The following is a 71664-nucleotide window of genomic DNA, read 5'->3' as shown; positions in this document are numbered from 1 at the left end:
GTTGAGGAACAATGGGAAAGTAAATCTGCTTTGAAAGTTGATTAACTTGTAACCCCAATTTTGAGAAAATGGCCCTTGAATGTTTTGGTACTGGAGAGCTCTTCTTTGTCTACACCCATTCAGCATGGTTAACAACCTCTTAAACCTTAGACCCATCAGGATTCACATGTGAGGCCATGTGCTAAACAGAGTGAGTAAGGTGGTGTAGTAAACAACCAAAGACTTCAAGACTAAAGGTGGTGAAAGTAGCAGCAAAAATACACTATCTTGTCTTTGGTCTATATGCTAATCTGACTTTGGTGCAGGCCATGTTGTTCTTCACATTACCGTCTCTGGTAAACACACACTATATCATATAAAATCAAAATGTTTTTGTCACATGCACAGGATACCGAAGGTGTAAACGGTACAGTGAAATAGTTACTTGCATATTTGCATAGGAGCAATATCAGATAAATATTTTATAATTATCAGATGATTCTTACCCAGACACAATTGTCTGAATTGATGCTTCATGTGAAATAAATGCTATAACCACCACCCAGCCACATCTAGCTAAGTGGATGGGTCACTATTGTCTAGACATGTGCACATGTTCATGAAATACAATAGATGACCGTAATTACCCCCAGACACACCTGGCTAACTTGATGAGTCTTGTAATCAGCTGGCAAAGTGGAGTCTTTTGTTTCTACATGTAGCTAGCTAGCTAGCTAAACAATGAACCTAATGGTGCTTCCAAAACAACGGGGAACTTGGGAAAATAGGAGGTCAAACCATGATGTCAGTGAGCTTCAGGTCGAAAAGTTGGGGCTCTAGAAAGAGGCCCGAGTTCTCGAGTTGGAATTCCGAGTTGGATGACCGTTCAAAATGATTTTTCCTAGTTGGAGCTTGTTTTTTTTCAGAGTTCCCAGTTGTCTTGAACGCACTGAAGTCGGAAGTCGGAGATTTCCGAGTTCCCAATTCCGAGATCCCAGCTGTTTTGAACGTGGCAATAATCCCAACCCACTGTCAAGAGGAGTGAAACAAGGTTGTTCTATTTATTATGGCCATTATTGTACGCTGATGATTCATGTTTTCTTTTAAATCCACAACTTGAATCCCTCCACAGCCTCATAGAGGATCTAGATACATTTTCTAACCCTCTGGATTACAACCAAATTATGATAAATGTACTATATTACGTATTGGATCACTAAAAAATACAATTTTTACATTACGATGTAGTTTACCAATAAAATGGTCTGATGGTGATGTGGATGTACTCGGAATACATATCCCAAATGAAATAAATGATCTCATTCCAATACATTTTAATAGAAAGTTAGCAAAAATAGATAAGATCTTGCTACCATGGAAAGGTAAATACCTGTCAATTTGTGAAAAAATCACCCTGATTAACTCTTTAGTACTATCCCAGTTTACCTATTTGCTTGCTTATGGTCTTGCCTACGCCTAGTGAACAGTTTTTTAAATTATATGAAAAAAAAAAATACTGAATACTTTCTGAATGCACTGAATTTGCTTATGGCCTTGCCTACACCTAGCGACTTGTTTTAAAAAAATGATATGAGCAAAACAATATTCAATTTTATTTGGAACGGCAAGCCAGACAAAATTAAACGGGCCTATTTATATAATGAATATGAATTCGGAGGACAGAAATTATTAAATATTAAAGCATTAGACCTATCACTAAAAGCCTCAGTCATACAAAAGTTATACTTAAATCCGAACTGGTTCTCTAGCAAATTAGTAAGATTGTCTCACCCAATGTTCAAGAATGGCCTTTTTCCCTTTATTCAGATTACAACCTCTCACTTTCAGTTATTAGAAAAGGAAATAATCTCCCAAATATCACTATTTCTAAAACAAGCCATAGAAAGTTGGTTGCAATTTCAATTTAATCCTCCAGAAACGACAGAACAAATAATGAAACAAATATTGTGGTTATACTCAAATATACTAATTGATAAAAGAAACGTTTTTTTTTGTTGACAAAATGTTTTAAAAAGGTATAATCTTCATAAATGATATCATCGGTAGGACTGGTGGAATTATGTTGCACATGCAGCTAACAAAAACATATGGAAATGTCTGCTCTACCCAAAATAACAACCAAATAATTGCAGCATTACCACAAAAATGGAAGAGGAAAGTGGTGGGGGGAAAAGTAAGGAACTTGTCTGTCGGCCTTGCATTAAATAACATAATTGGTTAAAGAAAACTGTGATAAATAAAAAGTATACAATTTTAATTTAAGGACCAAAGGATTGACAGCCGTCCCATATAGATTGCAAAATAGTTGGGAAGACATTTTTGACGTACCGATTCCATGGCATGGTGTTTATGAACTGATACGCAAAACGACGCCGGATTCAAAACTTAGAATTTTTAAATTTAAATTACTCTATAAAATTCTTGCTACCAATAGAATGTTATTATTTATATGGGGGATACAATGTTCCCAGCTCTGCAGATTTCGCTGTGAAGAGACAGAATCATTAGATAATTTGTTTTGGTACTGTCCATTTGTAGCTTGTTTTTGGACACAGGTCCAGGAATGGCTAAAGGATTGCAATATTTACCAGAAGCTAACCCTGCAGATAGCATTACTGGGTGATCTGAAAAGTCAGTCAATCGATCAATAATATAATAATACTTTTAGCAAAAATGTTTATTTTCAATTTACAATCTGTAGAAACAATGAGAATAGAAAGGTTCAGAACTTTTGTAAAACATCCAAGTACAGTTGAAAAATATATGGCAAATAGAAATCCAATACGGATGGTGTTAAGAGATAGATGGTTGGTGTTGAAAGGAGTTGAAGGATGGGACTAATAACAACTAATAACAACAACATAACTAGTAATGTAAGCATACTGTGTCCATAATAAGTATATGGGTTATAGGTTGAGAGTTTTTGTGAAAGAGCACAGTTAGAAAGATATGGCATATAGAAGCAAAACGGATGGACATCATGAAAATGATTGGAGAGGTTGAGGGTAGAGGAAGTTCCGGAGTAAAAACAAAAAAATAGAATGATTGTAAAATTGACTGTGTCCATAAAATGTATATAGTATGTATAAGCTGGCAGTAGAGGCCTAAGCATTGTTGTCCACTAGTTTACTCCAATTAGGCAAGGGGTGGAGGGGTTGGAAAGTAATAAAGGGAAATATATATATTTTAAAGGATATATACAGTGAGGGAAAAAAGTATTTGATCCCCTGCTGATTTTGTACGTTTGCCCACTGACAAAAAAATATCAGTCTAGATGGCAATCACAGAGGTCAGACGTTTCTTGTAGTTGGCCACCAGGTTTGCACACATCTCAGGAGGGATTTTGTCCCACTCCTCTTTGCAGATCTTCTCCAAGTCATTAAGGTTTCGAGGCTGACGTTTGGCAACTCGAACCTTCAGCTCCCTCCACAGATTTTCTATGGGATTAAGGTCTGGAGACTGGCTATGCCACTCCAGGACCTTAATGTGCTTATTCTTGAGCCACTCCTTTGTTGCCTTGGCCGTGTGTTTTGGGTCATTGTCATGCTGGAATACCCATCCACGACCCATTTTCAATGCCCTGGCTGAGGGAAGGAGGTTCTCACCCAACATTTGACGGTACATGGCCCGTCCATTGTCCCTTTGATGCGGTGAAGTTGTCCTGTCCCCTGAGCAGAAAAACACCCCCAAAGCATAATGTTTCCACCTCCATGTTTGAAGGTGGGGATGGTGTTCTTGGGGTCATAGGCAGCATTCCTCCTCCTCCAAACACGGCGAGTTGAGTTGATGCCAAAGAGCTCGATTTTGGTCTCATCTGTCCACAACACTTTCACCCAGTTCTCCTCTGAATCATTCAGATGTTCATTGGCAAACTTCAGACGGGCCTGTATATGTGCTTTCTTGAGCAGGGGGACCTTGCGGGCGCTGCAGCATTTCAGTCCTTCACGGCGTAGTGTGTTATCAATTGTTTTCTTGGTGACTATGGTCCCAGCTGCCTTGAGATCATTGACAAGATCCTCCCGTGTAGTTCTGGGCTGATTCCTCACCGTTCTCATGATCATTGCAACTCCACGAGGTGAGATCTTGCATGGAGCCCCAGGCCGAGGGAGATTGACAGTTCTTTTGTGTTTCTTCCATTTGCGAATAATCGCACCAACTGTTGTCACCTTCTCACCAAGCTGCTTGGCGATGTTCTTGTAGCCCATTCCAGCCTTGTGTAGGTCTACAATCTTGTCCTTGACATCCTTGGAGAGCTCTTTGGTCTTGGCCATGGTGGAGAGTTTGGAATCTGATTGATTGATTGCTTCTGTGTACAGGTGTCTTTTATACAGGTAACAAACTGAGATTAGGAGCACTCCCTTTAATAGTGTGCTCCTAATCTCAGCTCATTACCTGTATAAAAGACACCTGGGAGCCAGAAATCTTTCTGATTGAGAAGGGGTCAAATACTTATTTCCCTCATTAAAATGGAAATCAATTTATAACATTTTTGACATGCGTTTTTCTGGATTTTGTTGTTGTTATTCTGTCTCTCACTGTTCAAATAAACCTACCATTAAAATTATAGACTGATCATTTCTTTGTCAGTGGGCAAACGTACAAAATCAGCAGGGGATCAAATACTTTTTTCCCTCACTGTAACTCGCTGGACTGTCTCTATTTATTTTATTTTTTTTCGCTAACCAGAGCCATAAATTATTCTCCTTTGTCCTCAACTCAATTTTCACAGCTCTATCGCCATTTCAGTTCGCTATTCCATTTCTTTAACTGTTCTCTCTGATTAGGCCCTAATTAATAAAACAAATACTTGCTATCGTTGATAAGCACACATTTAATGATATTCCTATCATTTGAACTATCTCTCACCCCTCCCCTTGCTCCTTCCTATCCAACGGGGGAGGCGCGGGGACCTTGTAACATATTTTCATAGACCTTTCTAGAATACGTCTACTTAAGCTATCTAATTCAACCTTTCACATTTCTCAATCCACGTAATAATCTAGGTCTATAGCCCCAATGCGAAAGCTTTACCCACTGTCCCTACCTGTGTTCGAACCAGGGACCCTCTACATACATTGCCAGTCACCCCACACATTCCGCGATCCTTAAATACTTCCAGTTCATAGAGCAAGTGACGTCACCAAATGAAAACCGCACTAGCTCTCACCTCATTCTAAGGTTGCTGGGGCCTCTTTCATTCCCCGCCAATAGATTAGGTAAGGCAATCAGTGGGTACTGGCCCCCTCCTACTCTCTCTCTCTCTCTCTCACTGCTTCTTTAAATTTACCCCTACACGGTTCTCCCTCCTGTTTCCACTCCGAACAGGTTTTGTCTGTTTTTCGTTTTAACGTAATATTCGTCCGTTATTTAAAGTACGTTAGTCTATTTATTTAAATTAAATTATTCCCACCTAATTAGTTAAAGTCGGTGCATATTTATATTTCAACGATAAACCAAATTATTTCAGTCTAATTATTTTACCAGTATTTTGCAGGGTCAAACATCAAACGTTAAATTAAATAATAAACCAAATTGCTTCAACTTAATTATTTAAAACCAGTATTATGCTATGTCAAACATCAAATGTTACAGTTCAGTTATATCAGTTCAAACGTTTCAGTTTAGTCATACTAGTTATTCATTATTTTTACCTTTATATTCCCAATTGTTATTAATGGGTTATACGGTTTAAACAACCACAGACTTCTTTAACTCCTAATTCGTTTTCTATCAAGGTATACAGGTTTATTAATTTTAGTAACCCGCATTCACTCTTTTATTTCGTCTGCAAACACTCTTTTATTACACTGGGATCATTCGCACTCTCATTCATACAACACCCTATACTTTAAGTGTCCCTCTGATCCTAGCCGTACCTAGCCCTCTGATACGTGTCAGTAGTGTAACACTTTTAAACCAATAATTCCCTATATCCCACAGTTCCCACCCCTGGTGGTCCTAGCCTGGGGATTTCAGTATTTTCCCCGATCCTAGCCGTACCTAGCCCTCTGGTACGTGCCGGTGGAACAATACTCGATCTAAAATTTTAAGTGTCCCTCTGATCCTAGCCGTACCTAGCCCTCTGGTACGTGTCAGTAGCGCAACACTTTTAGACCAATGATTCCCTATACCCCCAGTTCCCACCCCTGGTGGTCCTAGCCTGGGGATTTCAGTATTTTCCCCGATCCTAGCCGTACCTAGCCCTCTGGTACGTGTCGGTGGAACAATACTCTATGGTACCAAGGTTTAACATCACATTCACCACAGGTTTGCATTTCACAATATGGTGCTTATCTACTCATAATAATTCGTATAATAATTCATAATTTAGTTCACTTACATCAAACAGGTGTTTCACAATTTTTTTTTGGATAAAGCCAATGTGCAGAACTTTAGTTATATAACAATAGGTGTCTGCTTACCTGTTTTTAGTAGTCCGGACTCTTTGTGAAACACACCATCCAATGACAGAGATGTCCAATGGCCTGGACAATACCCAGCGAAGTCCCTCTACCAGATCACGTCGGTGGTCACCAATTGTTAAGTTGCGTCAATTCAAATCTGGTATAGGAACAAAAAGAGGTCAATACACGTCTTCTAAAATAGACTAGTATTTTAATTAATGCAAAACACTTCAATGGTAAATATGATGTTCGTATATACGGGTCCACTGAAACACCACGCAGGGCAGTCAGAGAACTGAGCCATTGTTATAAGTTCTTCTTTAAATACTCTGACAGAGGTAGTTCCTGCTCCAGGCAGGCCTATCAGAGTAGAGGCTGGACGTGGTTTAATCTTACCCAGCCTATCGTTGGAGCTCAGGCTGGTCCCAGCCCCTTGGCGCTTCACTGTTGCCAGGTGTTAGTTGTTTTGCAACTTGTCCAGAGAGTCAGCACTTTTGCAGTACACATGTCCTTGAGCGGTTTAACAAAGAGGCTGTGTGTGTGAGTCTACAAGCCTTATCTCAGCCTACCCCCTAACGGTTCCCCACATTAATCACAGCTTGTTATATTAAACAATCTATATCAGTACAGTACAAACCTATTATGTTTAATCATTAATATATTCTTTCTAAGCTAGGCATCACATCTAGTTGTAAGAAAATAGATCCCCACAAATGGCTAGTGGAAAATGTGCCAAACTATCTTGGCACAGCAGTGACATTTTTCCTTTACAAACATCACATTCCACAGATTTAGGACCTGAATGTTACCCAGGCTAGTAGAAATCGTGGTCTGCTGGCCAGTGCCCAAAATTATTATGCTCCATGCCTGCATGTCAGTCCCTTACAGACATTTTCTGTTACTATAGTCAAGTCTGTGGGTTATGGTATTTTAATATAGATGTTGCCATTTTAGTATTCAACTTAGCTAGCTAGTAAAAGTAACATTTTTTTGTCTTTCAGCATGGGGACAGATTTTTCTTTTCACTGAATCTCCGTTATTAGGGTGTGGAAATGTTAGGATTATTTTGCTAATTCACTCGCAGTCGCATAGTAGCCTAGGCATACTCCCGACTGGTCACGTTGTACAGCGCCATATTTTCCTATAGGAAACTCTGAGGCCTACATAGGCTACTGTAAAATGCATTTTCGTTTTTCTTGGAATTTATCTAAGCTACATTTCTAACAGTATAAACAGCACAACAAATACAATAATAATTTACAAACAAATTATAATCCATCCCATACAGTCTGTTCTAACAAAAAAAAGCTTTAATGTCTCTAGTACAGCCAAAGTTAAAAACAGTCAAATACATTCCTGAATTAAATCGCTTTAGCCGACATGTTGAGGTTTATTCATTGTGAATTGTTCAAGGCTCCCTTTGTTATTTCGTTTTATAACTAAAATGCTTGACTGTATTTAAAGACATGGATGATTTGTATACTGTGTGATGACATGCACAAAATAATTAACGATTGATTGATATACTCTATATTGAAGTAGGCCTTACGCCAATAAGTAAGTTACGCTAAAACAGCTATAGTAAACAGGACTCTTACGCCTACAGTTCCATGTCATTTCAATAACTAAGCTTCTCAAAGATGCCCTCTGGTGGTCGAATAAGCATTAATGGCAACAATGGCTGACAATAAAATACTATGACGTCATGCACTTCAACATGCCATACCATTTCACAGCAAGCTGTGCTGCTGTATGATGCAACTTTTAAAGGAAGAACCACTGTATCTGGTGGTTGAACATATTTCTTTACAACAGAAAAAAACATTCTGGTGTTCCCCTCACCATCTGCAATGAGATTGGCCTAGTAAAGGAGTGTTCAGTACCTATTTGTATGCAGTCTGATTATATGACAGGGCCTGTGCATACACAGTTAGGTTTGTTTTCTGCATCTTCTTTCCAGTTTACACCTGTCAGCTTTCATAGAACGTAGATCACTGTTAAACCATGGAGCTGAGCATTTGAAGGAGATCTCCCAAGTGGGGCAATGTTGTTAAGAATTGTGCACAGTCCCTGATTATATTTTTCAACTGCCATTTCAAGTGAGGTTGAAGATGTAGGGAGCAATTGCACACCAGATAATGCTTCTGCAAATGAGCTGGGGGTGATAGAGTCTGGAAGCATACCAATCTCTTTTTACACAGGGCTGGCTTTGGGATGGAAGTCATGAGAATGGCTCTGTGGTCAGATAATATAATAATAATATAATATTTAGCAGACGCTTTTATCCAAAGCGACTTACAGTCATGCGTGCATACATTTTTTTGTGTATGGGTGGTCCCGGGGATCGAACCCACTACCTTGGTGTTACAAGCGCCGTGCTCTACCAGCTGAGCTACAGAGGACCACTGATAACACAGATAACTAATGCCTACTCCAGCAGAGTAGATCCAAAATGAGCCTCCGATTATGTGTGGGAAAATCAACATCTTGACACAAATCAAAACAGTTCAGTACAGATAAAAACTCATCAGCAAGTTTTCTATAGGAGTCATCAATGTGTTTGTTTAAATCACCCATGAGTATTATCAAAGTAGATACAGAGCTCAGCTGAGTGAGTAGTTAAATCGAGTACAGGCTTAACTGAATCAACAACAAATACGGAATGCAATATTAAATTGTATTAAAAAGATTAGGGAATGGCCTCGTCTCCGAGGGAAGATCCTCGGAGCCAGATGATACAGCTGCTGGAATCGAAACCCCCCACGTTGGGTGAAAAGAGTTCCAATGACGGGCCTTAAGGTTATTATTATGGGCGCGACTATAGTATGCATTTGTTGAAGCTCAATGTTAACTTCAATTCTCCATACCATCATATTAAAGCAAATATGACAATTAACTTGATTGGAGTTACACAACACACAACCCACCCCGCATCATGAGCCGTCCGGCTGTTACAGAGACCCACATAACGGATTTTTAACAGGGTCGTTAACAATTGCGTTTTAAGATTATTTTCTGCACCTACCAAGCTCAAATTCTAGATGTTGGATTAAACAAGACTATAACATCCATAAAGTGACCAGTGGACTTAAAAAATGTCATATTTAAAAAATGTGTAGGTGCAACGGTTATTGTTACATTTATAATTTATCACATTTCCATCCATTAAGAACCAACGATGTGCTACCTTTTTGTAGCATAGTAGGTGCTGCAGTCGTAGAGGTCGTAAGAGCTACAGTTGCTGTAGTAGGAGTTGTAGTGGTTGTCGAAGTAGCTGCTGCAGTTGTAGTGGAAGTAGATGATATATTTGTTGTCGTATGAGCTACAGTTGTCGTTGTAGGTGTAGCTAGAGTTGTGGTTGTCGTAGGAGCTGACGTTGCAGTTGTCGTAGTAGGTGATTCAGAAGCTACAGTTGTCATTGTAGTAGTAGGTTCTGCAGTTGTGGTTGTTGTAGGAGCTTCAGTTGTAGTTGTCGTGGTAGGTGCTGCTGTTGTAGTGGTCATAGGAGCTGCAGTTTTTGTCGAAGTAGGTGCTGCAGTTGTAGTGGTCGTAGGAGCTACAGTTGTTGTCGAATGAGCTACAGTTGTCGTTGTAGGTGCTTCTGTTGTAGTGGTCGTAGGATCTAAAGTTGTTGTAGTAGGAGCTGCAGTTGTGTTTGTTGTAGGAGCTGAAGTTGTAGTTCTCGTAGTAGTTGCTGCTGTTGTATTTGTCGTAGGAGCTTCAGTTGTAATTGTCATAGTAGGTGCTGCTGTTGTAGTTGTTGTAGTAGGTGCTGCAGTTGTGGTTGTTGTAGGAGTTTCAGTTGTAGTTGTGGTAGTAGGTGCTGCAGTCGAAGTCGTCGTCAGAGCTACAGTTGTTGTCGTAGAAGCTACAGTTGTTATTATAGGTGCTGCTGTTGTAATGGTTGTAGTAGGTGTTGTGGTTGGCGTAGGAGCTTCAGTTGTCGTTGTAGGTGCTTGTGTGGTAGTGGTCGTAGGATCTAAAGTTGTTGCCGTAGGAGCTGCAGCTGTGGTTGTCATAGGAGCTGCATTTGTAGTTGTTGTAGTAGGTGCTTCAGTTGTAGAAGTCGTAGGAGCTACAGTTGTTGTAGCAGGAGCTATAGTGGTTGTCGAAGTAGGTGCTGCAGTTGTAGTGGTCGTAGGAGCTACAGTTGTAGTTGCCATAGTAGGTGCTGCAGTTGTTGTTGTTGTAGAAGCTACAGTTGTCATTGTAGTAGTAGGTGCTGCAGTTGTGGTTGTCGTAGGAGCTTCAGTTGTAGTTGTGATAGTAGGTGCTGCAGTCGTAGTGGTCCAAGGAGCTACAGTTGTTGTAGGACCTGCAGTTATCGTTGTAGGTCCTGCAGGTGTCGTTGTCGTAGGAGCTGCAATTGTAGTTTCGTAGTAAGTACTGCAGTCATAGTGGTCATTGGAGCTACAGTTGTTGTAGTAGGAGCTGCAGTGTTTGTCATAGAAGGTGCTGTAGTGGTTTTCATAAGAGCTATAGTTGTAGGTGGAGCTGTAGTTGTGGTGTTTGCAGTAGATGCTGCTGGTGTAGTGGTCGTAGGACCAGTTGTAGTAAGAGCTGCAGTGGTTGTCGTAGGAGCTTCAGTTGTAGTTGTAGTAGCTACAGTTGTCGTAGGAGCTTCAGTTGTGGTCGAAACTCCATGGATAATCCAGTATAAAAACACTGTGGTTTATGAGATGAATGGTTAATATGTTTATTGCTCACAATATCAATATTTCTAAGATCACCCTTCATCAGCATGGTGCAGTTTTTGACATCTTTATATACAATAAACAATTATCATTTGTAGCCACATTAATTACATACTGAAATAAATCCCTTGATTGTTAATAATATTACCTATAATACCTTATTGAGATTACCACACTTGAGTTGTATTTTTTGTTTGTTTACAAGATGGCAAATTTTTCATTACAGATGTGTGGTAATATAATTCAAGTAATATATGTTACAGCAGTGTGGTAATGTTTACCACTTACAATTTAGTCATTTTCCTTTTTCATATTTTTGAAATGTATTTAATCGAGGTGTGACATTTGACAGTAGACTAGGCGAAATGTAGAATTGCCCCCATGAAATGTCAAATTAAACATATTTTGAAAAAATCATATGCATTGTAACATCATATGCAAAGAATATGTACATCACTGCTCATTATTATAATTACATTATCCAAATGTACATGGTCTATTCTGTCACCATCTTGCCTTTTTGGTTGTTAATATGTTGATTCAGGATTAATACACGAGTTGGCATGAAGTTAGTAATTAGTAAAAAATGAGTTAGACACATGAACACAGAATAAAATTCAGTGTACTACACACCCATGGTGAAAAAAGTAGCTGCCAGTTTCTGTGTCTTAATTTTGACCTCAGTTGATGAACTCAGTGGTTTTCTGAATAGCAAGAAAAGTATACATTTTATTGACAGGTCATATGAACCACTATTAATGTGCAACGGTGGACACTTGTCAACTTAATGTGTAACTTGGTAAGGAAACTTCAGATCAAGAGGTGTATATAATTATGCATTCAATACATCTCAGTGAATAAAAGCTTCTATGGTTTTATCGTGGAGTAGCTTGGGAAGAATAAGGCAACAAAATGTGAAAACTTTGCAAGGGTGTGAATAATTTCACCATAGGCACTATAACTGCTGTAAACATGGATTTATACACCCTAATGAAATATACAGTAAAATCCAGATTAGCGGTGCATTTCTTCCATGAGTAATCAGGCTTTTACTGCATCACTTCAATCCTGTTACTTCATAAAAGAGGAAAAGTAATTTAGAATATTCAAACGGTCTGCCAGCGCCCAGCAATTCACTCTGAATTCTATACATATTCTGTGACATTAATAGGTATAGTTCATCAAAAATTGAGTTACAAAATATATATAACACATAATACGTGAAATAATATAGTAAAATCCACATTAGCGTTTCATTTTTTCAAGGGAAATCAGCCTTTTACTGCTTAAAAAACATAAGAATATAAACTTGGCTATCATAAAGCTCACAAATCCAATTTCTATATTCTTCAAAAGATGAGAAAAAAATAAGAAACCCGAACACTGCTCTTGCTAGCATAACTGCTCTATATTAAGCTTTACGTATCGGCCGCAAGGCCTTCGTCAGAGCTTTTGTGAGTGTTTTTCATTTGCACTCTTATGTAGACATTGCTCCACCCACATCCGTTCAATGCATTGAATGGGGTTGGAGTAAAAGGAAAACAAGCATATGTTACCAAATATAACAATGTGCATTTCATATGTATTCTAATAATTCTAATAAAGTGTGTACATAAAACGTATTAAACAAGACTGTGAAACCACAATGAGGACATCGACCTATCAAGTACGTTTTCATAAATCATTGTGTACAGTACAAGAAAAAACGTCAAGAGTAATCTGAAGTGGCGGCATTAACTCATGTTCACATTTACAACATAACATGAATGGCCATTTCATCATTAAGACCTTTTGGGTATAATGTCTGGTGGGTGAAAATCCAAAAACATTGTATTTTTCTCAGAGTATTATTTATACCACCTCCCCGGTCTGATATCTTGACTTTCTCTATGCCACAAAATCCAAAGGTAGAAATGTCATGTTTTTGGTCATTAAAATGTACTGCGACTGGATAATCCCTGTCATTTCTCCTGAGTGAACTTTTATGTTCAATAATTCTCTGTTTGAGAATGTTATAAAATCTCAATTTAATCCATTATAAATCCAGGCTGTAACACAACAAAATCTGGAATAAGTCAAGGGGTATGAATACTTTCTGAAGGCACTGTAAATCATGTAACTGTTACTTCATAAAAGAGAAAGTAATTTCAAGTTTTCAAATGGTCTGCCAGCAATTCACTCTGAATCCTATACATATTCTGTAACAGAATAGTAGTTGTAGTTCATCAAAAGTGTATGGGTGTTCACATATAACACATACATAATAACCATAATCTTCATAGTTTCAATGTTTTTGCTTTACATGATCAATTTAGGATTTTGATCCTTTCTTAGAAGACCATTTTACCTTGTTATATTTGCATGTATTTCTATTTTTTTAATCAAAGCTTTTCCATTTATATATTCTATTATATAGAAAGGTTATTACTTACCTAGAGCAAGCACTTCAATGCCAGCCTCCTATTTCTGTAATTTCTCCAAATATCAATTGTGGAAGGTCTTGGTTAATGACATTTACATTTACGTCATTTAGCAGACGCTCTTATCCAGAGCAACTTACAAATTGGTGCATTCACCTCATAGCCAGTGGGATAACCACTTTACAATGTTTTTGTATTTTTTTTGGGGGGGGGGGGGGGGGGTAGAAGGATTACTTTATCCTATCGCAGGTATTCCTTAAAGAGGTGGGGTTTCAAGTGTCTTCGGAAGGTGGTGAGTGACTCCGCTGTCCTGGCATCGTGAGGGAGCTTGTTCCACCATTGGGGTGCCAGAGCAGCGAACACTTTTGACTGGGCTGAGCGGGAACTGTGCTTCCGCAGAGGTAGGGGGGCCAGCAGGCCAGAGGTGGATGAACGCAATGCCCTCGTTTGGGTGTAGGGACTGATCAGAGCCTGAAGGTACGGAGGTGCCGTTCCCCTCACAGCTCCGTAGATAAGCACCATGGTCTTGTAGCAGATGCGAGCTTCAACTGGAAGCCAGTGGAGTGTGCGGAGGAGCGGGGTGATGTGAGAGAACTTGGGAAGGTTGAACACCAGACGGGCTGCGGCATTCTGGATGAGCTGTAGGGATTTAATGGCACAGGCAGGGAGCCCAGCCAACATCGAGTTGCAGTAATCCAGACGGGAGATGACAAGTGCTTGGATTAGGACCTGTGCCGCTTCCTGTGTAAGGCAGGGTCGTAAGTTCCGAATGTTGTAGAGCATGGACCTACAGGATCGGGTCACCGCCTTGATGTTAGCGGAGAACGACAGGGTGTTGTCCAGGGTCATGCCAAGGCTCTTTGCACTCTGGGAGGAGGACACAACGGAGTTGTCAACCGTGATGGCGAGATCATGGAACGGGCAGTCCTTCCCCGGGAGGAAGAGCAGCTCCGTCTTGCCAAGGTCCAGCTTGAGGTGGTGATCCGTCATCCACACTGATATGTCTGCCAGACATGCAGAGATGCGATTCGCCACCTGGTTATCAGAAAGGGGAAAGGAGAAGATTAGTTGTGTGTCATCTGCGTAGCAATGATAGGAGAGGCCATGTGAGGATATGACAGAGCCAAGTGACTTGGTGTATAGCGAGAGTAGGAGAGGGCCTAGAACTGAGCCCTGGGGGACACCAGTGGTGAGAGCACGTGGTGCGAAGACAGCTTCTCGCCACGCCACTTGGTAGCAGCGACCGGTCAGGTAGGACGCAATCCAAGAGTGAGCCGCACCGGAGATACCCAGCTCGGAGAGGGTGGAGAGGAGGATCTGATGGTTCACAGTATCAAAGGTAGCAGACAGGTCTAGAAGGACAAGAGCAGAGGAGAGAGAGTTAGCTTTAGCAGTGCGGAGAGCCTCTGTGACACAGAGAAGAGCAGTCTCAGTTGAATGACCAGTCTTGAAACCTGACTGGTTTGGATCAAGAAGGTCATTCTGAGAGAGATAGCAAGAGAGTTGGCTAAAGACGGCACGCTCAAGAGTTTTGGAGAGAAAAGAAAGAAGGGATACTGGTCTGTAGTTGTTGACATCAGAGGGATCGAGTGTTGGTTTTTTGAGAAGGGGTGCAACTCTCGCTCTCTTGAAGACGGAAGGGACATAGCCAGCGGTCAAGGATGAGTTGATGAGCGAGGTGAGGTAAGGGAGAAGGTCACCGGAGATGGTCTGGAGAAGAGAGGAGGGGATAGGGTCAAGCGGGCAGGTTGTTGGGCGGCCGGCCGTCACAAGTCATAAGATTTTATCTGGAGAGAGAGGGGAGAAAGAAGTCAAAGCATAGGGTAGGGAAGTGTGAGCAGGACCAGCAGTGTCATTTGACTTAACAAACGAGGATCGGATGTCGTCAACCTTCTTTTCAAAATGGTTGTCATCCACAGAGAGGGAGGAGGGGGGGAGGGGAGGAGGATTCAGCAGGGAGGAGAAGGTGGCAAAGAGCTTCCTAGGGTTAGAGGGTTAGAGGAATTTAGAGTGGTAGAAAGTGGCTTTTTGCAGCAGAAACAGATGAAGAAAATGTAGAGAGGAGGGAGTGAAAAGATGCCAGGTCCGCAGGGAGTCTAGTTTTCCTCCATTTCCGCTCGGCTGCCCGGAGCCCTGTTATGTGAGCTCGCAATGAGTCATCAAGCCACGGAGCTGGAGGGGAGGACCGAGCCGGCCGGGAGGATAGGGGACATAGAGAGTCAAAGGATGCAGAAAGGGAAGAGAGGAGGGTTGAGGAGGCAGAATCAGGAGATTGGAGGGAGAAGGATTGAGCAGAGGGAAGAGATGATAGGATGGAAGAGGAGAGAGTAGCGGGAGAGAGAGAGCGAAGGTTGCGACGGCGCATTACCATCTGAGTAGGGCCAGAGTGAGTAGTGTTGGAGGAGAGCGAGAGAGAAAAGGATACAAAGTAGTGGTCGGAGACATGGAGGGGAGTTGCAGTGAGATTAGTAGAAGAACAGCATCTAGTAAAGATGAGGTCAAGCGTATTGCCTGCCTTGTGAGTAGGGGGGGACGGTGAGAGGGTGAGGTCAAAAGAGGAGAGGAGTGGAAAGAAGGAGGCAGAGAGAAATGAGTCAAATGTAGACGTAGGGAGGTTGAAGTCCCCCAGAACTGTGAGGGGTGAGCCATCCTCAGGAAAGGAACTTATCAAGGCGTCAAGCTCATTGATGAACTCTCCAAGGGAACCTGGAGGGCGATAAATGACAAGGATGTTAAGCTTAAATAGGTTAGTGACTGTGACAGCATGGAATTCAAATGAGGAGATAGACAGATGGGTCAGGGGAAAAATAGAGAATGTCCACTTGGGAGAGATGAGGATTCCTGTGCCACCACCCCGCTGACCAGATGCTCTCGGGTATGCGAGAACACATGGTCAGACGAGGAGAGAGCAGTAGGAGTAGCAGTGTTTTCAGTGGTAATTCATGTTTCCGTCAGCGCCAAGAAGTCGAGGGACTGGAGGGTAGCATAGGCTGAGATGAACTATGCCTTGTTGGCAGCAGAACGGCAGTTTCAGAGGCAGCCTGAGACCTGGAACTCCACGTGGGTCGTGTGTGCAGGGACCACCAGGTTAGAGAGGCAGCAGCCATGCGGTGTGAGGCGTTTGTATAGCCTGTGCAGAGAGGAGAGAACAGGGATAGACAGAGGCATAGTTGACAGGCTACAGAAAATGGCTACAATAATGCAAAGGAGATCGGAATGAAATGAACTAAACATCTGGGAAAGCGAGAGAGCGGGGCCTCCCTCACTTACGTTTCACTGAAACACCCAAATATAACTCTCCCAACTTCCACCTCAGAAACTATAAGTGTTGTAAACTACAGCGGTTCAATGTTTTCTAGGAATAGACTAACTTAGTTTATTCAGCTAACTTGGTAATGCACATTCCCTCAGAATATGCCGATTTGGCTCTCGCCTTCAGTAAAAAGAAGGCAACTCAATTACCACCCCATCGACGAGGGGATTGTGCGATAGATCTCCGGGAGGGCGCTGCACTTCCCAGAAGTCACGTGTATCCTCTGTCACAGGAGGAGACGGTGGCTATGGAGACATATATCACCGAATCTCTGGGACAGGGATACATTCGGCCCTCCACTTCCCCTGCCTCCTCGAGTTTCTTTTTTGTGAAGAAGAAGGATGGAGGTTTACGCCCGTGCATTGACTATCGAGGTCTAAATCAGATAACCGTAAAATACAGCTATCCTCTACCTCTCATAGCTAGTATGACGGAGTCATTGCACAGGGCGTGCTTCTTCACAAAATTGGACCTCAGGAGCGCGTACAATCTGGTTCGTATCCGGGAAGGGGACGAGTGGAAGACGGCATTTAGTACCACCTCTGGTCACTATGAGTACCTCGTCATGCCGTACGGGTTGATGAATGCTCCCTCAGTCTTTCAATCCTTTGTCGATGAGATTTTCAGGGATCTGCATGGACAGGGTGTAGTGGTGTATATAGATGATATTCTCATCTATTCCGTTACACACGACGAGCATGTGTCCCTGGTACGCAAGGTGCTTGGTAGACTGTTGGAGCATGACCTGTACGTTAAGACTGAGAAATGTTTGTTCTTCAAACAGTCCGTCTCTTTCTTAGGATACCGCCTGTCAGAGTCAGGGGTCGAGATGGAGTGTGACCGCATTCAGCCGTGCGTAATTGGCCGACTCCTACCACGGTAAAGGAGGTTCAGCGATTCTTGGAGTTTGCCAACTACTACCGGAGATTTATCCGGGGCTTTTGTCAGGTAGCAGCTCCCATAACCTCTTTGCTGAAGGGCGGACCGGTGCGCCTGCAGTGGTCAGCTGAGGCGGACAGGGCTTTTGGTCAGCTGAAGGCGCTGTTCACCTCGGCTCCCGTGCTGGCTCATCCATTACATGTACTTTGAAAGAGTGTCTTATTCCTCATCTGGGATGACACTCATATTAAATCTGTTTTAAAAAAAACTCAACCAAGTTAACCCATATGGTATGCTTTATTTTTTAGACAAGTGCTAGCAACAATGTTGACTGGAGATATATTTTGAACAGTTCACATTCATGGTTAAGTAATTAGAGCCTATTGACCATAGGCTATAATCTCTCAGACACCCAGTGTATCCACAAGATATCCAAACCTTTGTCACAGTTGTTAATGAATCAGATGCAGCTGAGAAGAAGCAAAACACTAAGTTGGTGAATTTAGTGGAATACTGCCCATTTGTAACAAGTATGGTAACAAGTATTTGTTGCTACACTTATGTAATTACAGATCACAATTACTACCAGATACATTGTAACTATGAGTCGCTTCAATGCCTGTTAGTGTAATTACACATGTAGATACACTGTAATAAGGACCCCTTAAAAGGAAGTGTTACCGTGAAATTGGCCCAATACTTTTGGTCCTACAAAATGATGGGACTATATACAAAAAGGGCTGTAATTTGTAAACAGTTCACCCAATATGGATGAAAATACCCTCAAATTATAGCTGACACTTTAACCTCATAGTCATTATATCATTTCAAATCCAAGGTGCTGGAGTACCGAGCCAAAACAACAAGACCTTTGTCACTATCTCAATACTTTTAGAGCTCACTGTATGTTGAACAATAACTAAGCAGACCCTGATTGTTTGGCGCCCTCTTGCTGTAGAGACAAAATACGACTACAATAGTGAAATATGATGTATCTTCAGACTGATGGAGGCGGTCTTTGTCCATTCATAATTTCTTCAGATAAACCTTTCAGGAGACTGAGTTAAAGAGGCAATCCAGTCTCCTTTTCACCTCATTTAACACCTGATTTACTTAACAAAAGGCACATCTGAATTGAGTACCACAGTATGAGTCATAATACCCATAAAACCTAGCGGTAAAGCCTGGAAATGGTTCCAATCGTTTTTCCACCATTCATTTTTCCGTAAGGATTTTAGAACTATGCTCTTCCTGTTTCTTCAAGAACGTTGTTGTGGGAAGCTAGCTAGCAAGATGGCAGAGACAACAGCCTTTACATGGTGGAAGTATTCACATTATTTTTAATTGGTAGAAGAAAAGGAGAGAAACAAGAATAAAATGCAAACTGTGCCTCTGGGATAAGTGCCTGTCAGCTGCGAAGAACTCAACTTCAAATATCAAGAAGCACCTTCAGGCCAAGCACAGCTCCACCAGACTGGTGGAGAAAGACCCATGCCAGCCGATTGCCGTTAATGATGAGTATGATGGTGCTTCTGCTCCAAAACAGCAAAAGGTAGATTTCTGTTCGGCTAAACCTGTCACCCCAAGAACTAAATGAACATGAATGCGTCTTTGATGATTGTAAGTAATTCCTTTGATTGCATGCCATTTATTTCAATGCATTGTGTTTTGGATTTCTTTGACAGTTTGCGTTCATGGTCAGCAGTTTAGTGCACAGGTTAAATAAATGTTCATGTCGAGCTTGTTGTGACTTAATAGCCTGTATTTAGTGACTTTAATATGTATATTTCGTTTAATAAAGCTGCTTAAATGTTGTTTTTGATTCATGGACAATGTTCCTTTGATGCAACACTTTGCATTCATCAGACATTTCGATAGTTGAATTTAGAATTTCTTTAGAACACTTGGACATAGGCTATTATTTATACATCTTTCTTTATTATCATAATGTGTATACATTTCTCCTCCATCATGCATTCTATGTGGAACAGTTACATTTCAATAGGCTGCTGAACTATAAAGACCAAATAATAATGCAATAAAAAAAAGACGACATTGTTTCTTGCAAAATACACACTTAAATTTACTAAAAGAACTGAAAAAACTATTAGGAAATCTGACAGAGATCTCGGTCTTGAGCTCTCCCATGATGTCGATGACATCAGTGCTGCCTACAGTGTGGCACATTGCCAACTCTTTAGGTGCTTAGCGTAACGTTCCACGTTGAATATCCCGCGAGTACTAAGTAGGCAAGCCATTCTAAGGTAGTGTGCGCCCTCTACTGGGCATAGCAATGACTAACACGCCAAAAGCATTTTTAGAGGGTTTTCTGTTTTTGGTTACGCAAAAGTAATGTAACGACTAATGGTGTAATGTAACAAGTTACTTTTAATGGCAGTAAAGTTGTAACCAAACTAGTTACTTTTAAAAATAACTTTCCCCAACACTGGTGTTTCTTGTAGGCTTACCCTGGCGTGACGTTTTGTTAATCGCGCAAATCTCTCTCGGACAAGGTAACTTTTATCAATATATTCGCCTGTAATTACCCCCAAAAATGAAATGCTAATTATCCGCTAATGTGGCTATCAAACAGAACTACACATCCTGTCGCAAGCTTTGACGTAATCACTCAAGGCCCAGGGTGGGGAAAAACTTCCACATTTCTCCATGCAAACTCTCATCGACAAGTTGCAAGTAACATAGCGAATAGATGTTATAGCCATTTTAGTTTCTCGTGTAAATAATTGATTTTGTATATTTCTCGTGTGACTTCTTGTTTAGCATTTTTCAATTATCTAGTTAGCTACCTTAGATTTTTAAAATTACTATAAGTTTTGTAATTACCCTGGCCTTTGTAGCGATCGGAAACAAGGATGGTTTTGTAACCCCTACCCTGTTCAACACATGTGTATTTTATCATTTTCCGACCTCTGTAAGCGAGAGGCGTCGCTGGAGCTGTGTGGTAAGGTAAGCCCTGTTTGCTAGCTGCTAACAAGTTATAATGGTTAGGTCAAAGATCTGTGGTTAGCTAGAAAATTATCTACATAACCACTGACTGTATTTACGTGTACAACATATGTTACCTTCTTTACAAGTAAAAAGAAATCCAGCATTGGCTAGCATAATGACTGTTGTTGCCTTTTGTGAGCTAGCCAGCTAGTTAACGTTAGCTCACAGTTTGTGTAGTCATACTTTTTCACGTGGTGACATGCTAACTAACGTAAGACCAAGGTGCTTGTTAGGCACCTTGGTTGGCTAGTTGGCTACATTAGCTAATGTTGCACCGTATCTCACCGTGGTGTAGTCAGACATTCCTGACAGGTAGTGTCACCACCCGTGGGGTATGGGGAAAAGTCTGACTACACGAACGATAAGGTAACATAACTATCTAGCTAAACGTTAACTAAATATCCATGCCCTGGTTAGGTAACATTAGCTAGCATGTCACCACGTGGAAAAGTATGTACACGAACGGTGAGCTAACGTTAACTAGCTGGCTAACTAGCTCACAAAGGACTTGTGGGCTCAATGTTTTTTCATAGAAAACACAAATGGTTTTGTTCCACAAGTGCATCTGTTGTACATGACTAATAAAATTACCTGTTAAGTCAGTTATTCATGTCAGCAGCGATGGAAAGTAAGCTAGCCCAAGGCTAGTACTTTTAAGGCTGGGCTAGTAGACAATGTGCCAAACTTGTCTGGCACAGTAGTGACATTTTTCCTTTACAAACATCACATGCCACAGATTTAGGAATGTTACCCGGGCTAGTAGAAATCGTGGTCTGCTAGCCAGTGCCCAAAATTATTATGTTACATCCCTGCATGTCAGTCCCTTTCAGACTTTTACCATTACTATAGTCAAGTCTGTGGGTTTTGGGATTTTAATATAGATGTTACCATTTTAGTAATCAACTTAGCTAGCTAGTAAAAGTCTTTTTTTTTTGTCTTTCAGATGGGTGGATCAGAAACCCAGTGACAACACCCGGGTTTGCAGCTGCCATTTTCCGGTGAGAAAGAGAAATGTCCCTGTATTTACCAGAAAAGGTAGCTCATCCACCATGGCAGAAGAGGAAGATCCAGACTGTTGATTGGGAATCAAGAACAAACAATGAGGCATGAGGATTGGGTGTTGAGGGACCACTTGTCACATTGTCCAAGGTGGGTTTGTGGTATGATAAACAATGCATTTTCTGTCTAGATAAAGATGTTTATACAGCATTGAAAAATACCCACCACTGACCAACAGGAGTGCATGGACATTCTGTGCCAGTGTGATCTGAGCGCAAGCGTCCAGTTGTGGAGACTACAGCTCATCGAGCCTGTGGACGGACAGGTCAGGAACTCATCAAATATGATACAATATTGTGTAAAACATTGACTTTGTAGATGCATCGAAATGATGACTTTGTCTCCCCTTTTCCACATGTTTTAGACAGTGCATGATCAACAATTCAGCAAGGAGATCTGCTGGAAGTGATGTACTCTCTCTCTCTCACTTTGGGGGTAAGACATAATTTAAACATCACAGATATAAATTCTAACTGTGTCAATGATAAAATGCAATGTGAATTGTTTTGTACTACTGAATGAAACTGAGGAGATGAACTCAGACCAGCCTTTGTGATTGAACTTGCATTAACTACATTACTTTAGTTGGCTGCTTTGAGCAAAACCTGAATGTAATATAACCTATTCTAGGAGCCTATTGTTTTTGTACGACCTTTAATTATTGTTCACTTGTATTTCAAAAATGTCAGGTACAGGCAGGGATGGACTGGGGCCTTCAGCAAATTAGACGCAAGTGGCAATAAATAATTTGAACGTCACAGATATAAATCCCCAATGTGCCCATGATAAATTTAACTACAATACTTTAGTTGGCTGCTTTGAGAAAAACGTGTATGTAATATAACCTATTCTGGGAGCTTAGTGTGTGTGTATGAACTATGTGGAATATTTTTGGCCCATTGTCTTCCCTGAAAACAGGTACTGACAGGAAGAGTAATATGAGTCTGCCAGAGGTCGTCACGCTGGATGGAGAAGATGATGGAGGCTTTGGTGGTCAAAACAACGTAGAAGCAGGTGTCCCTTCCAGTGATGTGGAGTTGACCTTGGACCTGGTTCCAGTAAGAATGGTCTTCACGGAGGCTGGACATTTGACCTCCACCACTGCTGTGGTGCACACCAGACCATCCTGTGAGGCACCCATGATCCCAGACCCCGTGACCTAAAGCCATGACTCCTGCACATCCATCCCTGTAGCTATTCTGAATGCCTTGATGCCCTCCTCTTTGTTATCTGTGCCCCCACTTCGTAAAATATTTAATAAACTTTAATTTTCACATGAGGACATGTGCAGTTTTTCCATGAACTTTTAATTGCTAACTTGGGATTTTATCACTTGACATATCATATAGTGGGAAGGATCCTATATATCAAAACTGTGTGAATGCATGTAACACTCCGAATAAATAAATACTGTACCTTTGAAGATGTCTCTGGTCGTGAACCTACAATACAAGCTGGATGTCTAAACAAAGTCCATTTTGAATGCAAATAGATTTTTCGATTCATTCTCATCAATGACAACATTCTAGAACTGAGTTATCACTCATTGAAGTCTTGTATCTGGGGTAATCTGGTTAATGATTATATAATTGATTAAGTGTCTATTTCCTTGTAGAATGTTGACAGCTGTATAGAACACATTGTATTGTTAAGATGCTCAAACTTAACTTAATAGCTATACTCACTGACACAGGATAAATGTTATCCCTCATGCTGGCCCTGACCAAACTGGTAAGTTGCCCCTCACTATAGCTGCACTTCTCCACATGGCCAGTCTTATAGTGATCTTCTCCCCTTTTAAATGCTCTTATGCTCATCCTTAAAAAATGCCATAAGTTCTGTAATAGACACCAAAGTCAACATACTGTACAAACAATTATCTAGGCTAAGTAAAACCAAACAATTTTTTGATCTCCTGCTCTGCTAACTAGCTAAAGTGTAATCGGTGGCTAGCTAAGACAGAGAAAGGGGACATAAGTTCATGGATTGGGCACAGAAGGTCTCTGGGCACAAAGGTCTCTGATCGAGCTGGTGAACGGTAGCTGACAGTGTCGGCAAGACATGACGTGCAAGAGCTTCCTGCAGGAATTTGTAGTCTTGCTGAGGTCTTCTCTGTTGCTAATTAGCTTTTCATTTTTTTTGTAAGTTGAGGCGAATATATTGAGAAAACTCAACTTGTCCGAGAGAGAATTACATGGCTATCAAAACGTCACGCCAGGGTAAGCCTACACAAAACACAGACCTTATATGAAGTAGTTCTAAAATTCCAGACGCAATAATTAATGGGGGAAAAAACTATTGGAACCATTACCGGGTTTTACCGCTAGGTTTTATGGGTATTATGACGCATCCACTGTGCCGGACTATTGTAGCTAGTTTCTCACAGATGTGCACTGCAGAGTTGTTGAAATACCAAACACATGGCAGAGTTGTTAGTTCGGCACTGTTGATCAGCACACATATGGATTAAAATGTCAAGAAGACAGAAGAAGGAGCATACTGTAATGTATTATGAATGTTGGAATCTGGTGAGGTTGCAAAAGCCCTTTCCATACATTATAAGATAGCGGCGTGACAATTTGCCCAAAGTTTGGTGTTAGTTTTGAACTTATGTGCGTTAGCTAGCAAGCTAGCTAGCTAGGTTTTGTGGAAAAATGTAGGACTGGCATGTGAACTTAAACTAGCTACCGTTAGCTGGATTCTATGTCAAAGTCAGCTCTGGCTCAAGCTAGCTAGATAGCTAAGTAGCTAACGGCTGAAGTTATTTGTATAACAACCCTTCCATAAACAAATATAGCTAGCTACCTTTCTTTGCCTGTTCGTTAGGTAGCTAGCTACAGAGGCTAGCTGCTGGACTTTGGGCAAACAAGCTAACATTAGCTAACAGCAGCTGTGTTGTTACCGAGTAAAAGAGTTGCTGACCTGGTTAGATAGAACTCTTAGAATCAGCTGAGAAGATGTTAGTATCGTTGGTTCTGAATGGACAGAAATGTGCACGTGAGAGCGATACATTTAAATTCAACAAAAACTGTTGCACTTACAAATTTTGGAAATCCAACATTTTTTAAGTCCAATGGTCACTTTATGGATGTTATAGTCTCTTTTTAATCTGACGTCTAGAATTTGAGCTAGGTAGGCGCAGACAACCATCTGTAAACGCAATTGCTAACGACCCTGTTAAAAATACGGTTTGTGGTTCGCTGTAACAGCCGGGCGGCTCATGATGAGGGGTGGGGAGTGTGTTGTGTACCTCCAATGACGTTAATTTTCATCGACATTGGTGTTATATTGGCTTAGATATGATGGTATGAAGATTTGAAGTTAACATTTAGCTTCAACCAATGCATACTATAGTTGCGCCAATAATAATAACCTTAAGGCCCGTCATTGGAACTGCTTTCATCCAGCGGGGCGGGGGGTTAGATTCCTGCAGCCCTGCATAGGGCTACCTGCCATCACATCATCTGGCTCTGAGGATCTTCCCTCGGAGAAGAGGCCATTCCCAAAACTATTAAATACAATTTAATATTGTATTCCGTATTTGTTGTTCATTCAGTTAAGCCTGTACTCGATTGAAGTACTTACTCAGCTAAGCTCTGTATCTACTTTGATACTACTCATGGGTGATTTAAACATACACATTGATGACTCCTACAGCAAACTTGCTGATGAGTTTTTCTCTGTACTGGACTGTTTTGATCTGTGTCAAGATGTTGATTTTCCCACACATAATCGGAGGCACATTTTGGATCTAGTCTACTCTGCTGGGGTAGGCATTAGTTATCTGACCACAGAGCCATTCTCATGACTTCCATCCCAAAGCCAGCCCTGTGTAAAAAGAGATGGATATGCTTCCAGACTATCAACCCCAGCTCATTTGCAGAAGCATTATCTGGTGTGCAATTGCTCCCTACATATTCAACCTCACTTGAAATGGCAGTTGAACAATATCATTAAAATATCTAAGTGCTTGCTTGTCAGCAAATAAAAAAATAAAAAATGAAAAATATATTTCATGTTGCTAAAATGCTGTCAGTTCCACTTTTTCCATAACCTTAACCAGACTGTTAACCTTAACCCTAACCTTAAATTAAGACCAAAAAGCTAATTGAATTTTTCGATACGGCACATTTTGACTTTGTGGCTGTGGTAACTAGTTACAACCGCAAAGTAGCCTATGCGGAAAATGAGCTGGATACTCTAGCACAATCATTCCAAAACTGCAGCTCATTGTTGGAACACATATTTCCCTACTTCAGTCAACCAGTACATTTAGAAGTTGTGATGAAACTGTCATCATTTGGCAAGAAATGTAGCTTGTTGACATGCAATTGAGTGAGTGGGACACTGAGGGGAAAGGGAATTTAGGGAGCAGAACTGTGTGATGCTTGGCTTGGTTTATTTTTTGTTGTGTCCCGCAAATGCACATGTAGAAATGGAACACTACAGTCAAAGCAAATTAACATTGTCTTCAAGACAAAATTTCGACCAACAAGTTTGACAGTATTTCAAGAAAATGTGATCTCTGTGACTTGATTACTCATGCCCATCTCTGTCCCACAGCACTTATGAAATCCAGCCTCACTCTTCTCACTCCAACAATAACCAAAATCATAAATTACAGTCTTAATTCAGGTACTGTGCCTAATTCCCTGAAAACTGCCTCCGTTACACCAACATTGAAAAAACCTGGACTTGACCCCAACACCCTTGACAATTACAGACCAATTTCCAACCTGCTCTTTCTATCAAAGGTCCTTGAATGTGTAGTCTCAATAGAGCTACAGAACTACCGTTCAACCAACAGTCTCCATGATCCCTTCCAGTCTGGCTTCCGTGCACAGCACATCACAGAGACAGCCCAGGTAAGAGTATGACATGACTTATTGATGGCAGCTGATGATGGGGACACTAGCATCCTTTTGCTTCTGGACATGACATCAGCCTTTGACACAGTGAATCATGATATTCTCATCAACAGACTACACAACTTGTGTGGATACTCTAGCACAGCTCTCCAGTGGTTTCGCTCCTATCTGATGACAGACAACAATTTGTGACATTTGCCAATTATAAATCCAACCCTGCCACAGTCACTCAAGGGGTCCCACATGGCTCTGTTCTGGGGCCACTCCTGTTCTCTATATACATGCTGCCACATGGTATACTTACAGTGGTGGAAAAAGTACTAAATTGTTATAATTGAGTAAAAGTAAAGATACCTTAATAGAAAATGACTCAAGTAAAAGTGAAAGTCATCCAGTAAAATACTACTTGAGTAAAAGTAAAAGTATTGCTTTTAAATATACCTAAGTATCAAAAGTAAATGGAATTGCTAAAATGTACTTAAGTATCAAAAGGAAAAGGAAAAGAATGGAGTAAAAAGTACATTATTTTCTTTAGGAATGTAGTGAAGTAAAAGTAAAAGTTGCCAAAAATATGAATAGTAAAGTACGGATACCCCAAAAAACGATTTAAGTATTACTTTAATGTACTTTACACCACTGTATACTTATCCGAAGATTTGGACTGAACTGTCATTCTTATGCTGATGACACACAAATATATGTAAGGACAAATGGGGACACTGAGACTGTAAAAACTAAACTGACAGACTGTCTAAATGCAATCAAGAGATGGATGCAGTTGAACTTCCTGAACTTTAATTGCAGCAAAACAGAGCTTGTGCTTAATGGCTCTAAGACTGCATGGAGCAAGCTGAGCACATTCTCAATTTCTCTGGATGATGACACCACGCAGCTTACCCCACCACCAGGAACTTTTTTTTTACTGTAATCTCTCATTTGAAGCACACATCTGCAACACCAAGAAAGTGTCATATTTACATCTACATAACATCGATTTGATCATGTAGTTCTTGTCCACTGTCGATGCTGAGAAGCTTGTGCATGTCCTGGTAACATCAACTTGACTACTGCAATGCACTGCTGACAGGAATCCCAGTAAGGCTCCTGTCTCAACTCCAGATGATCCAGAATGCAACTGCCAGAATAATCTCACACACCACACAAAATAACACTTCATCCCTGTTTTATTAAACCTCTAATGGCTGTCTGTTTAATATAGGAACAAGTTCAAGATTATTCTGCTCACCTTTAAGGCCCTCAAAGGTGATGCACCTAAATACATACAGTGGGGAGAACAAGTATTTGATACACTGCCGATTTTGCAGGTTTTCCTACTTACAAAGCATGTAGAGGTCTGTAATTTTTATCATAGGTACACTTAAACTGTGAGAGACGGAATCTAAAACAAAAATCCAGAAAATCACATTGTATGATTTTTAAGTAATTAATTTGCATTTTATTGCATGACATAAGTATTTGATACATCAGAAAAGCATAACTTAATATTTGGTACAGAAACCTTTGTTTGCAATTACAGAGATCATACATTTCCTGTAGGTCTTGACTAGGTTTGCACACACTGCAGCAGGGATTTTGGCCCACTCCTCCATACAGACCTTCTCCAGATCCTTCAGGTTTTGGGGCTGTCGCTGGGCAATACGGACTTTCAGCTCCCTCCAAAGATTTTCTATTGGGTTCAAGTCTGGAGACTGGCTAGGCCACTCCAGGACCTTGAGATGCTTCTTACGGAGCCACTCCTTAGTTGCCCTGGCTGTGTGTTTCGGGTCGTTGTCATGCTGGAAGACCCAGCCACGACCCATCTTCAATGCTCTTACTGAGGGAAGGAGGTTGTTGGCCAAGATCTCGCGATACATGGCCCCATCCATCCTCCCCTCAATACGTTGCAGTCGTCCTGTCCCCTTTGCAGAAAAGCATCCCCAAAGAATGTTGTTTCCACCTCCATGCTTCACGGTTGGGATGGTGTTCTTGGGGTTGTACTCATCCTTCTTCTTCCTCCAAACATGGCGAGTGGAGTTTAGACCAAAAAGCTCTATTTTTGTCTCATCAGACCACATGACCTTCTCCCATTCCTCCTCTGGATCATCCAGATGGTCATTGGCAAACTTCAGACGGGCCTGGACATGCGCTGGCTTGAGCAGGGGGACCTTGCGTGCGCTGCATGATTTTAATCCATGACGGCATAGTGTGTTACTAATGGTTTTCTTCGAGACTGTGGTCCCAGCTCTCTTCAGGTCATTGACCAGGTCCTGCCGCGTAGTTCTGGGCTGATCCCTCACCTTCCTCATGATCATTGATGCCCCACGAGGTGAGATCTTGCATGGAGCCCCAGACCGAGGGTGATTGACCGTCATCTTGAACTTCTTCCATTTTCTAATAATTGCGCCAACAGTTGTTGCCTTCTCACCAAGCTGCTTGCCTATTGTCCTGTAGCCCATCCCAGCTTTGTGCAGGTCTACAATTTTATCCCTGATGTCCTTACACAGCTCTCTGGTCTAGCCCATTGTGGAGAGGTTGGAGTTTGTTTGATTGAGTGTGTGGACAGGTGTCTTTTATACAGGTAACGAGTTCAAACAGGTGCAGTTAATACAGGCAATGAGTGGAGAACAGGAGGATTTCTTAAAGAAAAACTAACAGGTCTGTGAGAGCCGGAATTCGTACTGGTTGGTAGGTAATCAAATACTTATGTCATGCAATAAAATGCAAATTAATTACTTAAAAATCATACAATGTGATTTTCTGGATTTTTGTTTTAGATTCCGTCTCTCACAGTTGAAGTGTACCTATGATAAAAATTACAGACCTCTACATGCTTTGTAAGTAGGAAAACCTGCAAAATCGGCAGTGCATCAAATACTTGTTCTCCCCACTGTATGCCAACTTCTAGAGAACTATTCCCCAGCACGCACTCTATGATCATCAGGCTCAAACAGCCTGGTCATACCAGCCACAACCCTGCACAGCATGAGTGACAGGAGCTCCTCACATGTGGCCCCTCAGCTCTGGAACACTCTATCTGTACATGTCAAGGAGGCAGCTTATATTTCCTCATTTAAAAAACAACTAAAGTCATAACCATTCAAGCTACCTTTTAATGTTTGATTGCTTAATTTGCTTAAAGTCTATATTTTGCATTAGTAGGTAATGTTTTTATGTATTGTGATCGGTTTCTACTTTTTTATGTATTGACGCTGTTTTTAGTTTAGCTTTTGTTTTCTACCTTATGTGCATTGAACTTGGGAAATGCGTTCTAAAAATGAAATGTTGTTATTTTTATCATTATAATAACCCAGGTGTAACAATGGGTTGCAAAAATGGAGCAGTAGCTTTTCAAGGTTGTGCCCTTTAGCTGGGCACTATGCCCAAAAGTGATCAATACAATCAGTTGATCTAAAAACAAATGATTTTGTGCAACTTGTTTCTAACCAGCAACATGTATCACTTCTGAACTTGTACATGCTCCCTGAGGGGGATGGCTGACTCAACTTGTCTAATTGTTCAAATCAGAGCCTTCTTGGCTAATAAGGAACGTTGCCATGGATGTAATGTGTGTGCAATTCAGTTATGCTTGCTAGGCGAAGAGAACATGTTTATTTTTTTAGGGTGTCATTTTTTAGGGTGTGAGCTTTAGTTTGTAAGGCTCATATTGCCCAACCTATTCACGGAGTTATATGACATTTCACATTCAAAACAACCTGAGAAGACATAGTCTCGGATATCTCAGACCTTGGAGCATCGTAAGCTATAGCCTGGTTACCCATCCACATCGTTCTGGCCAACTGACGTTTCTTCTCCTCTATGAGTCTGGAAATGCCTCCGTCCCTGATGATTTCTAGAATGCAAACACATTCTGACCATTCTGATTGCTCCCAGAAATCAATGGGTTGGGCCAGAGCCGGCCTACATGATGACGTTATCTGTAATGATGAGGTTTTGAGTGATTGTTTATGACACTCTTTTACAACACCTGTGGTATATATGGTGGCAATGGCGGAATAATAATTAAGCAGACGCTCTTATCCAGAGCAATTTACAGGAGCAATTAGGGTTAAGTGCCTTGCTCAAGGGCACATCGACAGATTTTTCACCTAGTCGGCTCGGAGATTAGAACCAGCGACCTTTCGGTTACTGGCACAACGCTCTTAACCACTAAGCTACCTGCCGCCGTTGAATAACATTAAAAGGCCATACTGATGGCCTTGCAGTGGATAGAGGAAGTCAAACAAGACAGAGTAGTTATTTGCTCTGATTCATGTGCAGTGTTAATGAGTCTCCAGTCCTTTAGCTCACGTAGCAGACAAGACCTGCTTTATGAGGTGCTACAAACCCATGGCAGGATTAAGCAGATGGGTATTCAGATAAGATTTACTTGGGTCCCAGCCCATGTGGGGGTGGAGGGGAACGAGGCAGTAGATGAACAGGCTAAACAAGCACTTAGTAGTGGGGCTGTTGATGTTGAAGTTTTAATGAGCAAGGCAGAGGCAAAATGATATATACAGTGATGATGCAGAGGTGGCAGGAGAAGTGGAATAGAGATAATAAGGGAAGGCATTTATTTTACATATTTAGCTATCTATCAACTGAGCTACATCCCTGCCTGCCATTCCCTCCCCTACCCTGGGCCAATTGTGCACCGCCCATGAATCTCCCGGTCGCGGCCGGCTGCGACAGAGCCTGGATTCGAACCAGGATCTAGTGGCACAGTTAGCACTGCGATGCAGTGCCTTAGACCACTGCGCCACTCAGGAGTTGTATTTCAAGTACAGAGGAAAGTCGGGGAGGGGAGGATGGCAGGAAGGGACAGAAGAGAAGAGAGGAGGCTTTTTTTACAAGATTAAGGGTCGGACACAGCCAGTTGAATAAGACATTACATGTGATAGGAAAGCATCCAACAGGAAAGTGTGATTATTGTTATGAAACAGAGACCGTGGAGCATGTATAGCTGCAGCGTGGGCAGTATCAGAGGGAAAGAGAGAGGATGAGATCTAGTATGAGGGAGAAGGGGATACAGGAAATTAGTTTAAAGAGTATATTGAGTAGAACGTCATTAGATATAATCTCAAATATTTTGTTATCTTTTTTAAGAGCAACGGGGCTGGCAGGTAGGATTTAGTTTCTCCCTGTCTCAGGCCCACACTCCAGTACAGTAGGTGGCGGTAATGCACCTTAACGTTGGATGCCAACCGCCGATAAACCCCACTGAAGATTAAGAATAACATTAGAACTTGTTTACTATGATTGATGGTGTTTGGTGTGCTTGCTCGCTGTGACCCAGTAAGTAATACTTGGTACCATGAGTGAAAATCGTTTTTTTTTTCTGTGAATGTGGGAGTTTATGGAAGTGTAATGGATGTTATCAAGCCACCAAAGGCTTTGAGCCTGGATTGGAATGTGGACGCGAATTGGAAAACATTTCTGCAGCGGTTTTTGCTGTATATGTCTGCTAGTGGAGTTACAAAGGAGCCGGATGAACATGAAGTTGCTCTCTTTCTTACTATAGCGGGACCACAGGCAATCGATATATTCAATACCTTCACGTTTCCAAATGAGGAGGATGAAGACGGGTTGGCGGAGGTACTGGGTCAGTTTGATATATATTGTTTACCTAAGAAGAACAAGACATATGAACGTTGTGTGTTTCGTTGTCGTATAAAACTGCAAGGTGAAAAGTTTGGCGTCTTTCTTACAGATTTGAAATTAAAAGCACAGACGTGTAATTTTGTAAACCTCCTCTATGCTTCGAGATCAGATTGTGTTTGGTATAAATGACTCCAGAGTTAGAGAAAAATGTCTGCGGGAAAATGAGTTACATTTGGACACTGCAGTAAAAATATGTCAGGCGAATGACCTGGCACAATTGCATATTAAAACTTTTAGCTCCACACCAGCAAACACTGCTATGGAGGTGGAAAATACAGCAGTGAATTTTGTAGACAAAGACACAAGGTGGCGCTATGAGCAAAGGAGACACAAGCAATATGACTTTGACCCAAGGAGTCACAACCAATATGAGTGTAATAGGAGTGGCACCATGCACCAGGCCAGGAAATGCCCTGCTTTTGGAAAATGTTGCTACAAGTGCAAGGGTAAAAATGTGTTTTGCAAAGGACAAGTATGGGAGACAGAATGTTCACGCCATTGAAATGGAGGAGAATGAACAAAGTGATTTGTTTGTGGGTACTGTGGATTGCATGGAGGACGGGCAAGAACCATCACAGATTGCATGATTCTATTTTGGGACTGGTTAAGCGAGTGTACACCATTAATGACTTTGACTGGCTGCACAGTGTTCAACGGGTGACAAGTAATCAAAATGGTGAGGAGATTGCTCAAAGATATTCTGATGTGTTCACAAGATTCGTGGCATTGCCTCTCATTCACTCTATTACTCTCACAGAGAATGCCAAGCCAGTGATTCATGCACCACGCAGAGTTCTGGTGCCACTATGGAAGGATCTAAAGAAGGAGTTGGGAATAATGGGGAAACTCAATGTGCTCGTGAAAACAGAGGAGCCAACAAACTGGGTCAATTCCATGGTGTGTGTGCGGAAAAGGAATGGAGATCTGAGAGTCTGTATGGACCTTAATAAATGTATCAAAAGGGAGCATTTTCAGATTCCTAAGAGGGAGGAGATAGGATGCTTCAAATGGATTCTGGCAGGTGAGGTTGGATGCAGCCAGCACCGAACTGTGTACAGTCAATACTCCTTTTGGAAGATATTCCTTTAAGAGGGTACCTTTTACATTTTTGTAGACGCTCTTATCCAGAGCAACTTACAGTTAGTGAGTGCATACATTAATTTTTTATACTGGCCCCCCACGGGAATCGAACCCACAACCCTGGCGTTGCAAACACCATGCTCTACCAACTGAGCTACATCCCTGCTGGCCATTCCCTCCCCTACCCTGGACGACGCTGGGCAAATTGTGTGCCGCCCCATGGGTCTCCCGGTCGTGGCCGGCTACGACAGAGCCTGGATTCGAAACAGGATCTCTAGTGGCACAGCTAGCACTGCGATGCAGTGCCTTAGACCACTGCGCCACTCGGGAGACACTTTTGGCATAAATTCTGCCCCTGAGCTCTTTCACAAGGCCATGGAAAGTGTTTTTGAGGGGTTAGAGGGAATTTGGATGATCTTGGGGTCCACTATGCTAGAACACAATGAGCGGCTGGAAAAGACTGCAGAGGGTTCAGAAGCATGGTTTGAAGCTAAATCAGGCTGTGTTAAGGAAATCACATTTCTGGGGGATAAGCTGTCCTCAGAGAGTGTGCAGCCTGATCATGCCAAGGTCAAATCAGTGAGGGAGATGGCAAATCCCACAGATAGGAAAGGCATTCAGAGTGTTTTGGGTATGGTCAATTATTTGGGGATGTTTGTACCAAACCTGTGAACTTAAGGACACTCCTTCAGGACAAGACAGAGTTCTCATGGAACAGAGAACATGAAAGAGAGTGGAACGATGAAAATAACATTTGGGCTGAAGAGCCAGTGCTAACCTTTTTCGAACCTGACAGGCCTACTAAGGTATCCACGGACGCCTCCAAAGATGGCATTGGAGCAGTGCTGCTTCAGGAGCATCAAGGTATGTGGAAGCTTGTGGCTTATGTGGCCCATTTTTTGACTGATGCTGAGAAGCGTTATGCTCAAATAGAAAAGGAGTGCCTAGGGTTGGTCGTTAGTTGTGAGAAGTTTCACTGTTACATTTATGGCTTAACAAAGGTGATTCTAGAAACGGACCAGAAACCCCTTATTTCAATCTCTCAAAAAAATCTGAATGACATGCCTCCTCGTCTTCAAAGGATGATGATGAGGTTGCAACGCTATGATTTTGTTTTAACCTATGTGCCTGGGTCAACTTTAGTGGTAGCAGATGCCCTCTCAAGGCTCAAGGGCTCCACTAGTGGTGAGCCAAATCAGCCTCAGTCAGGAGTCAATGGAGGAGGAGGTTGCCTTGTATGTGGGTATGGTCATGGAGTCACTTCCTGTTTCTGAGCAGCAACTAAGGATAATAGCTGAAGAGACCATAACAGATCCCATTCTTTGCAAGGTGATCCAGAATCTGGAATTGGCTGGCAAAAAGGCTCTTGTGAGCAGTACTTCCCACTAAGCGCAGAGCTGTTAGTGGTCAATGGTGTGCTGTTGAAGAATAACAGAATAGTGACAACTACTTCAATGCGTCAGGAGATGCTACAGAGAGTGCATGAAGGACATCTGGGAGCTGAGAAATGTAAGAGAAGGGCCAGGGAGTCCCTTTATTGGCCAAATATCAATTCTGACATTGAGCAAATGGTGGGAAATTGTGACACGTCTCAAATTTCATTATAGACAGCACAAGGAGCCCATGGTTATGGGAGAGGTACCCACCACAGCCTGGGAGAAGGTTGGAGTCGACTTGTTTCACTGCAATGGTAAGGACTATTTGTTGACTATTGACTACTTGTCAAATTTCCCTAAAATTGCACTCTTGTCCAGCACAACATCAAAGACTGTCATTTTGCGTTTGAAATCATTTTTTGCTAGGCATGGGATTCCCCTAGTGGTGGTTTCTGATAATGCACCTACAATTGCTTGCATTGAGTTTTAAGATGTTTGCAGAGCATTATGAGTTCAGACATATATCCTCTAGTCCACTATATCCTAAAAGTAACAGAAAGGCTGAAAAAGGTGTGCAAATCGTGAAGAGACTCTTATTGTGAGCAGCGCCCTTGGAATGTTTCCGGTCACCTGCAGAAATCTTAATGGGACGCAAGTTGCGTTCCAGGTTGCCTATTTTCTGCCTGAATGACTGCCCATTAGCTGTGCAGGACAGGGCCCTGCAGTTGAAGGCAAGACAAAACTCTTACTATGACAAAACTGCTAGAGTGTTGTCACCGTTGGCAGCTCAGGATGTGGTTCGAATTCGGGGTCCGGATTCATGGGATTGAAAGGCTACTTTATTGGAGGAGGTTGCGCCTCGGTCATATACAGTCAGGACAGAAGATGGGGCTGTGTATCGACGCAATAGACAAAGCCTTTTGAGAACACGAGATGTTTGAGGACGCTCAGGACACAGGTAAACTGCCACTGAACACACAGGACAAAGAAAGGAGAACAAGTGGGAATGCTTCTGTGACAGTAGCTTCGGACACAGTGCCTCAGACCCTGCGCAGGTCTGAGAGGGCCAGCAGGCCTCCAGAAAGACTGACTATTCAGTGGTGATGTTTAATGGACCAAAGATTGAGAGGCTGACTCATTGAGTTGTTAGGGTTTGTTTTGATATTTTCACTATTGACTATTTTGAAACAGGGATGAGTTGGTATTTGTGAATGTATGTTTGTTTAAAAAAAAAGCTGGTGAAAAAAGGAAGATGTATTGATGTGATTGTTTACGACACTCTTTTACGACACCTGTGGTTTATATGGTGGCAATGGCAGAATAACATTAAAACTTGTTAACTATGATTGATGGTGTTGGTCGTGTTTGCACGCTGTAACCCACAAAGTAATATTCTGTAACTTTGATACTCTGGTTGGTTAGATTTGTTAAAGACCATCCAATCGCTGATGAGTTTGTTTTGTACAATGGAGCTAATTTTCAAGTCACACAAACGACTTCTAGGATAGCAGTTTGAGACTGAATGTATGTAGCAATCGATAAAGCAGCAGAAATACATTCAGCGTGAGTCGTCAGGCAACGTAAGCTATGGAACGGCAGAAGGTCTGGGGAGGATGTCGGCTGCTCTCTTGACATTTCGAAATGGGGAAACATTTTTTTAGGGGAGGATCCTCTTCAGACAGACAACTCTCAACAAATCAAGAGTTTGGGTAGGCAGGGTTTAAAATGCAGGCAGGAATTCTGCTCATGTTTAGCTAGGGCAAGAAGCGGATCCGGCAGTGACGTTACTGGTGACGTGCTTCCCATTTCCGACTCGTCCTCTTTGTCTCAACTGATGCAGGAACATCTATCCAACTTCTGTCATGTAATGTATATCATAATAAATTGTGTATTCATATTTGTTGGAGCAAACCCTTCCAATATAATGAAAGAGCTATAAAATGCCTAGCTTCTAAAATGATTTGTTACTATAAATTAATCATATTTGATCATAAAAACACTTGTAACACTTGTGTGATGTTAATGTCTAATTTCACATATTTTTGTCAGTGAATGAGGTCATCACCTGAACAGCCATGCACGTCAATCCAGAATTACTTCAGGGATATTAGACATCTTCAAAATATTCAATGACTCTCATGAATCTATAGTTTAATACACCGAGATAACAACCCTTAAGCATTCATGATGTAAAACAGTGTAATTGTTCCTCTCACAGAGAAAGATATTCCCCTCTGAAGAGAAACGCATCACTTGTGTTGAAAATGTCACCATCCTGTGTGAAAGAATGCATTGTAGAGTCCAATCCAAATCGTTTTGGATTAATAGTTGTATACAGATTGGATATCTGTTAAGATTTTATTTTGTCTGAGAGAAAGAAACAATTTAGGTCATGACATTTAAAGCCAACATAATCTCACAAATTCACTGCTTTATTTAACGTTTGCCCAAAACACCCATATGTGTATGTGTATATATATATATATGCAAAACTATATCCTAAACTATATATATATATATATACACACAGTGGGGAGAACAAGTATTTGATACACTGCCGATTTTGCAGGTTTTCCTACTTATAAAGCATGTAGAGGTCTGTAATTTTTATCATAGGTACACTTCAACTGTGAGAGACGGAATCTAAAACAAAAATCCAGAAAATCACATTGTATGTTTTTTAAGTAAATAATTTGCATTTTATTTCATGACATAAGTATTTGATCACCTACCAGCCAGTAAGAATTCCGGCTCTCACAGATCTGTTAGTTTTTCTTTAAGAAGCCCTCCTGTTCTCCACTCATTACCTGTATTAACTGCACCTGTTTGAACTCGTTACCTGTATAAAAGACACCTGTCCACACACTCAATCAAACAGACTCCAACCTCTCCACAATGGCCAAGACCAGAGAGCTGTGTAAGGACATCAGGGATAAAATTGTAGACCTGCACAAGGCTGGGACGGGCTACAGGACAATAGGCAAGCAGCTTGGTGAGAAGGCAACAACTGTTGGCGCAATTATTAGAAAATGGAAGAAGATGACGGTCAATCACCCTCGGTCTGGGGCTCCATGCAAGATCTCACCTCGTGGGGCATCAATGATCATGAGGAAGGTGAGGGATCAGCCCAGAACTACACGGCAGGACCTGGTCAATGACCTGAAGAGAGCTGGGACCACAGTCTCAAAGAAAACCATTAGTAACACACAACGCCGTCATGGATTAAAATCCTGCAGCGCACGCAAGGTCCCCCTGCTCAAGCCAGCGTATGTCCAGGCCCGTCTGAAGTTTGCCAATGACCATCTGGATGATCCAGAGGAGGAATGGGAGAAGGTCATGTGGTCTGATGAGACAAAAATAGAGCTTTTTGGTCTAAACTCCACTCGCCGTGTTTGGAGGAAGAAGAAGGATGAGTACAACCCCAAGAACACCATCCCAACCGTGAAGCATGGAGGTGGAAACATCATTCTTTGGGGATGCTTTTCTGCAAAGGGGACAGGACGACTGCACCGTATTGAGGGGAGGATGGATGGGGCCATGTATCGCGAGATCTTGGCCAACAACCTCCTTCCCTCAGTAAGAGCATTGAAGATGGGTCGTAGCTGGGTCTTCCAGCATGACAACGACCCGAAACACACAGCCAGGGCAACTAAGGAGTGGCTCCGTAAGAAGCATCTCAACGTGCTGGAGTGGCCTAGCCAGTCTCCAGACCTGAACCCAATAGAAAATATTTGGAGGGAGCTGAAAGTCCGTATTGCCCAGCGACAGCCCCGAAACCTGAAGGATCTGGAGAAGGTCTGTATGGAGGAGTGGGCCAAAATCCCTGCTGCAGTGTGTGCAAACCTGGTCAAGACCTACAGGAAACGTATGATCTCTGTAATTGCAAACAAAGGTTTCTGTACCAAATATTAAGTTCTGCTTTTCTGATGTATCAAATACGAATGTCATGCAATAAAATGCAAATTAATTACTTAAAAATCATACAATGTGATTTTCTGGATTTATATTATGATATAGTTTTGCATCAATTGTTATAAAAATTCTGCAATACTCACTATTGTCTTCATTACACTCAATCAAATGAACCCTGTTTTACTCCATTGTTTGTAAATAATTGATAGCTTAAACCAGTTAAAACTATCATTTTCGTCTTTGGACTGTCAGTGCTTGCACTAGACGAAATGTCTATGAGAGGGGTTACATTTCCCTCGTCTTTCAGCTGTTTACCAAGTGGCAGAGCCACAGTTTTTTTTTACTTTAAAGAGATTCTTACCTCGGTCCTTTTTGTATATTTTTTAGCAAGTAGTACCTGATCACTGAATACAATGAGACTGCCTATAAAGAGGAGGTCAGTGATTTGGCTGTGTGGTGCCAGGACAACAACCTCTCCCTCAACTTCAGCAAGACAAAGGTGCTGATCGTGGACTACAGGAAACGGAGGGTAGAGCATGCCCCCATCCACATCGACAGGGCTGTAGTGGAGCAGGTCGAGAGCTTCAAGTTACTCAGTGTCCATATCACTAAAGAATTAACATGGTCCACACACACCAATACAGTCGTGAAGATGGCACAGCAATGCCTCTTCCGCCTCAAAAGGCTGAAAAGATTTGGCATATGCCCTCAGATCCTCAAAAAGTTCTACAGCTGCACCATTGAGAGCATTTTGACTGGCTGCATCACCGCTTGGTATGGCACCTGCTTGGCATCCGACAACAAGGCACTACAAAGGGTAGTGGGTACGGCCCAGTACATCACTGGGGCCGAGCTCCCTTCCATCCAGGACCTCTATAAAAGGCGGTGTCAGAACAGCGGAAGGCCCTAAAAATGGTCAAAGATTCCAGCCACCCAAGTCATAGACTATTTTCTTTTCTACCTGATGGCAAGCGGTACCGATGCACAAAGTCTGGAACCAACCGGACCCTGAACAGCTTCTACCCCCAAGCTATAAGGCTGCTAAATAGTTAACCATAGAGTAAAATAAAATATGAAAAATAAAACACTAATTTATCTTGATTACATAAGTATTCAACCCACTGAGTCAATACATTAGAATCACCTTTGGCAGCAGTGGTTACAGCTGTGAGTCTTGGGTAAATCTAAGAGCTTTCCACACCTGGATTGTGCAACATTTGCCCATGGTTCTTTTCAAAATTCTTCAAGCTCTGTCAAATGTGTTGTTGATAATTGCTAGACAACCATAATCAGGTCTTGCCATGGATTTTCAAGCAGATTTAAGTCAAAACTGTAACTCGGCCACTCAGGAACATTCACAGTCTTCTTGGTTTAGTTTATAAGGATCCCCATTAGCTACTGCACATTCAGAAGCTACTCTTCCTGGGGTCCACATAAAACATAGAAATACATGACAAAGTACAGAACAGTAATAGACAAGAACAACATAAGATATTACATTAAATAAAACATTTACATTACAAGTCAAAAGTTTGGACACACCTACTCATTCAAGGGTTTTTCTTTATTTTTACTATTTTCTACATTGTAGAATAATAGTGGAGACATCAACACTATGAAATAACACATGGAATCATTTAGTAACCAAAAAAGTGTTAAAACAAATCAAAATATTTCTTATGTTTTAGATTAATCAAATAGCCACCCTTTTTGGTTTAAATATGGAGAGTGGTACTCAGTAATGTGTTGTATTGGATTTGCATCAAACATAACACCCTGTATTCAGGACAAGAAGTTTTCGAATATTTGTATTATATACAGGCATCCTTCTTTTCACTCTGTCAGTTCTGTCACGACTTCGGCCGAGGCTGCCTCCCCTCCTTGTTTGGGCAGGCTTCGGCGTTCGTCGTCACCGGAGTACTAACCACTGCCGCCCCAATCATCATCACAATTGTCTTGTCTCGTTATCACACACACCTGGTTCTAATCCCCTAATTAGTCTGTGTGTTCCCTCTGCCCCCTTGTCCTTGTGGGTGATTGTTTATTGTGAAGGTTAGTGAAGCTCTGTGGAGCTCGTATATTTTGTTAGACGGGAGTATTTTCCTGTGTGCCTTGTATTTTCCAGTGCACCTGTTTTGTGCCCTGGAGTGTGTTTGACGCATTTCTGTGTAACCCTGTATTTTTGCGGATTAAAGCCTGTTATTCTGTGATTTACCCTCCTGCGCCTGACTCCTTCAACACCACCTCATCACAGAATCATCCACCCATTTTCATGGAGTCAGCAGGAGAAGAGCGCATGCCTGAAGTCGTGGCACGGGTCCAGGAGCATTCCACGATGCTGGCCAGCTTGGGGGAAGCGATGGATCGGGTTCTTCAGGTCGTTCAACGCCGGGAGAGGAGAGAACCCGATCTGTCGAGACCAGCTGGCCAACCGGATCCAGCCACCTACACCCCAGCACCCGGAGGGATCCAGATATCCCGACCACTGGCGTTTGATGGGACAGCGGCGCTGTGCCAGGAATTCCTCCTCCAATTGGAGCTTTACTTCGCCAGCATCAGGCCGGAACCATCGGAGCAGGAGAAGGTGTCCTCGTTTCCTGCCTCTGTTGGAAAGCCCTGGAGTGGGCCAATGCGGTGTGGAACGAAGGAGGAGCCGCATTGGAGGACTACAGGGAGTTTGCTCACCTCTTTCGGGCGGTTTTCGATCATGAGGACCGCGCAGGACTTCGCCTTGGAGTTTCGGACCCTGGCAGCGGGGTCCGGGTGGAACGAGCGGGCCTTGATCGACCAATTCCGGTGCTATCTGTGGGAGGACATCCGATGGGAGCTAGCCTGCCGGGACACCATGTTGTCCTTTAATAAACCGGTGGACATGGCCATTCGGTTGGACAACCTGCTGGCAGCCAGAGGACGTCCTGGTAGGGGTCTGCCCGTTTCCACCCCAGACGACTCTGATCCCGAGCAGATAGAGCTGGGTGGAGCTGCCAGCCGAGAGAGTGGAGGAGGACAGCGACAGTGCCACTCTGGTGGCATGAAGGGACAGTACACCACACGTCATAGTCAACGTTCTTTTGTGCCTGGAGGCGGCAGGCAGGGCACTCACGCATCACCCCAGGGATCGAACACCCACACTTGTTCAGAGTCCTCTGTTGCGCACTGTACCCTACCTATCCACTTTCCCGATCACATGGTAGTTCCCCAGTGTAAGGCGCTAGTTGATTCAGGCGCAGCTGGGAACATTATGGACAGGACATTCACATGCCGTCAAGGCATTTCATTGGTTCCCCTATCCATTCCACTCCCCATCAGAGCACTCGATAGTCGACCAATAGGGTCCGGGTTTGTTACGGAAGTCACGATACCAGTCACCATGATCACCCAGGAGACTCATTGTGAGCAGGTTATTTTTTCGATTATTGAATCTCCTGCTTTCCCTGTGGTATTAGGTATCCTGTGGCTAGCACTCCACAACCCCACCTTCTCATGGCCGCAGAGGGCTCTCACGAGAGTGTCAGGGTAGGTGTCTAGATGTTTCCGTTGGTGCAACCACGGTGGAAAGTCCAGATAGTACCTCCACCGTGCGCATTCCCCCTGAAAACCTCGATCTGGCGCAAGCGTTCTCTAAAACGCAGGGGACTAAATTACCACCTCATCGGGCGGGGGATTGCGCGATAAACCTCCGGGTAGACGCTGTACCTCCCAGGAGTCATATATACCCCCTGTCACAGGCTGAAACAGTGGCTATAGAAACATATGTCACCGAGTCCCTGCGCCAGGGGTATATACGTCCCTCCACTTCACCCGCCTCCTCGAGTTTCTTCTTTGTGAAGAAGAAGGACGGAGGGCTGCGCCCGTGCATTGATTATCGACCACTGAACAGGGAGACGATAAGATTTAGTTATCCTCTCCCCCTCATTCCTTCAGTGATTGAATCAATGCAGTGGTCGGTGTTCTTGCCATGGGCAGAATATGCCCAGAACTCTCTCTGCCACTCCTCTACTAACCTAACACCATTCCAATGTGTTTTAGGTTACCAACCGGTTCTGGCACCGTGGCACCAGAGCCAGACCGAGGCTCCTGCGGTGGATGACTGGTTTCGGCGCGCGGAGGAGACGTGGGACGCTGCCCACGTTCATCTCCAGCGTGTCGAGCGTTGTCAGAAGGCCAACGCTGACCGTCACCACAGTGAGGCCCCGGTCTTCGTATCGGGGGATTGGGTCTGGCTCTCGACCCGGAATCTGCCCCTCCGCCTGCCCTGCCGGAAGCTGAGCCCGCGGTTTGTGAGGCCGTTCAAAGTCCTGAGGAGAATCAACGAGGTTACGTATAGGTTGTTACTTCCCCCTGATTACCGTATTAACCCCTTGTTTCATGTGTCTCTCCTCAGGCCGGTGGTGGTTGGTCCACTCCAGGAGTCTGAGGTGCGGGAGGTTCCACTACCTCCTCTGGACATCGAGGGGCCCCCGGCGTACTCTGTCCGTGCCATCCTGGATTCGAGGCGTCGGGTGGGGGGCCTTCAGTACCTCGTGGAGTGGGAGGGGTACGGTCCGGAGGAACGGTGCTGGTCCCGGTGAGGGATATCCTCGATCCCTCCCTGTTGCGGGATTTCCAACGTCGCCATCCGGCTCGCCCTGCTCCGCGTCCTCCTGGCAGTCCCCAAAGCCGGGGTCGGCGTGCTGCTGGAGCTGCGCGTCAGGGGGGGGGGGGGGGGTACTGTCACGACTTTGACCGAGACTGCCTCCCCTCCTTGTTCGGGCAGGCTTCGGCGTTCGTCGTCACCGGAGTACTAACCACTGCCGCCCCAATCATCACCACAATTGTCTTGTCTCGTTATCACACACACCTGGTTCTAATCCCCTAATTAGTCCGTGTATAAGTGTTCCCTCTGCCCCCTTGTCCTTGTGGGTGATTGTTTATTGTGACGGTTAGTGAAGCTCGGTGGAGCTCGTGTATTTTGTTCGACTGCAGTATTTTCCTATGTGCCTTGTATTTTCCAGTGCACCTGTTTTGTGCCCTGGAGTGTGTAACCCTGTGTTTTTGTGGATTAAAGCCTGTTATTCTGTGATTTAGCCTCCTGCGCCTGACTCCTTCAACACCACCTCATCACCAGTTCAGTTAGTATTGTGGAGTAAGTACAATGTTGTTGGTACATCCTATGTTTTCTCCTATCACAGCCATTAACTTTGTAACTGTTTTAAAGTCACCATTGGCCTCATGGTGAAATTCCTAAGCAGTTTTCTTCCTCTCTGGCAACTGAGTTAGGAAGGATGCCCGTATCTTTGTAATGACTGGGTGCAGCATTGATACACCATATAAAGTGTAATTGATAACTTAACCATGCTCAAAGGGCTATTCAATGTCTGCTTATTTATTTATTTTTTAATGCCCTTCTTTGCGAGGCATTGGAAAACCTCCCTGGTCTTTGTGGTTGAATCTGTGTTTGAAATTCACTGCTCGACTGAGGGACCTTACAGATAATTGTATGTGTGGGGTACAGAGATGAGGTAGTCATGCCAAAATACTATTGTTGCACACAGAGTCCATGCAACTTATTATGTGAATTGTTATGTGAACTTATTTAAGCTTGCCATAACAAAGGGGTTGAATACATATCTACTTTTTTAAATAATTTGTAAAAAATTCTAAAAACATAATACCACTGACATTATCGGGTATTATGTGTAGGCCAGTGTCACAAAATCTAAATAGAATCCATTTCAAATTCAGGTTGTAACACTGTGAAGGAACTGTATACAAAACACAGGAAAATCACATTTTTGACTGCACTGGGTCTTTAATAAGGTTTACATAGATCTTTAAGGTGCCAGGTCGGACAATTTTGACTACTTTTGATGTGTAGATGTGCTGTCTGTAATCACCATGCAGTCAAACCCATTCATAAAGTATTTTTATTACATTTGTCAAACTGTAAGATGAAGTAACAAGTACTGTATTGCAGATTTTAAAATAAATTAGTTCATAGTTAATCAAGAGAGGAAATAACAAAACAACAAAAAATATTATTGTAATGAAGCTTATTATACATTAAATAAATAAGTGATAACCGTTTTAGTCAGTGGACAGCACAGCTTGAAACCACACATGACATAGTTAATAAATATATAAACATACTTTGTTCAGCTCAGCTGTAACGTTGATTAACAACCAGATGCATTATATAAAAGGTAGTACATTGCACAAAAAACATGTTGCCTATTATCAATTTTCTTTTTATGATAAAAATATATGGAAGTCCACACTTGATCTTCTCAGATGCAATGGTGTGTAGTCACAAGTGATTTTCCATGCATTAAAGTCCCGTGATTAGCAGATATAGATGATTGGCTGTTCTTGTGATGACAGTTGCCCACAGATGTTAGTGTTGTCACCTCAGAAGAGGCCGTTTCTGGTGGTGTACTGTACATTGTAAGATCTACGTCTGTGCCAGCGTCTCCTTACAGCTGCACAGCAGCCACACAGCATGCACTACAAAACAAAGATGGGGAAGTATGATTCACATGTTAAATCAATATCATTGCAGAGATTGAACAGCTTATTTGATAATATACTTTGTAGAGTATTTTCAGAGTACACAAGTGAACACAAGCCTATACGTACACAAAGCAGGATCCACAGTGGTACCAGAATGATAGCGATGCCACAAGGGATGATAATGGCCAGAGCCCAGCCAGGAAAACCTCCACCACTTGTGGTATTGAAAGGAGTGGTCAGCAAAACGGTAAGCAGTGGTGTGGTGCTGGTAGTTGTTGGGGCAACAGTGGTTGTCAGGAGACCTAGAATATAAATGAAAATACATTTAAGAGTGATTATAAACTTGTAATATGTCATATACAGTACCACAGATGTGAATGTGTTTTTTTGAGATTGAGTATTACACATATTTTATATGGTGTTTGATAACTCATTGTAATAAAAAACAGAAATAGCAACAAAAGCAGCATACCTGAGACTTTTAAGACTTCCTCTAGAATAGCACTAGGGAGGTTGATTTCTCCCTCTTTGTATAAATACATCACGTCTGCCCTGATTTGAGTGCCAACAGTACTGTGGATGTAAAAATTGGTTTTGTGTGAGAGTTGCATATTCCCTCCATCCTGTTTAGCTGTACAAACAGCAGCTGTATGACATCTGCAGACATTCTAAAGAGTGAGTTGAGAAAGCTGGGTTGGTTCACGGACATGACGTTGTACTTACGTGAAGTCGGGCTTGGGAAAGTCAAACTGTTTGCTGTCTGGTTTACAAAGAATAGCACGGAGCTAAAAGGGGAGAAAACACCAAGTTGTCAATTACTATCATGACCTGAAGATGACCATCGATGTATCTTATGTATAAAAGTATCTTACTAGGCTGTTAATTGAATCCTGTATCTGGCTGTAGGTCTCACTGGTGAATGTGATTCTATTACTTCGCGACTCCATGGTTACATTGGTTATTTTGAAACCAAGATCGATGGCAAATGAAGTATCTGTAAGTTCTGTGAGGACACAAATAATTGTAACTATAGCAACAGACAAAATGAATTGCTACAATTTAGGAGTTTCAAAATTAGAAAACATTCAAGAAGTTTTACATAGCGGAAGCAGTTGAATGTTTTTATCTATAAAACATTTTATAGAGTGGAAATAAATGTATTCATGATATAAGCCTAATTTGTTGAACTCACTGATATAAGTTCCATTCTGGAAGGTGGTTTGAGTGTTTGTCTGATTGTTGAATTGATGATACAGTTGTTTGTTGAAGGCACCAAGGACATCATCCTCAGTGGGGACTGGTGTGTTGAGCTGGAACATCAGTCTAACAAAAACCACCACTGTTCCAAATCTGAAAGAAAATAATAATAAATAGAAAAGTAAATTTCCTAAAGAAAATGTGTGTTCTTGCTAGCTTGTCTTAAGGTATTTATGGTTGTGAAATAAGTTATAGTAGTGGTAGTCACTGCAGTAGTAATGGAAGTGACTGGTTATAGTTGGGAAAAGTAGGTAGATGTAAAAATTGATAGATTGGATAGGATAGCCAGAACATGTCAACGTTGGTTTGTGTCTCTAGCTTGAATGGTTCAAGAGTTACTATTATTGTTGGTAGGTTATTATATGTTAGTTTATACTTGTTTGAATTCGTATAGTTTATAACGTTTTGAAAATGTTAAAGTTGTTTTAAAAGTTTGTAGCTAAAATGGTTAAGGAGCAGCAGCATTTTAAATGTTTACCACTGTATTCCCATGATTGGCATTCAATCCATAAAGTGTTACGGTAATTTATGCAAATTTTATCATTACAGTTTATAAAAGTTTTAGAAAATGTGAAGCTTTTGACAAGCAATCTAAGATGGGTCAGTCTGTACATTTCAACGTTGGTTTGGTCTTTGTAGCATAAATAGTTCAAGAGAAGTGGCGTAACCAAATATTTCTCATTAAAGCCTATGGAGCTTTTATGCAACTTTAAAATGGTTATAGTTCAACAAGTATAAATAGTATAAAAAAGCTGAATAAAAACAATCTAAGTTGGGTCAGTCTGAAAATATCAATGTTGGTTTGGTGTTGAAATTCATTGGGAGCTGATTTCAATATTGTTGTACGTCTAAAGGTATTAATGCAAAAAAATATTTTCTCAAGTAATCTCAGTTGGTTCCGTGTTCATAGCTTGAAGCGTTTAGGTGCTAAAAAAGGCTAAATGAATCAAATAATTAGAAGAAGTATGTAATACATCTAGTGGTCTTGCCTTCAGCAAGCACACTAATAAAAATAGATTGGATTTATATAGCGCCTTTCTACCAACTGAGGTACTCAAATACATTTTCTAAAGAAAGGCTGACATTTTGAATGCTTTATGAAAATATCAGTATTTAACGACACAAACACGGATATACATGGTTCTTCGCTTCAAAGGTTCCTTGATTGACAAAGTGTTAATATACTCCTGAGTGGCGCAGTGGTCTAAGGCACTGCATCGCAGTGCTAACTGTGCCACTAGAGATCCTGGTTCGTATCCAGGCTCTGTCGCAGCCGCCCGCGACCGGGAGACTCATGGGCGGCGCACAATTGGCCCAGCGTCGTCCAGGGTAGGGGAGGGAATGGCCGGCAGGGATGTAGCTCAGTTGATAGAGCATGGCGTTTGCAACGCCAGGGTTGTGGGTTCGATTCCCACGGGGGGCCAGTATAAAAATATATATATATATATATATATATATATATGTATTCACTAACTGTAAGTCGCTCTGGATAAGAGCGTCTGCTAAATGACTAAAATGTTAATTGAATTGCATAAAATAATTATACTAAATTATCTTGCTTACCTAGTTGTTGATGTCACTGAAGCCATAGAAGTTGAGGTAAAAGTTGCAGTTATCGTTGTCAAGGTAGGAAGTACAATTGTGGTTGTACTTGTAGATGCTGCAGTTGTAGTCATTGTAGGAGCAGCAGTTGTGGTTGTTGTTGTAGGACCTGCAGTTTTAATTGCCGTAGTAGAAGCCACAGTGGTGGTGGTGGTTGTTGGGGCAACAGTGGTTGGCAGGAGACCTAGAATATAAATGAAAATACATTTTAGGGGGGATTATAGACTTGTAATATGTCAAATACAGTACCATAGATGTGAAAGTGTTTTTTCGAGATTGAATATTACGCATATTTGACATGGTGTTTGATAACTCACCGTAATAACAAACAGAAATAGCAACAAAAGCAGCATACCTGAGACTTTTAAGACTTCCTCTAGAAAAGCACTAGGGAGGTTGATGTCTTCCTTTTTGTATACATACATCACGTCTGCCCTGATTTGAGTGCCAACAGTACTGTGGATGTAAAAATTGGTTTTGTGTGAGAGTTGAACATATTCCCTCCATCCTGTTTAGCTGTACAAACAGCAGCTGTATGACATCTGCAGACATTCTAAAGAGTGAGTTGAGAAAGCTGGGTTGGTTCACGGACATGACGTTGTACTTACGTGAAGTCGGGCTTGGGAAAGTCAAACTGTTTGCTGTCTGGTTTACAAAGAATAGCACGGAGCTAAAAGGGGAGAAAACACCAAGTTGTCAATTACTATCATGACCTGAAGATGACCATCGATGTATCTTATGTATAAAAGTATCTTACTAGGCTGTTAATTGAATCCTCTATCTGGCTGTAGGTCTCATTGGTGAAAGTGAGGCTATTGCTTTGCGACTCCATGGTTACATTGGTTATTTTGAAACCAAGATCGACGGCAAATGAAGTATCTGTAAGTTCTGTGAGCACACAAAACAATGGTCACTATAGCAACAGACAACATGAACTGCTACAATTTAGGAGTTTCAACATTAGAAAACATTCAAGAAGTATTTACATAGCGGAAGCAGTTGAACGTTTACCTATAAAAAAAAATTATAGAGTGGAAATAAATGTCTTCATGATATAAGCCTAATTTATTAAACTCACTGATATAAGTTCCATTCTGGAAGGTGGTTTGAGTGTTCGTCTGATTGTTGAATTGAAGATACAGTTGCTTGTCGACGACACCAAGGACATCATCCTTAGTGGGGACTGGTGTGTTGAGCTGGAACATCAGTCTAACAAAAAACATCACTGTGCCAAATCTAAGAGAAAATAATAATAAATAAAAAGTCAATTTCCTAAAGAAAATGTGTGTTCTTGCTAGCTTGTCTTAAAGTATTTATGGTTGTGAAATAAGTTATAGTTGTGGTAGTCACTGCAGTAGTAATGGAAGTGACTGGTTATAGTTGGGAAAAGTAGGTAGATGGAAAAATTGATAGATTGGATAGGATAGCCAGAACATGTCAATGTTGGTTTGTGTCTCTAGCTTGAATGGTTCAAGAGTTACTATTATTGTTGGTAGGTTATTATATGCTAGTTTATACTTGTTTGAATTCGTATAGTTTATAACGTTTTGAAAATGTTAAAGTTGTTTTAAAAGTTTGTAGCTAAAATGGTTAAGAAGCAGCAGCATTTTAAATGTTTACCACTGTATTCCCATGATTGGCATTCAATCCATAAAGTGTTACGGCAATTTATGCAAATTTTATCATTACAGTTTATAAAAGTTTTAGAAAATGTGAAGCTTTTGACAAGCAATCTAAGATGGGTCAGTCTGTACATTTCAACGTTGGTTTGGTCTTTGTAGCATAAATAGTTCAAGAGAAGTGGCGTAACCAAATATTTCTCATTAAAGCCTATGGAGCTTTTATGCAACTTTAAAATGGTTATAGTTCAACAAGTATAAATAGTATAAAAAAGCTGAATAAAAACAATCTAAGTTGGGTCAGTCTGAAAATATCAATGTTGGTTTGGTGTTGAAATGCATTGGGAGCTGATTTCAATATTGTTGTACGACTACAGGTATTAATGGAAAAAAATATTTTCTCAAGTAATCTAAGTTGGTTCCATGTTCATAGCTTGAAGCGTTTAGGTGCTAAAACGGGCTAAATGAATCAAATAATTAGAAGAAGTATGTAATAAATCTAGTGGTCTTGCCTTCAGCAAGCACACTAATAAAAATAGATTGGATTTATATAGCGCCTTTCTACCAACTGAGGTACTCAAATACATTTTCTAAAGAAAGGCTGACATTTTGAATGCTTTTTGAAAATATCAGTATTTAACGACACAAACACGGATATACATGGTTCTTCGCTTCAAAGGTTCATTGATTGACAAAGTGTTAATTGAATTGCATAAAATAATTCTACTAAATTATCTTGCTTACCTAGTTGTTGCTGTCACTGAAGCCATAGAAGTTGAGGTAAAAGTTGCAGTTGTCGTTGTCAAGGTAGGAAGTACAATTGTGGTTGTACTTGTAGATGCTGCAGTTGTAGTCATTGTAGGAGCAGCAATTGTGGTTGTTGTTGTAGGACCTGCAGTTTTAATTGCCGTAGTAGAAGCCACAGTGGTGGTGGTGGTTGTTGGGGCAACAGTGGTTGGCAGGAGACCTAGAATATAAATGAAAATACATTTTAGGGGGGATTATAGACTTGTAATACGTCATATACAGTACCATAGATGTGAAAGTGTTTTTTCGAGATTGAGTATTACGCATATTTGACATGGTGTTTGATAACTCACCGTAATATCAAACAGAAATAGCAACAAAAGCAGCATACCTGAGACTTTTAAGACTTCCTCTAGAAAAGCACTAGGGAGGTTGATGTCTTCCTTTTTGTATACATACATCACGTCTGCCCTGATTTGAGTGCCAACAGTACTGTGGACGTAAAAATTGGTTTTGTGTGAGAGTTGAACATGTTCCCTCCATCCTGTTTAGCTGTACAAACAGCAGCTGTATGACATCTGCAGACATTCTAAAGAGTGCAGTTGAGAAAGCTGGGTTGGTTCACAGACATGACGTTGTACTTACGTGAAGTTGGGTTTGGGAAAGTCAAACTGTTTGCCGTCTGGTTTACAAAGAATATCATGGAGCTAAAAGGGGACAAAACACCAAGTTGTCAATTACTGTCATGACCTGAACATGACCATGGTTGTATCTTATGTATAGAGGTATCTTACTAGGCTGTTAATTGAATCCTCTATCTGGCTGTAGGTCTCATTGGTGAAAGTGAGGCTATTGCTTTGCGACTCCATGGTTACATTGGTTATTTTGAAACCAAGATCGACGGCAAATGAAGTATCTGTAAGTTCTGTGAGCACACAAAACAATGGTCACTATAGCAACAGACAACATGAACTGCTACAATTTAGGAGTTTCAACATTAGAAAACATTCAAGAAGTATTTACATAGCGGAAGCAGTTGAACGTTTACCTATAAAAAAAAATTATAGAGTGGAAATAAATGTCTTCATGATATAAGCCTAATTTATTAAACTCACTGATATAAGTTCCATTCTGGAAGGTGGTTTGAGTGTTCGTCTGATTGTTGAATTGAAGATACAGTTGCTTGTCGACGACACCAAGGACATCATCCTTAGTGGGGACTGGTGTGTTGAGCTGGAACATCAGTCTAACAAAAAACATCACTGTGCCAAATCTAAGAGAAAATAATAATAAATAAAAAGTCAATTTCCTAAAGAAAATGTGTGTTCTTGCTAGCTTGTCTTAAAGTATTTATGGTTGTGAAATAAGTTATAGTAGTGGTAGTCACTGCAGTAGTAATGGAAGTGACTGGTTATAGTTGGGAAAAGTAGGTAGATGGAAAAATTGATTGATTGGATAGGATAGCCTGAACATGTCAATGTTGGTTTGTGTCTCTAGCTTGAATGGTTCAATAGTTACTATTATTGTTGGTAGGTTATTATATGTTAGTTTATACTTGTTTGAATTAGTATAGTTTATAACGTTTTGAAAATGTTAAAGTTGTTTTAAAAGTTTGTAGCTAAAATGGTTAAGAAGCAGCAGCATTTTTAAATGTTTACCACTGTATTCCCATGATTGGCATTCAATCCATAAAGTGTTACGGTAATTTATGCAAATTGTATCATTACAGTTTATAAAAGTTTTAGAAAATGTGAAGCTTTTGACAAGCAATCTAAGATGGGTCAGTCTGTACATTTCAACGTTGGTTTGGTCTTTGTAGCATAAATAGTTCAAGAGAAGTGGCGTAACCAAATATTTCTCATTAAAGCCTATGGAGCTTTTATGCAACTTTAAAATGGTTATAGTTCAACAAGTATAAATAGTATAAAAAAGCTGAATAAAAACAATCTAAGTTGGGTCAGTCTGAAAATATCAATGTTGGTTTGGTGTTGAAATGCATTGGGAGCTGATTTCAATATTGTTGTACGACTACAGGTATTAATGCAAAAAAATATTTTCTCAAGTAATCTAAGTTGGTTCCGTGTTCATAGCTTGAAGCGTTTAGGTGCTAAAACGGGCTAAATGAATCAAATAATTAGAAGAAGTATGTAATAAATCTAGTGGTCTTGCCTTCAGCAAGCACACTAATAAAAATAGATTGGATTTATATAGCGCCTTTCTACCAACTGAGGTACTCAAATACATTTTCTAAAGAAAGGCTGACATTTTGAATGCTTTTTGAAAATATCAGTTTTTAACGACACAAACACGGATATACATGGTTCTTCGCTTCAAAGGTTCATTGATTGACAAAGTGTTAATTGAATTGCATAAAATAATTCTACTAAATTATCTTGCTTACCTAGTTGTTGCTGTCACTGAAGCCATAGAAGTTGAGGTAAAAGTTGCAGTTGTCGTTGTCAAGGTAGGAAGTACAATTGTGGTTGTACTTGTAGATGCTGCAGTTGTAGTCATTGTAGGAGCAGCAATTGTGGTTGTTGTTGTAGGACCTGCAGTTTTAATTGCCGTAGTAGAAGCCACAGTGGTGGTGGTGGTTGTTGGGGCAACAGTGGTTGGCAGGAGACCTAGAATATAAATGAAAATACATTTTAGGGGGGATTATAGACTTGTAATACGTCATATACAGTACCATAGATGTGAAAGTGTTTTTTCGAGATTGAGTATTACGCATATTTGACATGGTGTTTGATAACTCACCGTAATAACAAACAGAAATAGCAACAAAAGCAGCATACCTGAGACTTTTAAGACTTCCTCTAGAAAAGCACTAGGGAGGTTGATGTCTTCCTTTTTGTATACATACATCACGTCTGCCCTGATTTGAGTGCCAACAGTACTGTGGACGTAAAAAATAGTTTTGTGTGAGAGTTGAACATGTTCCCTCCATCCTGTTTAGCTGTACAAACAGCAGCTGTATGACATTTGCAGACATTCTAAAGAGTGCAGTTGAGAAAGCTGGGTTGGTTCACGGACATGACGTTGTACTTACGTGAAGTTGGGTTTGGGAAAGTCAAACTGTTTGCCGTCTGGTTTACAAAGAATATCATGGAGCTAAAAGGGGACAAAACACCAAGTTGTCAATTACTGTCATGACCTGAACATGACCATGGTTGTATCTTATGTATAGAGGTATCTTACTAGGCTGTTAATTGAATCCTCTATCTGGCTGTAGGTCTCATTGGTGAAAGTGAGGCTATTGCTTTGCGACTCCATGGTTACATTGGTTATTTTGAAACCAAGATCGACGGCAAATGAAGTATCTGTAAGTTCTGTGAGCACACAAAACAATGGTCACTATAGCAACAGACAACATGAACTGCTACAATTTAGGAGTTTCAACATTAGAAAACATTCAAGAAGTATTTACATAGCGGAAGCAGTTGAACGTTTACCTATAAAAAAAAATTATAGAGTGGAAATAAATGTCTTCATGATATAAGCCTAATTTATTAAACTCACTGATATAAGTTCCATTCTGGAAGGTGGTTTGAGTGTTCGTCTGATTGTTGAATTGAAGATACAGTTGCTTGTCGACGACACCAAGGACATCATCCTTAGTGGGGACTGGTGTGTTGAGCTGGAACATCAGTCTAACAAAAAACATCACTGTGCCAAATCTAAGAGAAAATAATAATAAATAAAAAGTCAATTTCCTAAAGAAAATGTGTGTTCTTGCTAGCTTGTCTTAAAGTATTTATGGTTGTGAAATAAGTTATAGTAGTGGTAGTCACTGCAGTAGTAATGGAAGTGACTGGTTATAGTTGGGAAAAGTAGGTAGATGGAAAAATTGATTGATTGGATAGGATAGCCTGAACATGTCAATGTTGGTTTGTGTCTCTAGCTTGAATGGTTCAATAGTTACTATTATTGTTGGTAGGTTATTATATGTTAGTTTATACTTGTTTGAATTAGTATAGTTTATAACGTTTTGAAAATGTTAAAGTTGTTTTAAAAGTTTGTAGCTAAAATGGTTAAGAAGCAGCAGCATTTTAAATGTTTACCACTGTATTCCCATGATTGGCATTCAATCCATAAAGTGTTACGGTAATTTATGCAAATTTTATCATTACAGTTTATAAAAGTTTTAGAAAATGTGAAGCTTTTGACAAGCAATCTAAGATGGGTCAGTCTGTACATTTCAACGTTGGTTTGGTCTTTGTAGCATAAATAGTTCAAGAGAAGTGGCGTAACCAAATATTTCTCATTAAAGCCTATGGAGCTTTTATGCAACTTTAAAATGGTTATAGTTCAACAAGTATAAATAGTATAAAAAAGCTGAATAAAAACAATCTAAGTTGGGTCAGTCTGAAAATATCAATGTTGGTTTGGTGTTGAAATGCATTGGGAGCTGATTTCAATATTGTTGTACGACTACAGGTATTAATGCCAAAAAATATTTTCTCAAGTAATCTAAGTTGGTTCCGTGTTCATAGCTTGAAGCGTTTAGGTGCTAAAATGGGCTAAATGAATCAAATAATTAGAAGAAGTATGTAATAAATCTAGTGGTCTTGCCTTCAGCAAGCACACTAATAAAAATAGATTGGATTTATATAGCGCCTTTCTACCAACTGAGGTACTCAAATACATTTTCTAAAGAAAGGCTGACATTTTGAATGCTTTTTGAAAATATCAGTATTTAACGACACAAACACTGATATACATGGTTATTCGCTTCAAAGGTTCATTGATTGACAAAGTGTTAATTGAATTGCATAAAATAATTCTACTAAATTATCTTGCTTACCTAGTTGTTGCTGTCACTGAAGCCATAGAAGTTGAGGTAAAAGTTGCAGTTGTCGTTGTCAAGGTAGGAAGTACAATTGTGGTTGTACTTGTAGATGCTGCAGTTGTAGTCATTGTAGGAGCAGCAATTGTGGTTGTTGTTGTAGGACCTGCAGTTTTAATTGCCGTAGTAGAAGCCACAGTGGTGGTGGTGGTTGTTGGGGCAACAGTGGTTGGCAGGAGATCTAGAATATAAATGAAAATACATTTTAGGGGGGATTATAGACTTGTAATACGTCATATACAGTACCATAGATGTGAAAGTGTTTTTTCGAGATTGAATATTACGCATATTTGACATGGTGTTTGATAACTCACCGTAATAACAAACAGAAATAGCAACAAAAGCAGCATACCTGAGACTTTTAAGACTTCCTCTAGAAAAGCACTAGGGAGGTTGATGTCTTCCTTTTTGTATACATACATCACGTCTGCCCTGATTTGAGTGCCAACAGTACTGTGGACGTAAAAAATAGTTTTGTGTGAGAGTTGAACATGTTCCCTCCATCCTGTTTAGCTGTACAAACAGCAGCTGTATGACATTTGCAGACATTCTAAAGAGTGCAGTTGAGAAAGCTGGGTTGGTTCACGGACATGACGTTGTACTTACGTGAAGTTGGGTTTGGGAAAGTCAAACTGTTTGCCGTCTGGTTTACAAAGAATATCATGGAGCTAAAAGGGAACAAAACACCAAGTTGTCAATTACTGTCATGACCTGAACATGACCATGGTTGTATCTTATGTATAGAGGTATCTTACTAGGCTGTTAATTGAATCCTCTATCTGGCTGTAGGTCTCATTGGTGAAAGTGAGGCTATTGCTTTGCGACTCCATGGTTACATTGGTTATTTTGAAACCAAGATCGACGGCAAATGAAGTATCTGTAAGTTCTGTGAGCACACAAAACAATGGTCACTATAGCAACAGACAACATGAACTGCTACAATTTAGGAGTTTCAACATTAGAAAACATTCAAGAAGTATTTACATAGCGGAAGCAGTTGAACGTTTACCTATAAAAAAAAATTATAGAGTGGAAATAAATGTCTTCATGATATAAGCCTAATTTATTAAACTCACTGATATAAGTTCCATTCTGGAAGGTGGTTTGAGTGTTCGTCTGATTGTTGAATTGAAGATACAGTTGCTTGTCGACGACACCAAGGACATCATCCTTAGTGGGGACTGGTGTGTTGAGCTGGAACATCAGTCTAACAAAAAACATCACTGTGCCAAATCTAAGAGAAAATAATAATAAATAAAAAGTCAATTTCCTAAAGAAAATGTGTGTTCTTGCTAGCTTGTCTTAAAGTATTTATGGTTGTGAAATAAGTTATAGTAGTGGTAGTCACTGCAGTAGTAATGGAAGTGACTGGTTATAGTTGGGAAAAGTAGGTAGATGGAAAAATTGATTGATTGGATAGGATAGCCTGAACATGTCAATGTTTGTTTGTGTCTCTAGCTTGAATGGTTCAATAGTTACTATTATTGTTGGTAGGTTATTATATGTTAGTTTATACTTGTTTGAATTAGTATAGTTTATAACGTTTTGAAAATGTTAAAGTTGTTTTAAAAGTTTGTAGCTAAAATGGTTAAGAAGCAGCAGCATTTTAAATGTTTACCACTGTATTCCCATGATTGGCATTCAATCCATAAAGTGTTACGGTAATTTATGCAAATTTTATCATTACAGTTTATAAAAGTTTTAGAAAATGTGAAGCTTTTGACAAGCAATCTAAGATGGGTCAGTCTGTACATTTCAACGTTGGTTTGGTCTTTGTAGCATAAATAGTTCAAGAGAAGTGGCGTAACCAAATATTTCTCATTAAAGCCTATGGAGCTTTTATGCAACTTTAAAATGGTTATAGTTCAACAAGTATAAATAGTATAAAAAAGCTGAATAAAAACAATCTAAGTTGGGTCAGTCTGAAAATATCAATGTTGGTTTGGTGTTGAAATGCATTGGGAGCTGATTTCAATATTGTTGTACGACTACAGGTATTAATGCCAAAAAATATTTTCTCAAGTAATCTAAGTTGGTTCCGTGTTCATAGCTTGAAGCGTTTAGGTGCTAAAATGGGCTAAATGAATCAAATAATTAGAAGAAGTATGTAATAAATCTAGTGGTCTTGCCTTCAGCAAGCACACTAATAAAAATAGATTGGATTTATATAGCGCCTTTCTACCAACTGAGGTACTCAAATACATTTTCTAAAGAAAGGCTGACATTTTGAATGCTTTTTGAAAATATCAGTATTTAACGACACAAACACTGATATACATGGTTATTCGCTTCAAAGGTTCATTGATTGACAAAGTGTTAATTGAATTGCATAAAATAATTCTACTAAATTATCTTGCTTACCTAGTTGTTGCTGTCACTGAAGCCATAGAAGTTGAGGTAAAAGTTGCAGTTGTCGTTGTCAAGGTAGGAAGTACAATTGTGGTTGTACTTGTAGATGCTGCAGTTGTAGTCATTGTAGGAGCAGCAATTGTGGTTGTTGTTGTAGGACCTGCAGTTTTAATTGCCGTAGTAGAAGCCACAGTGGTGGTGGTGGTTGTTGGGGCAACAGTGGTTGGCAGGAGATCTAGAATATAAATGAAAATACATTTTAGGGGGGATTATAGACTTGTAATACGTCATATACAGTACCATAGATGTGAAAGTGTTTTTTCGAGATTGAATATTACGCATATTTGACATGGTGTTTGATAACTCACCGTAATAACAAACAGAAATAGCAACAAAAGCAGCATACCTGAGACTTTTAAGACTTCCTCTAGAAAAGCACTAGGGAGGTTGATGTCTTCCTTTTTGTATACATACATCACGTCTGCCCTGATTTGAGTGCCAACAGTACTGTGGACGTAAAAAATAGTTTTGTGTGAGAGTTGAACATGTTCCCTCCATCCTGTTTAGCTGTACAAACAGCAGCTGTATGACATTTGCAGACATTCTAAAGAGTGCAGTTGAGAAAGCTGGGTTGGTTCACGGACATGACGTTGTACTTACGTGAAGTTGGGTTTGGGAAAGTCAAACTGTTTGCCGTCTGGTTTACAAAGAATATCATGGAGCTAAAAGGGAACAAAACACCAAGTTGTCAATTACTGTCATGACCTGAACATGACCATGGTTGTATCTTATGTATAGAGGTATCTTACTAGGCTGTTAATTGAATCCTCTATCTGGCTGTAGGTCTCATTGGTGAAAGTGAGGCTATTGCTTTGCGACTCCATGGTTACATTGGTTATTTTGAAACCAAGATCGACGGCAAATGAAGTATCTGTAAGTTCTGTGAGCACACAAAACAATGGTCACTATAGCAACAGACAACATGAACTGCTACAATTTAGGAGTTTCAACATTAGAAAACATTCAAGAAGTATTTACATAGCGGAAGCAGTTGAACGTTTACCTATAAAAAAAAATTATAGAGTGGAAATAAATGTCTTCATGATATAAGCCTAATTTATTAAACTCACTGATATAAGTTCCATTCTGGAAGGTGGTTTGAGTGTTCGTCTGATTGTTGAATTGAAGATACAGTTGCTTGTCGACGACACCAAGGACATCATCCTTAGTGGGGACTGGTGTGTTGAGCTGGAACATCAGTCTAACAAAAAACATCACTGTGCCAAATCTAAGAGAAAATAATAATAAATAAAAAGTCAATTTCCTAAAGAAAATGTGTGTTCTTGCTAGCTTGTCTTAAAGTATTTATGGTTGTGAAATAAGTTATAGTAGTGGTAGTCACTGCAGTAGTAATGGAAGTGACTGGTTATAGTTGGGAAAAGTAGGTAGATGGAAAAATTGATTGATTGGATAGGATAGCCTGAACATGTCAATGTTGGTTTGTGTCTCTAGCTTGAATGGTTCAATAGTTACTATTATTGTTGGTAGGTTATTATATGTTAGTTTATACTTGTTTGAATTAGTATAGTTTATAACGTTTTGAAAATGTTAAAGTTGTTTTAAAAGTTTGTAGCTAAAATGGTTAAGAAGCAGCAGCATTTTAAATGTTTACCACTGTATTCCCATGATTGGCATTCAATCCATAAAGTGTTACGGTAATTTATGCAAATTTTATCATTACAGTTTATAAAAGTTTTAGAAAATGTGAAGCTTTTGACAAGCAATCTAAGATGGGTCAGTCTGTACATTTCAACGTTGGTTTGGTCTTTGTAGCATAAATAGTTCAAGAGAAGTGGCGTAACCAAATATTTCTCATTAAAGCCTATGGAGCTTTTATGCAACTTTAAAATGGTTATAGTTCAACAAGTATAAATAGTATAAAAAAGCTGAATAAAAACAATCTAAGTTGGGTCAGTCTGAAAATATCAATGTTGGTTTGGTGTTGAAATGCATTGGGAGCTGATTTCAATATTGTTGTACGACTACAGGTATTAATGCCAAAAAATATTTTCTCAAGTAATCTAAGTTGGTTCCGTGTTCATAGCTTGAAGCGTTTAGGTGCTAAAATGGGCTAAATGAATCAAATAATTAGAAGAAGTATGTAATAAATCTAGTGGTCTTGCCTTCAGCAAGCACACTAATAAAAATAGATTGGATTTATATAGCGCCTTTCTACCAACTGAGGTACTCAAATACATTTTCTAAAGAAAGGCTGACATTTTGAATGCTTTTTGAAAATATCAGTATTTAACGACACAAACACTGATATACATGGTTATTCGCTTCAAAGGTTCATTGATTGACAAAGTGTTAATTGAATTGCATAAAATAATTCTACTAAATTATCTTGCTTACCTAGTTGTTGCTGTCACTGAAGCCATAGAAGTTGAGGTAAAAGTTGCAGTTGTCGTTGTCAAGGTAGGAAGTACAATTGTGGTTGTACTTGTAGATGCTGCAGTTGTAGTCATTGTAGGAGCAGCAATTGTGGTTGTTGTTGTAGGACCTGCAGTTTTAATTGCCGTAGTAGAAGCCACAGTGGTGGTGGTGGTTGTTGGGGCAACAGTGGTTGGCAGGAGATCTAGAATATAAATGAAAATACATTTTAGGGGGGATTATAGACTTGTAATACGTCATATACAGTACCATAGATGTGAAAGTGTTTTTTCGAGATTGAATATTACGCATATTTGACATGGTGTTTGATAACTCACCGTAATAACAAACAGAAATAGCAACAAAAGCAGCATACCTGAGACTTTTAAGACTTCCTCTAGAAAAGCACTAGGGAGGTTGATGTCTTCCTTTTTGTATACATACATCACGTCTGCCCTGATTTGAGTGCCAACAGTACTGTGGACGTAAAAATTGGTTTTGTGTGAGAGTTGAACATGTTCCCTCCATCCTGTTTAGCTGTACAAACAGCAGCTGTATGACATCTGCAGACATTCTAAAGAGTGCAGTTGATAAAGCTGGGTTGGTTCACGGACATGACGTTGTACTTACGTGAAGTTGGGTTTGGGAAAGTCAAACTGTTTGCCGTCTGGTTTACAAAGAATATCATGGAGCTAAAAGGGGACAAAACACCAAGTTGTCAATTACTGTCATGACCTGAACATGACCATGGTTGTATCTTATGTATAGAGATATCTTACTAGGCTGTTAATTGAATCCTCTATCTGGCTGTAGGTCTCATTGGTGAAAGTGAGGCTATTGCTTTGCGACTCCATGGTTACATTGGTTATTTTGAAACCAAGATCGACGGCAAATGAAGTATCTGTAAGTTCTGTGAGCACACAAAACAATGGTCACTATATTAACAGACAAAATGAACTGCTACAATTTAGGAGTTTCAACATTAGAAAACATTCAAGAAATATTTACATAGCGGAAGCAGTTGAACGTTTACCTATAAAAAAAAATTATAGAGTGGAAATAAATGTCTTCATGATATAAGCCTAATTTATTAAACTCACTGATATAAGTTCCATTCTGGAAGGTGGTTTGAGTGTTCGTCTGATTGTTGAATTGACGATACAGTTGCTTGTCGACGGCACCAAGGACATCATCCTTAGTGGGGACTGGTGTGTTGAGCTGGAACATCAGTCTAACAAAAAACATCACTGTGCCAAATCTGAGAGAAAATAATAATAAATAAAAAAGTCAATTTCCTAAAGAAAATGTGTGTTCTTGCTAGCTTGTCTTAAAGTATTTATGGTTGTGAAATAAGTTATAGTAGTGGTAGTCACTGCAGTAGTAATGGAAGTGACTGGTTATAGTTGGGAAAAGTAGGTAGATGGAAAAATTGATAGATTGGATAGGATAGCCTGAACATGTCAATGTTGGTTTGTGTCTCTAGCTTGAATGGTTCAATAGCTACTATTATTGTTGGTAGGTTATTATATGTTAGTTTATACTTGTTTGAATTAGTATAGTTTATAACGTTTTGAAAATGTTAAAGTTGTTTTAAAAGTTTGTAGCTAAAATGGTTAAGAAGCAGCAGCATTTTAAATGTTTACCACTGTATTCCCATGATTGGCATTCAATCCATAAAGTGTTACGGCAATTTATGCAAATTTTATCATTACAGTTTATAAAAGTTTTAGAAAATGTGAAGCTTTTGACAAGCAATCTAAGATGGGTCAGTCTGTACATTTCAACGTTGGTTTGGTCTTTGTAGCATAAATACTTAAAGAGAAGTGGCGTAACCAAATATTTCTCATTAAAGCCTATGGAGCTTTTATGCAACTTTAAAATGGTTATAGTTCAACAAGTATAAATAGTATAAAAAAGCTGAATAAAAACAATCTAAGTTGGGTCAGTCTGAAAATATCAATGTTGGTTTGGTGTTGAAATGCATTGGGAGCTGATTTCAATATTGTTGTACGACTACAGGTATTAATGCAAAAAAATATTTTCTCAAGTAATCTAAGTTGGTTCCGTGTTCATAGCTTGAAGCGTTTAGGTGCTAAAACGGGCTAAATGAATCAAATAATTAGAAGAAGTATGTAATAAATCTAGTGGTCTTGCCTTCAGCAAGCACACTAATAAAAATAGATTGGATTTATATAGCGCCTTTCTACCAACTGAGGTACTCAAATACATTTTCTAAAGAAAGGCTGACATTTTGAATGCTTTTTGAAAATATCAGTTTTTAACGACACAAACACGGATATACATGGTTCTTCGCTTCAAAGATTCATTGATTGACAAAGTGTTAATTGAATTGCATAAAATAATTCTACTAAATTATCTTGCTTACCTAGTTGTTGCTGTCACTGAAGCCATAGAAGTTGAGGTAAAAGTTGCAGTTGTCGTTGTCAAGGTAGGAAGTACAATTGTGGTTGTACTTGTAGATGCTGCAGTTGTAGTCATTGTAGGAGCAGCAATTGTGGTTGTTGTTGTAGGACCTGCAGTTTTAATTGCCGTAGTAGAAGCCACAGTGGTGGTGGTGGTTGTTGGGGCAACAGTGGTTGGCAGGAGATCTAGAATATAAATGAAAATACATTTTAGGGGGGATTATAGACTTGTAATACGTCATATACAGTACCATAGATGTGAAAGTGTTTTTTCGAGATTGAATATTACGCATATTTGACATGGTGTTTGATAACTCACCGTAATAACAAACAGAAATAGCAACAAAAGCAGCATACCTGAGACTTTTAAGACTTCCTCTAGAAAAGCACTAGGGAGGTTGATGTCTTCCTTTTTGTATACATACATCACGTCTGCCCTGATTTGAGTGCCAACAGTACTGTGGACGTAAAAATTGGTTTTGTGTGAGAGTTGAACATGTTCCATCCATCCTGTTTAGCTGTACAAACAGCAGCTGTATGACATCTGCAGACATTCTAAAGAGTGCAGTTGAGAAAGCTGGGTTGGTTCACGGACATGACGTTGTACTTACGTGAAGTTGGGTTTGGGAAAGTCAAACTGTTTGCCGTCTGGTTTACAAAGAATATCATGGAGCTAAAAGGGAACAAAACACCAAGTTGTCAATTACTGTCATGACCTGAACATGACCATGGTTGTATCTTATGTATAGAGATATCTTACTAGGCTGTTAATTGAATCCTCTATCTGGCTGTAGGTCTCATTGGTGAAAGTGAGGCTATTGCTTTGCGACTCCATGGTTACATTGGTTATTTTGAAACCAAGATCGACGGCAAATGAAGTATCTGTAGGTTCTGTGAGCACACAAAACAATGGTCACTATATTAACAGACAAAATGAATTGCTACAATTTAGGAGTTTCAACATTAGAAAACATTCAAGAAATATTTACATAGCGGAAGCAGTTGAACGTTTACCTATAAAAAAAAATTATAGAGTGGAAATAAATGTCTTCATGATATAAGCCTAATTTATTAAACTCACTGATATAAGTTCCATTCTGGAAGGTGGTTTGAGTGTTCGTCTGATTGTTGAATTGAAGATACAGTTGCTTGTCGACGACACCAAGGACATCATCCTTAGTGGGGACTGGTGTGTTGAGCTGGAACATCAGTCTAACAAAAAACATCACTGTGCCAAATCTAAGAGAAAATAATAATAAATAAAAAGTCAATTTCCTAAAGAAAATGTGTGTTCTTGCTAGCTTGTCTTAAAGTATTTATGGTTGTGAAATAAGTTATAGTAGTGGTAGTCACTGCAGTAGTAATGGAAGTGACTGGTTATAGTTGGGAAAAGTAGGTAGATGGAAAAATTGATTGATTGGATAGGATAGCCAGAACATGTCAATGTTGGTTTGTGTCTCTAGCTTGAATGGATCAATAGTTACTATTATTCTTGGTAGGTTATTATATGCTAGTTTATACTTGTTTGAATTAGTATAGTTTATAACATTTTGAAAATGTTAAAGTTGTTTTAAAAGTTTGTAGCTAAAATGGTTAAGAAGCAGCAGCATTTTAAATGTTTACCACTGTATTCCCATGATTGGCATTGAATCCATAAAGTGTTACGGCAATTTATGCAAATTATATCATTACAGTTTATAAAAGTTTTAGAAAATGTGAAGCTTTTGACAAGCAATCTAAGATGGGTCAGTCTTTACATTTCAACGTTGGTTTGGTCTTTGTAGCATAAATAGTTCAAGAGAAGTGGCGTAACCAAATATTTCTCATTAAAGCCTATGGAGCTTTTATGCAACTCTAAAGCGGGCTAAATGAATCAAATAATTAGAAGAAGTATGGAAGAAATCTAGTGGTCTTGCCTATAGCAAGCACACTAACAATAATAGATTGGATTTATATTGTGCCTTTCTACCAAATTAGGTGCTCAAAGAGCTTTTCCAAAGAAAGGCTGACATTTTAAATGTTTTATGAAAATATCAGTAGTTAACGACACAAGCACGGATATACATGGTTCTTCGCTTCAAAGATTCCTTGATTGACAAAGTGTTAATTGAATTGCATAAAATAATTATACTAAATGATTTTGCTTACCTAGTTGTTGATGTCACTGAAGCCATAGAAGTTGAGGTAAAAGTTGCAGTTGTCGAGTTAGGAAGTACAATTGTGGTTGTACTTGTAGGTGCTGCAGTTGTAGTCATTGTAGGAGCAGCAGTTTTGGTGGTTGCTGTAGCACCTGCAGTTTTAAATGCCGTATTAGAAGCCACAGTGGTGGTGGTGGTTAATAGAGCTGGAGTTACCATTGTTGGAGCTTCATTTGTAGTTGTCATTATGGCAGCTAATGTTGTGGTTGTCATAGTAGAATCTACAGTTCTGGTGGTTATAGGAGCTGCAGTTATAGTTGTGGAAGTATGAGCTTCTATGGTACTGTTGGTAGTAGGAACAGTGGTAGTTCTCGTAAAAGCTGCATTTGTGGTTCTCATAGTAGGAGCTGTAGTTATGGTTGCCGTAGCAGGAGCTGCAGTTGTGAATGTCGAAGGAGCTTCAATTATGGTTGTGGTGGGAGCTGCAGTGGTACGTTTTGCAGTTGTTGTTGTAGTAGGAGCTGCAGTTGTTGTCATATTCTGAGCTACAGTTGTTGTTGTAGGAGCTGCTGTTATGGTTGTGGTAGGAGCTGCAATTGTTGTAGGAGCTGCAGTTGTGGTTGTCAAAGGTGCTACAGTTGTTGTTGTAAGAGCTGAAGTTATTGTAGTAGGAGCGGTTGTTGTGGTTGTCATAGTAGGTGCTGCAGTTGTAGTGGTCATAGGAGTGACAGTTATTGTAGTAGGAGCTGCATCTGTGGTTGTCGCAGGAGCTACTGTTGTGGTTGTTGTAGGAGGTACTGTTGTGGTTGTCGCAGGAGCTACTGTTGTGGTTGGTGTAGAAGCTAGAGTTGTGGTTGTTGAAGTAGATGCCTTTGTAGTGGTCGTTGTAGTTGCTGCAGTTGTAGTGGATGTAGGAACTACGGCTGTTGTAATCAGAGCAGCAATTGTGGTTGTCGTAGTAGGAGCTGTGTTTGTTGCTGTAGAAGCTGCAGTTGTTATCTTCAGATATGTGTTTGTTGAAGAAGCTGCACTGGTTGTTGTAGGAGCTACTGTTGTGGTTGTTGAAAGAGCTGCTGTTTTGGTTGTCATAGGAGCTACAGTTGTTATTGTAGGTGCTGCAGTTGTGGTTGATGTAGGAGCTGCATTTGGGGTTGTCGTAGGAGCTGCAGCTGTGGTTGTCATAGGAGCTACAGCTGTGTTTGTCATAGGAGCTGCAGCTGTGGATGTCATAGCAGCTTCCATTTGTGTAGTAGGAGCTGCAGTTTTGGTTGTCGTTGGAGCTGGAGTTGTCATTGTAGGTGCTGCTGTTGTAGTGGGTATAGAAGCTACAGATGTTGTAGTAGGAGCTGCATGTGTGGTTGTCATAGGAGCTGCAGTTGTAATTGTAGTAGGTGCTGCAGTTGTAGTGGTCATAGGACCTACAGTTGATGTAGTAAGTGCTGCAGTGGTTGACCTAGGGGATGCTGTTGTGGTTGTTGTAGGAGCTACTGTAGGGGATGCAGTTGTTGTCATAGATGATGCTGTTGTGGTTGTCATAGGAGCTGCAGTTACAATAGGAGCTACAGTTGTCTTTCTAGGTGCTGCTGTTGTGGTAGTCGTAGCAGCTACAGTTGTGGTTGTTGTAGCAGCTACTGTTGTGGTTGTCGTAGGAGCTGGAGTTGTGGTTTTCAAGGGAGCTACAGTTGTTGTAGTAGGAGCTTTAATTGTGGTTGTCGTAGGAGCTGCAGTTGTAGTTGTCGTAGTTGCTGCAGTTGTAGTGGTCGTAGGTCCTAGAGATGTTGTAGTAAGAGCTGCAGTGGTTGTCGTAGCAGCTGTTGTTGTGCTGGTTGTAGGAGATACAGTTGTTGTATTAAAAGCTTTAGTTGTTGCTGTAGTTACTGTAAATGTAGTGGTTGTAGGTGCTACAGTTGTCGTAGGAGCTACAGCTGTTATAGTAGGAGGTGCTGTTATGGATGTAGCTTTAGCTGCAGTTGCGGTTGTCATAGGAGCTACAGTTGTCATTGTAGTAGTAGGTGCTGTAGTTGTGGTTGTTGTAGGAGCTTCAGTTGTAGTTGGAATAGTAGATGCTGCTGTTGTAGTAGTCATAGGAGCTTCAGTTGCAGTTGTCATAGCAGGTGCAGCAGTTGTGGTTGTCGTAGGAGTTTCAGTTGTAGTTGAGGTAGTAGGTGCTGCAGTCGTAGTGGTCGTGAGACCTATAGTTGTTGTCGTAGAAGCTACATTTCTCATTGTAGTAGTAGGTGCTGCAGTTGTGGTTGTCGTAGGAGCTTCAGTTGTAGTTGTCGTAGTAGGTGCTGCTGTTGTAGTGGTCGTAGGAGCTACAGTTGTTGTTTTAGAAGTTACAGTTGTTGTTATAGGTGCTTCAGTTGTCGTTGTCGTAGTAGGTGCTGCTGTTGTAGTGGTCGTAGGAGCTACAGTTGTTGTTTTAGAAGCTACAGTTGTTGTTATAGCTGCTTCTGTTGTAATGGTTGTAGTAGGTGTTGTGGTTGTCATTGGAGCTTCAATTGTCGTTGTAGGTGCTTCTGTTGTGGTGCTCGTAGGAGCTACAGTTGTTGTTTTAGAAGCTACAGTTGTTGTTATAGGTGCTTCTGTTGTAATGGTTGTAGTAGGTGTTGTGGTTGTCATTGGAGCTTCAATTGTCGTTGTAAGTGCTTCTGTTGTAGTGGTCGTAGGATCTATAGTTGTTGTCGTAAAAGCTACGATTGTCATTGTAGTAGTAGGTGCTGCAGTTGTGGTTGTCGTAGGAGCTTCAGTTGTAGTTGTCGTAGTAGGTGCTGCTGTTGTGGTGGTCGTAGGAGCTACAGTTGTTGTTGTAGGAGCTACAGTTGTCGTTGTAGGTGCTTCTGTTGTAGTGGTAGTAGGATCTAAAGTTGTTATTGTAGGAGCTGCAGTTGTGGTTGTCGTAGGAGCTGAAGTTGCAGTTTTCGTAGTCAGTGATTCAGTTGTAGAAGTCGTAGGAGCTACAGTTTTCATTGTAGTAGTAGATGCTGCGGTTGTGGTTGTCGTAAGAGCTTCAGTTGTAGTTGTAGTAGTAGGTGCTGCTGTTTTAGTAGTCAAAGGAGCTTCAGTTGTAGTTGTCGTTGCAGGTGCTGCTGTTGTGGTGGTCGTAAGAGCTACAGTTGTTGTTATAGGTGCTTCTGTTGTAATGGTTGTAGTAGATGTTGTGGTTGTCATTGGAGCTTCAGTTGTCATTGTAGGTACTTCTGTTGTATTGGTCGTAGGATCAATAGTTGTTGTAGAAGGAGCTGCAGTTGTGCTTGTCGTATGAGCTGCATTTGTAGTTGTTGTAGTAGGTGCTTCAGTTGTAGAAGTTGTAGGAGCTACAGTTGTTGTTGTAGGGGCTTTTGTTGTTGTGGTAGTAGGATCTAAAGTTGTTGTAGTAGGAACTGCAGTTGTGGTTGTCGTAGGAGCTGAAGTTGCAAGTGTCGTGGTAGGTGATTCAGTTGTAGAAGTCGTAGGAGCTACAGTTTTCATTGTAGTAGTAGGTGCTGCTGTTGTGGTTGTCGTAAGAGCTTCAGTTGTAGTTGTAGTAGTAGGTGCTGCTGTTGTAGTAGTCAAAGGAGCTTCAGTTGTAGTTGTCGTAGCAGGTGCAGCAGTTGTGGTTGTCGTAGGAGTTTCAGTTGTAGTTGTGGTAGTAGGTGCTGCAGTCGTAGTGGGCGTAAGAGCTATAGTTGTTGTCGTAGAAGCTACAGTTGTCATTGTAGTAGTAGGTGCTGCAGTTGTGGTTTTCATAGGAGCTTCAGTTGAAGTTGTCGTAGTAGGTGCTGCTGTTGTAGTGGTCGTAGGAGCTACAGTTGTTGTAGTAGGAGCTGCAGTTGTGGTTGTCGTAGGAGCTGCATTTGTAGTTGTTGTAGTAGATGCTTCAGTTGTAGAAGTTGTAGGAGCTACAGTTGTTGTTGTAGGGGCTTCTGTTGTTGTGGTAGTAAGATCTAAAGTTGTTGTAGTAGGAGCTGCAGTTGTGGTTGTCGTAGGAGCTGAAGTTGCAAGTGTCGTGGTAGGTGATTCAGTTGTAGAAGTCGTAGGAGCTACAGTTTTCATTGTAGTAGTAGGTGCTGCGGTTGTGGTTGTCGTAAGAGCTTCAGTTGTAGTTGTAGTAGTAGGTGCTGCTGTTGTAGTAGTCAAAGGAGCTTCAGTTGTAGATGTCGTAGCAGGTGCTGCTGTTGTGGTGGTCGTAGGAGCTACAGTTGTTGTTGTAGAAGCTGCAGTTGTGGTTGTCGTAGGAGCTGAAGTTGCAGTTATCGTAGTAGGTGATTCAGTTGTAGAAGTCGTAGAAGCTACAGTTGTGATTGTAGTAGTAGGTGCTGCAGTTGTGGTTGTCTTAGGAGCTTCAGTTGTAGTTGTTGTAGTAAGTGCTGCTGTTGTAGTAGTCATAGGAGCTTCAGTTGTAGTTGTCGTAGCAGGTGCAGCAGTTGTGGTTGTCGTAGGAGTTTCAGTTGTAGTTGTGGTAGTAGGTGCTGCAGTCGTAGTGGTCGTAGGAACTACAGTTGACATTGTAGTAGTAAGTGCTGCAGTTGTGGTTGTCGTAGGAGCTTCAGTTGTCGTTGTAGTAGTAGGTGCTGCTGTTGTAGTGGTCGTAGGAGCTACAGTTGTTATTGTAGAAGCTACAGTTGTTGTTATATGTGCTTCTGTTGTAATGGTTGTAGTAGGTGATGTGGTTGTCGTTGGAGATTCAGTTGTCATTGTCGTAGTAGGTGATTCAGTAGTAGAAGTCGTAGGAGCTACAGTTGACATTGTAGTAGTAGGTGCTGCAGTTGTGGTTGTCGTAGGAGCTTCAGTTGTACTTGTAGTAGTAGGTGCTGCTGTTGTAGTGGTCGTAGGAGCTACAGTTGTTGTTATAGGTGCTTCTGTTAGAATGGTTGTAGTAGGTGTTGTGGTTGTCGTTGGAGCTTCAGCTGTTGTTGTAGCTGCTTCTGTTGTAGTGGTCGTAGGATCTATAGTTGTTGTAGTAGGAGCCGCAGTTGTGGTTGTCGTAGGAGTTGCATTTGTAGTTGTTGTAGTAGGTGCTTCAGTTGTAGAAGTCGTAGGAGCTACAGTTGTCATTGTAGTAGTAGGTGCTGCAGTTGTGGTTGTCGTAGGAGCTTCAGATGTAGTTGTAGTAGTCATAGGAGCTACAGTTGTCATTGTAGTAGTAGGTGCTGCAGTTGGGGTTGTCGTAGTAGCTTCAGTTGTAGTTATGGTAGTAGGTGCTGCAGTCGTAGTGGTCGTAGGAACTACAGTTGACATTGTCGTAGTAGGTGCTGTAGTTGTGGTTGTCGTAGGAGCTTCAGTTGTAGTTGTAGTAGTAGGTGCTGCTGTTCTAGTGGTCGTAGGAGCTACAGTTGTTGTTGTAGAAGCTACAGTTGTTGTTATAGGTGCTTCTGTTGTAATGGTTGTAGTAGGTGATGTGGTTGTCGTTGGAGCTTCAGTTGTCATTGTCGTAGTAGGTGATTCAGTTGTAGAAGTCGTAGGAGCTACAGTTGTAGTTGTCGTAGTAGGTGATTCAGTTGTAGAAGTCGTAGGAGCTACAGTTGACATTGTAGTAGTAGGTGCTGCAGTTGTGGTTGTCGTAGGAGCTTCAGTTGTAGTTGTAGTAGTAGGTGCTGCTGTTGTAGTGGTCGTAGGAGATACAGTTGTTGTTATAGGTGCTTCTGTTGGAATGGTTGTAGTAGGTGTGGTTGTCGTTGGAGCTTCAGTTGTTGTTGTAGGTGCTTCTGTTGTAGTGGTCGTTGGATCTATAGTTGTTGTAGTAGGAGCCGCAGTTGTGGTTGTCGTAGCAGCTGCATTTGTAGTTATTGTAGTAGGTGCTGCTGTTGTAGTGGTCGTAGGAGCTACAGTTGTTGTTGTAGAAGCTACAGTTGTTGTTATAGGTGCTTCTGTTGTAATGGTTGTAGGAGGTGATGTGGTTGTCGTTGGAGCTTCAGTGGTCATTGTCGTAGTAGGTGATTCAGTTGTAGAAGTGGTAGGAGCTACAGTTGTAGATTTCGTAGTAGGTGCTACTGTTGTAGTTGTCGTAGGAACTACAGTTGACATTGTAGTAGTAGGTGCTGCAGTTGTGGTTGTCGTAGGAGCTTCAGTTGTAGTTGTAGTAGTAGGTGCTGCTGTTGTAGTGGTCGTAGGAGCTACAGTTGTTGTTGTAGAAGCTACAGTTGTTGTTATAGGTGCTTCTGTTGTAATGGTTGTAGGAGGTGATGTGGTTGTCGTTGGAGCTTCAGTTGTCATTGTCGTAGTAGGTGATTCAGTTGTAGAAGTGGTAGGAGCTACAGTTGTAGATTTCGTAGTAGGTGATTCAGTTGTAGAAGTCGTAGGAGCTACAGTTGATATTGTAGTAGTAGGTGCTGCAGTTGTGGTTGTCGTAGGAGCTACAGTTGTCATTGTAGTAGTAGGTGCTGCAGTTGTGGTTGTCGTAGGAGCTTCAGTTGTAGTTGTAGTAGTCATAGGAGCTACAGTTGTCTTTGTAGTAGTAGGTGCTGCAGTTGTGGTTGTCGTAGGAGCTACAGTTGTCATTGTAGTAGTAGGTGCTGCAGTTGTGGTTGTCGTAGGAGCTTCAGTTGTAGTTGATGTAGTAGGTGCTGCTGTTGTAGTGGTCGTAGGAGCTACAGTTGTTGTTATAGGTGCTTCTGTTAGAATGGTTGTAGTAGGTGTTGTGGTTGTCGTTGGAGCTTCAGCTGTTGTTGTAGGTGCTTCTGTTGTAGTGGTCGTAGGATCTATAGTTGTTGTAGTAGGAGCCGCAGTTGTGGTTGTCGTAGGAGTTGCATTTGTAGTTGTAGTAGTAGGTGCTGCTGTTGTAGTGGTCGTAGGAGGTACAGTTGTTGTTATAGGTGCTTCTGTTAGAATGGTTGTAGTAGGTGTTGTGGTTGTCGTTGGAGCTTCAGCTGTTGTTGTAGGTGCTTCAGTTGTAGTGGTCGTAGGATCTATAGTTGTTGTAGTAGGAGCCGCAGTTGTGGTTGTCGTAGGAGTTGCATTTGTAGTTGTTGTAGTAAGTGCTTCAGTTGTAGAAGTCGTAGGAGCTACAGTTGTCATTGTAGTAGTAGGTGCTGCAGTTGTGGTTGTCGTAGGAGCTTCAGATGTAGTTGTAGTAGTCATAGGAGCTACAGTTGTCATTGTAGTAGTAGG

The 71664-nt window shown here is 40.8% G+C and overlaps 2 protein-coding genes and 1 long non-coding RNA gene across 5 annotated transcripts; 2 read left to right on the top strand and 1 right to left on the bottom strand.

Moving 5' to 3' along the window:
* Positions 1-20341: 20341 nt before the first annotated feature.
* LOC311111291 lies at positions 20342-23057 on the top strand. Its single transcript, XR_014610766.1, has 5 exons — positions 20342-20677; positions 21663-21868; positions 21957-22043; positions 22143-22213; positions 22697-23057. It is a non-coding gene; the product is annotated as an uncharacterized lncRNA (long non-coding RNA).
* An 8908-nt stretch (positions 23058-31965) lies between these two features.
* LOC311119972 (uncharacterized protein) lies at positions 31966-43394 on the top strand. 3 transcript variants are annotated; one of them, XM_084157799.1, is made up of 3 exons: positions 31966-32245; positions 42702-42948; positions 43057-43394. In XM_084157799.1, the coding sequence occupies exons 1-3, from the start codon at positions 32011-32013 to the stop codon at positions 43241-43243; spliced, it is 669 nt and encodes a 222-aa protein (XP_084013925.1). In that variant the 5' UTR covers positions 31966-32010; the 3' UTR covers positions 43244-43394. The 3 variants fall into 3 exon arrangements, with proteins under 3 accessions (XP_084013925.1, XP_084013926.1, XP_084013924.1); XM_084157800.1 differs by adding an exon at positions 34992-35074 and having other exon boundaries at positions 31966-34893; positions 42702-43394; XM_084157798.1 differs by having other exon boundaries at positions 42702-43394.
* A 1166-nt stretch (positions 43395-44560) lies between these two features.
* On the bottom strand, positions 44561-51305 carry LOC311114721 (uncharacterized protein). Its single transcript, XM_084157228.1, has 15 exons — positions 51181-51305; positions 51032-51093; positions 50778-50878; positions 50384-50606; positions 49099-49256; positions 48778-48908; positions 48629-48690; positions 48376-48476; positions 47982-48204; positions 46354-46511; positions 46034-46164; positions 45885-45946; positions 45634-45734; positions 45288-45463; positions 44561-45155 (listed from the first exon to the last, which is right to left on the bottom strand). The coding sequence occupies exons 1-15, from the start codon at positions 51253-51255 to the stop codon at positions 45060-45062; spliced, it is 1860 nt and encodes a 619-aa protein (XP_084013354.1). The 5' UTR covers positions 51256-51305; the 3' UTR covers positions 44561-45059.
* Between the last annotated feature and the right edge of the window lie 20359 nt (positions 51306-71664).

The sequence above is a fragment of the Coregonus lavaretus genome (genome assembly GCF_964263955.1).
Source record: "Coregonus lavaretus genome assembly, chromosome: 3".
Lineage (NCBI taxonomy): Eukaryota > Metazoa > Chordata > Actinopteri > Salmoniformes > Salmonidae > Coregonus > Coregonus lavaretus.
This window is presented reverse-complemented; position numbering and strand designations above follow the sequence as displayed.

What these genes read in the sequence shown, in the direction of transcription:
- LOC311114721 (XM_084157228.1), bottom strand. Translation starts at nt 51,255, where the DNA reads ATGGAGTCGCAAAGCAATAGCCTCACTTTCACCAATGAGACCTACAGC. An exon ending in GGAAGTCTTAAAAGTCTCAG is followed by an intron (nt 50,607 to 50,777) that starts GTATGCTGCTTT and finishes TTTATATTCTAG; the next exon opens with GTCTCCTGCCAACCACTGTT. An exon ending in AGGATTCAATTAACAGCCTA is followed by an intron (nt 48,691 to 48,777) that starts GTAAGATACTTT and finishes CTCCCCTTTTAG; the next exon opens with CTCCGTGCTATTCTTTGTAA.
- LOC311119972 (XM_084157798.1), top strand. Translation starts at nt 32,011, where the DNA reads ATGGATGTTATCAAGCCACCAAAGGCTTTGAGCCTGGATTGGAATGTG. An exon ending in CGGGTTGGCGGAGGTACTGG is followed by an intron (nt 32,246 to 42,701) that starts GTCAGTTTGATA and finishes AATGTGTTTTAG; the next exon opens with GTTACCAACCGGTTCTGGCA.